The sequence below is a fragment of the Sphaerodactylus townsendi genome, linkage group LG15 (assembly GCF_021028975.2).
Source record: "Sphaerodactylus townsendi isolate TG3544 linkage group LG15, MPM_Stown_v2.3, whole genome shotgun sequence".
Classification (NCBI taxonomy): domain Eukaryota; kingdom Metazoa; phylum Chordata; class Lepidosauria; order Squamata; family Sphaerodactylidae; genus Sphaerodactylus; species Sphaerodactylus townsendi.
Genome location: NC_059439.1, coordinates 29,077,613 through 29,139,684, shown reverse-complemented (window position 1 = coordinate 29,139,684; position 62,072 = coordinate 29,077,613). Strand labels below are relative to the sequence as shown.

Genomic DNA, 62,072 nt, shown 5'->3' with positions numbered 1-62,072 from the left:
CACTCGTTTGCAAGGGTGTCGTTGGCTGAAGAGTCACAGGAAGGTATCCCTTACCCCCTTTGCTGCCTGGACCAAGTTCCTTTATCACATCCACTGTGTCCTTACTGCTATTCTCCTTGGCAACTGGGGCAGCAGGAACTGATCCCCCTGTGCAGAGTTACTCACTGGGGTCTGAAGATCCCTGGGTCCTAAAAGGAATTCCCAAGGGGCACAGGGCAAGGGGGAGGGATAGCATCAGCTTTCCCCTGTCAAAGGGAAGGAGCTCCTAGATGAGCCACCAATTGCAGGCTGCTTTACTGAAGAGTGCTGGCCAGAAAACACGCTCATCGGTTATTCCAGGGTCCAGCGACTCAGCCGGAGCGACTTCGATGGGCTGGATCCCACCAAAAAGATACAGCCCTTATGTAGAGGTCGTCATTACTTCTGGTGTACAATTGAACTTGCATAGGTGGCTTTGCCTGTGGTTTGAAATGGCTGTCCAATGTGCGCTTGGGGGGTAGGGTCTGCGTTTTTTAACATGGGAACGAGAGTCCTTCAAACTGCCGAAGGTTCAGGAGCTGTGCTCTGTGAACCCAAGCGGAACGGCCTCTTAATTCTACATTGTCTTTTAGCAAGCCATTGAAAAGGATGTTCCTGTCGGTTATATCTAATCACCTTTGCACCAGGACAGAGACTCTGCAGCGCTCCCACGGGGTTTCCTCTTTGCTTTGCAGATGCCAACATTAGTTTATTCAGATGGATTCATCTGGAATTAAAACCCCCACACTGGTTTAGTGCTCATAATTAGAATCGTATAAGTATTTTTCCCTCTCGGCTTTTCACATAAGCATGCAGAGAAAGAACCAGGTGAAGGGGTAAGAATTACCTCGCTGTCCGGAAGAACGTGGCACGATCCCAAGAGGGATCCTGTGCCCTTAAGAATGGCAAAGGAACAGAAATTCTGCCAAGTGCATCATATTTCACCACCGTTTGGCTATGCGCCCTTCTCCTCCCACCCCCCCTTTCTGTGCAACTCTGAAATCTGCGAGAGTAACTCCCAGGGCAGTCCTAATCCTCATTGTGAATACAAAAGAATGTGTTAAGAAGTAATTAGTCTGCCTCAAGCGATCCCCAGCCCATCTTTAGAGCGTTTCACAATCTTATGAGGTGGGAAGTTATTCAAAGCCGCAACAAATGCTAAATTTCCTTCTGCGCACTCACTCTGCGGACTTGCTGCAAAACAATCATTCCGCTTTCCCTTTCTTTCCTGCACAGGTGTATCTAGACCTGACTCATCCCGAGCAGATCCCCCAGCGAACACTGGTTTTTGTAGAGCATAAACCAGATTTCTGCATTTTTAATCAGCTGGTTCTGTCCAAAGCACCTTTCTTGAAAAATTAGCTTTTCATAAAACAGTAGCTGTTGCTGGAAGGCAATGCTATTAAATAAAGTGGGCACCGTTACAAAACACACAATAAACGTGTAGCCGCGGCCTCTTATCCAGAAGCATAAATATGGGTGGGAGACAAGTATCTTTTGGAAGAATGCCTGAAATGAAAATTTCTGCCAAATGGCTTGAGGTAAACATTGGGTACCAGAATTATAACTGAAGAAACTAAATCAGCTGAGTAAGGTCACAAACAGGAGTCTTTCGCGCACCTCCGTGAAGGGACAGCAGGAATGCAACAGCATCCGCATTTTTGTGGAAGTTGGAATGCAGTTTTCTTATTGTAACATTTGAACAACCTTGTAAACAGGCCCAGGGGTCTGCAACCTGTGGCTCTCCAAATGGTCATGCTGGCAGGGGCTGATGGGATTTGTAGTCCATGAACATCCGGAGAGCCGCAGGTTGCAGACCCCTGTGGGGATGATGACCCAGTGCGTTTCATGGTCGAATGGGAATAGGTCATAGGTCAACACCCTAAGTGTTGCGCCATGCTGGCAGTCGGCCTACCGTGCAAGGGCCATTTTCTGGGGCCTTTTTTCCATGTTGGAGAATTGTGCAGAGGACTTCAAAACCCAGACAGTTTAGGATTTCCCTTCTATTGGAGTAGCAAAATGGCAGGCCTCGGTGTATTGAAAAATAAGGGGGGAACAGGGGAGAAAAACTGGTCCCCTGCACCACCCTTTTGAAACAGGAGGGCACAGAAAACCGGCGCAAATAGTAACTTCTGGTTTAGCCAAGCTGTGCTGTTAGACATTACTTTGCCGTCAGCTACTCAGATAAATATGTGAAAATGGACTCCTTCGCCCGTCCAAACATACTCCACAAACGTGACTCTCTATACTTTGATTAGGGCGCCAGCTCTTCTTCTCTGCAAAATCTCTTAAGTGAGCTCTTCAAAAACCTCTTCAGAAATCTCACAATCAACATAAAATGGCCAAGTTAGTCACGCACTTAGATCCGCCGCCCGTTCTTCGTCTCCCTGTTCTTTGTGTTTCAGAATCTGACAGAATAGACATGTTAAAATATCTTCACAGAGAACAGATCTTGTTATTCTCTTGTTCTTCACAATAGTTTTGTCAGGCTGGACCTGGAAACTAACTTTGCCTAAGAGTCACTCAAGACTGTCCATCAGTTGTAGTAGGTATAGCAGACGGAGACGAGCACTTCTTTCCCTGCCCATGGAAATATACGATTAATTTGGGGGAGGGAGCATTCCACAATATCCACTACCGTACTTCTGTATATTGTAATGCATGGCTGTACCATCCAGACCAGCCCCATGGATTATAATACTGTTCGCCTTCTGCATTAGCTATTAATGTTCAGTACGATTTAATTTTGTTAGTTTTATTTTTGTATGGAATTTTACTAGGTTATTTTAATGTTGTACATTGCCCAGAGCCCTTCGGGGGTGGGCGGTATATGAAGATGAATGAATGAATGAATGAATGAATGAATGAATGAATGAATGAATGAATGAATGAATGAATGAATGAATGATGCATGCCTCCATTTCTCCTGTTACTTCTCTGTCCTGGATGCTACCAGTATTGTAAAGGGAAAAAGGGTCATTACTGACCCATGGGATGATGTCATATCACAGGGTTTATTATGCAGCCTGCATATACAGGGTGGTTTACCATTGCCTTCCCCAGTTGTCTACACTTTACCCCCAGCAAGCTAGCTACTCATTTTTCCGACCTTGGATGAGGATGAGGATGGAAGGCTGAGTCAGCTTTGAGCTGGCCACCTGAAACTGACTTCTGTTGGGATCGAACTCACAGCTTTCCTTATTCTCCCAACTCGTCCCTCCATCAGGGCATCCCCCCCCCCCCCGCTATGCCAAGGTGGTACGGTAACACTTGGGAACTATAGGTCTGAGTTCTTGCCTACAGCTATAACTCCTAGGAGAGCCAGATGTTTACAGCCACTGTCAAGTGGACCCTAAAGCCCTCCGTTCTCAGAAATTAAGACTGGGCGAGGGTTGCGTATGTAGCGCTCAAAATGGCTGCATCGTTTCCTGACCACATCTTGGCTGCATGTTGTTTTGAACCGGCCTTCTCAGCACCTCTCCTCCACCTGCCTTTTAAAAATTATTTGTAGCCCTTAATGTACATGAATCAGCCTTATGGGTGTACACCCCATGCCTCTGAAGAAGGCAGCTGTGACTCAGATGAACTCATGCTGGAATAAGTTTTACTAGTCCCTAGAGTGTTGCTGGATTTGTGTTTCATGTTGCAAATGAAAAGAAATCCTTACAGGCTTGACCACGTCGATGTTGGAACATGCCCGAGACAAACAACTGACATCTACCAGCAGTCAAAATCGATCTGCTTTCACCTTTTATCTGTTGCAATAGTTTGCAGCTGATTGCTTCTGCTCTCTCCTTTCCTCCATCTGGGCATCTTCACCAGCCTGAGATTTCTTCGACTCCCACTCTTAAAGTAAAGTTTCCCCTTCGGTCGTGTTCAACCCTGGGGTACCACTGCGAGCAGTGATTTTATAGGCAAGCCTCTTTTGTGGGGTCGTTTGCCATTGCTTTCCCCGGCTATTCTTTACCCCCTAGCTATGAGTTAGGTACTCATTTACTGACCAAGGAATGGATGGATGGCTGAGTTGACCATGAGCCAGCTGCCAGGATATCTGACCCACAGGGGGCTTGAACTCCTGACCGTGTGAGTGGCAGTGCAAGCACTTAACCACTACCCCTCTTAGCTGCACCTAAACTCCAATCCTTCTTTACCCACCACCCCAATTATGCTGTGCGACAGAAATCTTTGGTACCTCCATTCTGTTGGAAAACAACAAATCCCAGCCCACAGGGGAACAGAAAAGTAAAGGCCTGAGGCAAGAAACCTGATTACAGACAGGCTGAAGCTCTGAGATTGTTCTGTATCAATCCCTTCCTGCTTTGTAAATCGGGTCGCACACATCTGTCTTTCGCATCAAAAAGCAGTGAGGCAGAGTGTAGAATCCAGAATACATCACAAGCCTCATGGGAGGTTGTTCTGCCACTGTCTGGGCTGTTTCAAAGTGCCTCCACACAACCCCCTTAAGGACTAGAAACTTGGCCAAACTGTTGGAAGCAGGGGCAGAGCAAGGGGAAACTGCACCCCTGCCATGCCCCGGCCCCGGAACACCATGCCCTTGCCACGCCCCCACAGGGGCGTGCACCCGGTGCGTGCCCCCCGTGTCCCCTTGGCGCTACGCTACTGGTTGGAAGCAACAACGTCCAGCATGCAAAGGAACTGAGAGGAAGACCAAGCAGGTGGTGGGAAAGGGGTCAGCTAGTTAGGGCTGTGAGGGTAGAGACCCTTCTATCCTTTTGTGTCCCTTCTTGTCTGTCCTTAGACTGATAAATCTCAGGTCTAATTTTCTCCTCCTAGGAAGTCCCCTCTGCTTGCTTCCCTAACTAGTAGCATTTGAAAGTCCCACAAGTTCTTGAGTTTCTCATTTTCCAAGGCTTTCTCTGGACGATGTCCCCACCAGTTTTTAACTGTCCTGATGTTGTCATTCTTGCATAAATTCCTGTGGATCATCTTGGCCGCTGAGTTGTGCCTCTGTGTGTACTCAGTCTGGGTGGTCTTTTTTGCCGCAGCTGAGTACATGATCTACAATCCGTTGGCTTCCTTGCATAATCCGTACTTTGCGTCATCTGAAGATTTTTCGATTCTGGCCTTGATCCTACGTGTCCTAATCGCCAGCTCTTGAGCGGCTAAAACCAAAGATTCAGTTTTCTTTTTCAGAGCTCCAGATATTAACCACAGCCAGGTCTTTTCATTGTCCACCTCGTCTTAGATTTTCTCCAGAAATTGGCCATGCAATGCTTTGTTGTGCCAGTATAGCTGGGGCATGGAAAAAGTACATTTTATTAAAATAATAAATAAGGAAGATGTGGAATATAAGAAAATGTAGTTTAAAGAAATGTTTTTCTGTCCCAGTCTAAGTCATATGGATAAATTAGCAAGGCAGGCTTACGGGTGAAAGGCAGAGGTGGGATCCAGCAGGTTCTCACCAGTTCCCGAGAGTGGGTTCCTAATTATTTGTGTGTGCCGAGAGGGGGTTACTAATTGGGTCCGCTTTTCCATCTCCATGCCCTTGCCTCCCCGAGAGGCATCCTGCCTTTGAACATGAAGGTTCCATATAGCAATTGTGACTAATAATGTAACTCCCTGAACTGGGTTAATCCCTTTCAGGTACTGCAATTCATTGATTCTCAGCCTTTCGTACCTTGTATCTCACCAGTCTCTATCAAAGAACCTGTGTGTGTTCACCATTGCTGTGCTCAGATTTGTGAGTTGGGGCATTTTCTATAATGATGATGATGATTTAGAAATGATCTGGTGCAAAAAAAAATTTGGGGGTCGTGGTGGGGTGGCTGCCCATGGGGGGGGGGGGCATCCAACTCAGGTTTTGCCCAGGGCTCAGGTTTGCCTAGGCACGCCTCTGCCCCCTTTGCTGAGGGGGGGCTGGCGAGGAAACCTGTTACTAAAAATTTTGGATCCCACCACTGGTGAAAGGGTGTGTGTGAAAAATAACAGGATAAAAGTATTTGGCAAGTAAGACCGGTTCCTCTGCTCCCCAACATAAACAACGCTTATCAAATACGAAGGAAGGTCAACTAGCTGAGAACGAAAAATATTTGAGAGGTCTGCTCTTTTACATTTGGGGAAATAAAGAGAGGATAGTTTCAAAAAGCCCGATAACGTTTTCACCGGCAGTTTCAAGTACCCCTTTGATACCTTGTTATAGGGCAGACTGACCAGTTGCATAGTCTGCGAGACAAGTATCTAATGCGAAACTAGGACAAGATGCAAAACTGCCACATTCCACATAAGAGATAAGGGAATGACTCTGGGATGAAGTGTGAAAAAAACAGGAGCCAGAAAGTCTCCGTTTGAAGGACTCCGATGGGCATGGATTTATTATGTATAATCTTTTTTGCCTGCGATGTACTACTTTTGGGGTCTATCAGAAAGGCTGAGTTTTGTGTGCCTTCCCGAATGAATCTCTGCCCATCAAACTGAAGATTTATTTTTTAAAAAATTATATTCTGTAGTGGTGGGATCCAAAAATTTTAGTAACAGGTTCCCATGGTGGTGGGATTCAAACTGTGGCGTAGCGCCAATGGGGCTGGGCGGGGCACGACGGGGGCGTGGCTGGGCATTCCAGGGGGGGGGCATTCCTGGGCGGGGCTGTGGCAAGGACGCAGCCGCTGCGCCGGTCCTTGGGCGGGAAATGAATGCACGCAGGCGCAGGCTGCCACGCACGCCGGTGCACCTCCTGCTAGACTGCTTCAAGTTCTGCGCGCTACTGCTGAGAGGAGGGGCGTAACTAAGGCAAAAATCACGTGGCAAAATCACCAATTAGTAACCCCCTCTCGGCACACACAAATAATTAGTAACCTACTCTCGGGAACCTGTGAGAACCTGCTGGATCCCACCTCTGGTTGTGGCTCTTGTTTAACACCAGCTTTCTGTCCTTGTTTTAATCTCATTTTTTTTCTGTACTCCTGTTTGGTTTGCTGGGCTTTCAGTAACTTTCTGTTCTTCACTTCAGTCAGTGCCTGTACTTGACTTTCATTCGCATAATGTGTCCACACTGGCTTTATTGTGTGATCCTCCTTGAGCCTTTGTGAGAAAGATGGACTAATAAAAAATTGGAGAGTTAAAACAGCATGCTTTAAAGTACAAATGAAAGGCTGACTCCATTGAAATATGCTTTATTATTTTTAATTCTTCAAATGCATATAAAAGGTAAAAGTAGACTTTGGAGAAATCAACATATTATAATACTGCTATAGAAATGTCATGGAAGGAAGGACGCTTATTTTTGAAACTTGTAAGTGAGATCCACAACACGTTTGTTAAGGCACATTGTATTTGCAGACACAATTACAATGGGGAAGGATTCACTTATAGACACACCTCCCAGTTTTAGAAGTGGGACAGATCTTAGTTTCATTTCCCATCTTATACCACCTTTTTGGAATATCCATAAACTCGTCAAACTTGGCAGTGGTGGGATTCAGCAGGTTTGCACCACTTCAGCAGATCCAGTTGTTAAAATGGTGCTTGTAAACAACCAGTTATTAAATTATTTGAATCCCACCGCCAGAACAGGTTGTTAAATTACTTGAATCCCACCACTGGTGGGAAGGTAAGCTATTGCTTTGAAAACGGCTACTGCTTATGGGGAGAGGAGAGAGTAATTATGGTAGCTGCATGTTGGGAGTTTTTAATAGCAAATAGCTGTTTGTTGAATACACCAGGACGTGTCACTTCACATACAATCCAGACACACAATCTGTTTGCTGCTGAATGACGACGGAGCAAGGAGGGGCAGTCAAACGAAGCATATCGATGAAGAGAGACCTATAGTATTCGTAGATGGTGGTTTTCACATTCACACTCCACATTTTTTTAAGGCTGCTACTTCAAAAGAGAGGGACACCTCAAATGCTTTAAAAGTGCTTGTAATGACACTACTGTGTGTGTTGCAGGCCTGAAACCTATGGGTGGGATAAAAGTCTTGTGTGGATGCCACTCGGGACAGCCCTCTATCTGTTCTGCTTTCATACCCCCTGGATTCTGCAGAATTTTATGTGGAAATTAGGGAACAACAAATGATAGTTCGTTAACTGTTTTCTGAATTTAAAAAAACCCACGCACCCCTGCATGTATAATATTCTTATTTCTGAAAGTTTCACTCTTACAAAAGGTTCCATGAGTTCCAACTGGAATCTGTCATCTTTTTCGCACTTGATATTTTAGTTTCCAAGAGGCTGAAATATCTTGAGTCATGTACAGAACTGAAGATGTTTCTGATTCAACGCTCCATTTGGAAATGCAGGGTGTGTTTTTTTAAGCTAGACATTTTTGCACACTTGGGTTTTGATCTGCGTTTCGCCAACGGAAGATACAAAAGTATTTTGTAAATAAACCTATCCTCTCACACGGTTTAACAGCCCCATCCAAAGGGGGAAGGGGGCTAAATCCGCTGGTGGGATTGCTGGTGGATTTTCCCTCTCCAGGGGTCATTCCGCACATGCAGAATAATGCACCTTCAAACTGCTTTCAGTGCTCTTTGAAGCTGTGCGGAATAGCAAAATCCACTTGCAAACAGTTGCGAAAGTGGTTTGAAAATGCATTATTTTGTGTGTGCGGAAGGGGCCCAGGACACCTGTCCCTGTGGAGGGGTGAATCCACTGGCATACAGTGACCGCTGCCATCCCTGCCAATGGCATGAGGCGAGGGACACTGTGCCCACATCTCTGCGTCCCTGAGGGGGTGGTCCAAGGGAAGCACTGACATTAGTCAGCTCCCTCCCAGCTATTGGCCCTATTGCGCAGCAGCCCGGACTGCAGATTTACGCCACCAAAAGATGGTGTAAGTCTGTTCAGCCCAACTGGGGGGGGGGGGGGCTTCCTGACAGCAGGGGGGCTTTTTGGCATTTTAAGCCTCCCCATGTCACCAGGAAGGCTCCTTGGGGTTGGAGGGGCTACAATTGGGCCCCGGGCTCATTGGATAGGGCTGCCCATCTTGTAACAAAGAAAACTGATATGGTGCAGGAGAATGTTGACCACCTTGCTTATTGAAGAAGGGGAAGAGGGAAATCTACAATTCCTCACAATGGAAGTATAAATTGAATGAATGAAATTGAATGAATGAAATTGAATGAATGAAATTGAAATGGTAATTTTTTTCCAGAAGCAACCACTTTTCACTACAAAACTAACTTACAAAATGGGCTAACTAGGAATGTTTTAAGGCAGGGGTGTCCAACTCTGGCGCTTCAGATGTTCATGGACTACAATTGCCATCAGCCCCTGCTGGCATGGCCAATTGGCCATGCCAGTAGGGACTGATGGCAATTGTAGTCCATGAACATCTGAAGTGCCAGAGTTGGAAACCCCTGGTTTAAGGCATGTCTCTTGAATTAGCATATTCAACAGTCTCAGGACATATCATTTTGCCCGCAAAAAAAAAAAAAAAGTATTAGTATATGACTAGTATCTCAGAGGCCGAGGTGATGTGCCGTGCAAGATCACGCGTACCTTTGAACTGTAAGGTGCAACAAGAACACACAAACTGGAGGTGACTTATTGACGGTACTGTCATCCTCATGGATCAAGCCAGGCATCATGTATGTTTTGGTAATATAACAGCAAAAAGTTAAGACATAGCAACGTTCCCGGGAGAACAAGCTCCCTTTCTGGACCAACGGAGGGACCTTCTAGGTGCCTGCTACTCCTTTTTCCGGAGGTGGATGTATATGAATCCGCTGATAAGAGCCAAAGGTAAGGAAAGCCATGCTAGCACGAAACAGTAGCCGAAGGAGCCACCTTGTTGTCGCTCTTTCTGGAACTCGTCCACACGGGTTGTGTAGATCACAGCAGCTATAAACACAGAGATAGCTGGGAAGAGACCCAGAGAGAATATTAGCATGGGGGAAGCAGCCTTATCTTTCTACCTGATGGAGCTTTAGCGCACTACCTAAAGCCCTTTCCACACACGCAGAATAATGCACTCTCAATCCACTTTCACAATGGTTTGCAAGTGGATTTCGCTATTCCGCACCGTAAAAATCCAGCTTCGAAGTGCATTTTTATTTCAATTTGTATCCCGCCTTCCCCCGCAGGGCTTAGGGCGGTGAACAATAAAATAATAAAAACAACCATAACAAGAATACAGTAAAATCAGCAGCAATGGCAGGAACAGATGGCAAAGACCCACCCCTTTCTGTACCCACAGGAGGCCAAGATGGTAATATGGGAATCAAATACAGCAGTCAACCCGGCCGGCCAATACTAGAACCAGGGGGCATTCATTGAAAATGCTGGGGGGAAGAATTAGGACTAATAAAAGGACTAATAAAAGGAAACACTTCTTCACACAACGTGTGATTGGTGTTTGGAATATGCTGCCACAGGAGGTGGTGATGGCCACTAACCTGGACAGCTTTAAAAAGGGCTTGGACAGATTTATGGAGGAGAAGTCGATCTATGGCTACCAATCTTGATCCTCCTTGATCTCAGATTGCAAATACCTTAGCAGACCAGGTGCTCGGGAGCAGCAGCAGCAGAAGACCATTGCTTTCACATCCTGCACGTGAGCTCCCAAAGGCACCTGGTGGGCCACTGCAAGTAGCAGAGTGCTGGACTAGATGGACTCTGGTCTGATCCAGCAGGCTAGTTCTTATGTTCTTAAATGCCTGGCGGTATAGCTCTGTCTTCCAGGTGCTGCAAAAACTTTATAAAAGCCCTGATCTCCCAGCAGAGTCTGCAACCTGCGGCTCTCCAGCTGTTGGCCATGCTGGCAGGGGCTGATGGGATTTGTAGTCTGTGAACGTCTGGAGAGCCGCAGGTTGCAGACCCCTGCCCTAGGGAGTTGATTCCACCAGGTAGGGGCCAGGGCCGTAGAAGCCCTGGCCCTCGTGAAGGCCAGCCGGATATCTTTTGGGCCCATTGGAAGTACATTATTCTGCCAGAGCTTAAGGCAGGGGTCCCCAAACTACGGCCCGGGGGCCAAATGTGGCCCCCTGAAGGCATTTATCCGGCCCACCAGGCATGGCGGCAATGGCTCCATTCATGTGCAGTGGGGGCTCGAGGGAGAGGAGGAACCGGCCCCAACGGCTGTTGATTGCAATTACATGATGGCACCCCCAAATCTCCATGAATTTTCTGACCCAGAGTTGGAAACCTTACATGTGGCAACGCCTGCTCCGCCCTTCCCTCTCAGCTACTCCATGTGTTGCTCTCAAGCTTTCTGTTCCGCCTCACTCCCATTGGCATCAGCCAGGCTGGCGAATCGCTCGCTGGCTGCTAGGGAGGAAAGAACCCAGGAAGATACCTAATCCTGGGTTAGATGGAATGCTTCATTGGGAAAGTTCTGCTTTTTTTTTTTTTACAGGGGAAGGTATTCCACAGCCTCTCCAACAATATTTGGAGCCCACCCTGTACTTGACAAACTTTGGTCACTGTTCTAAAAATAGACCATGACAGAAAGGCTGAAAGGTGAAATCAAACATTTTACAATCATTTGTGGATAGGAATTTGTTCATAGTTTTTTTTAGTCTGGCCCTCCAACAGTCTGAGGGACAGTGAACTGGCCCCCTGTTTAAAAAGTTTGGGGACCCCTGGCTCAAGGGGTCTGAATCCCATTATCTTTTGCTGGTGGTTTCTGAGCAGCCTAAACAGGCACCCACTTGGGGATTTGCAATATGCATTCCTTTGCAGAAGCCAGGATATAAAATATATATCAACTACATTTCAGGTTTTTATAAAACCAGGGTTATGGATGCACGGGTTAATTTCAGGCAAATGGCTGGTCTGCAGCCGAACGGCAAGATTTGAGCCCAGCAGAACAAGATTTCCAAAGTGTCTGACAAAAGGAAGCTTTGACTCTCTGACGTTGATCCCCTGGAAATCTTGTTGATCTTCAAGGCGCTACTGGACTGGAATCTTGTTCTTGTAAATGGGTTCTTTGCCCAAGCAGAGAGGCTGTTGGGAAGTCTTTTTCCTGCCTATCCCAAAGCATTGTGATCAGGGGTGGGATCCAGCAGGTTCTCACAGGTTCCCGAGAATAGGTTACTAATTATTTGTGTGTGCCGAGAGGGGGTTGCTAATGGGTGATTTTGCCACGTGATTTTTGCCTTAGTTACGCCCCTCCTCTCAGCAGTAGCGCGTAGAACTTGAAGCAGTCTAGCAGGAGGTGCAACGGCGTGCGTGGCAGCCTGCGCCTGCGTGCATTCGTTTCCCATCCAAGGACCGGTGCAGCGGCTGCATCCTTGCCATAGCCTCGCCCCAGAATGCCCGGCCACGCCCCCATCGTGCCCCGCCCAGCCCCATTGGCACTACGCCACAGTTTGAATCCCACCACCATGGGAACCTGTTACTAAAATTTTTGGATCCCACCACTGATTGTGATGGTTCCATGCAACTCCCAGAATTCCCCCATCTTTGCTGTGATGTTTTACGAAAGGCTGCAGCATATCCACTATGTCAGCCACGCGGGTGGAAAAGTTCAAATTTCCGTGGCACTGCTACCACACCACGTGCCACCAGTTCCCCTCCTCTTCTTTATTTCATGTAAAGTACGAATCTTCACAAGCTCCAAATTTCAGATCTATTAACTTGTAAACTTACAAAGGGTGTAGTCTGCCCATTGGCCTTGTTAAAATTTTGTTGATGTCAGATGATAAAATGGTTGTTTTTTTCTGGGTTCGGCTCTTTGAGTTTTGAGAAGTTCAATCTCTGGATGGATTAAGACTGTAGCTCACACGGAGGAAAACGCACATTCATAAATACTAAGTTGCCACGCAGCAACAGTTTGCTATTTCGCACGCTGCTTGGGGTGCACTTCGAACCACTGATAACATATTGCAAGACAATTATGTTCCCCTACTGTTTCTTTAACCAAAAGAATAATTGCACTCCTAGCTTCTAAATTCGTGAAGGGCAGGTTATTGCCGAATTAATACAGCACACAGCAGGCAGCAAACTGCCTGCAATAACTCGTAAAGGTGAAGGGCTCACAAAAATGTTCCCAGTGTGAAAACAGGGATGTTTTATAAGATGTCCCTTTTTTGTCTGTGAATTATTGGCCCGGAAGAACTCCCTCTCTCTCCCTGTGCAACTGTATATGCATTTTGAGCTAATTAAACTGGGCCTTAGGTAGTGAAACACCAGGTTCATACTCTCATGAAGCAGTGGTGGTTAAGAGTTGGTGCACTCTAATCTGGACAACTGGGTTTGGTTCCCCGCTCTGCCACTTATCTGGTAATTCAGATTAGTCTGTGCACTCTAACACAAGCCGGCTGGGTGACCTTGGGCTAGTCACAGTTCTTCGGAGCTCTCTCAGCCCCACCCACCTCACAGGGTGTTTGTTGTGAGGGGAGGGAGGGAAAGGAGATTGTAAACCCCTTTGAGTCTCCACACAGGAGAGAAAGGGGGGATATACATTTAAAAAAAAAAACCTCTCTTACCTGCAAGTATCTGGAAGATTCCAGTGGCATAAAACAGGCTTCCCCTCTTCATGGTATAGAGCTGGCACATGAAGATGATGAAGGCGGCGCTGGAGAACAGAAGACTTAACACCATGAAGGCCTGGACCGCATAGAGCCAATCTGGAGGACAGATGGGGTAGGTGGGAGAAAGATGTAAGAGACTGTGTGGATGCCACCTTTCCGGAGCACAGGTGACAACGCAGAGATCTATAAGATCTGTAGTCCTTTCAGGTACTTACCACTTTTAGACACTGATTGGCAGATCCAGGCGTTAGTGCTGTTATCGTATATGCAGTCATACCAGATATTAACTGTGTTGTCATCAGGCAAAACCCACCAAGACTGGAGACAGGGAGGGAGGAAAAGAGCAAAAGAAAATTAGAAGAAGAAGAAGAGTTTGGACTGACAATTACAACCTCCTTTCCCTTCCTCTCCTCACAACAGACACCTGGTGAGGCAGGTGGGGCTGAAAGAGGTCCAAAGAACTGTGACTAGCCCAAGATCACCCAGCAGGAATGCAGGAGTGCGGAAACACATTTGGTTCACCAGATAAGCCTCTGCCGCTCAGGTGGAGGAGTGGGGAATCAAACCCGGTTCTCCAGATTAGAATCCACCAGCTCTTAACCACTACACCACTCTGGCTAAAGGGCGATTCTGAAATCAGAATTTAAGCCAGGCTAATTTCTCTTCTTAGCATTCAGGGAAGTACAGGATCTCGGTAGATGGGCCATCTTTCTTAAAGTGTTGGGTTTTTTTACCAGGGTGGGGTGGCGAGGCAGAAATGACTAACAGCGTATACATGGACAAGCAAGCTAATAAAAGTCTGTACGAGTCAGCAACTTTGGCGGATTTATTTGCAAGACTGATATCATGGTTCCTGTTGCTCCTGCGGCCCGAGGTCCTCATTTTCAGTCCTCTTGAAACATCAGAGATCTGATTCAGCCCAATGAAACTGGGTGAAGTTTTTTTTTTATTCCCCCGAAGAAATGTTTTGTAAGCATTTTAATGACAAACTGTCACCCGAGGAGCTAAACGCTGCCTGCTGTCCTAGGCCAAGCCAGCACTATAGTGGGGGCACTTTATTATTTAAAGCGATAGCAACAGTTTTAAGTTAGCATCTATGAATAATATGAATGATATGCAAACTTGTGACTCTCCTGTTCTCTTTTTCGAGGGCTCTAATGTTCTCCCTTTCTCTCTTTGTGGTCGTCAAGAGGGTCCAGAGGAGGACAACAAACATGGTAAAAGGTCTGGAATCCGTGCCCTACGAGGAGAGACGGAGGGAGCTGGGGATGTTGAGTTTGGTGAAGAGAAGGTTAAGAGGTGACATGATCGCCATGTTTAGATATTTGAAGGGATGTCGTGTTGCTGGTGAGGGAGAAAGCTTGCTTTCTTCTGCTCCAGAGACTAGGACCAGGAGTCATGGGTTCAAGGGGAAGGAAAAGAGATTCCACCTAAGCATCAAGAAAAACTTCCTGACTGTCAGGGCTGTTCGACAGTGGAATGCACTACCTCGGAGTGTGGTGGAGTCTCCTTCTTTGGAGGTTTTTAAAGAGAGGCCGGATGGCCATCTGCCAGGAGTGCTTTGATTGTGTGTTCCTGCATTGCAAAGGGTTGGACTTGATGGTCCAACTCTTCTATGATTCTATGGATGGCTACCCTAGAGCTAATTTGAAAGTAGCACACACCACAATCGGAGGGCTTTCCACTCATTATTTAGCAGCAAGATTGGGTCTGTAGCAGAGTTCGGATTGCCAACCGTCAGGGGGACCCTGGAGATCTCCTGGAATTACAACTGATCTCCCGGCGAGACCATCTCCTGGAATTACAACTGATCTCCAGAGATCAGTTCACCTGGAGAAATGGACAGCTTTGGGGGATGGTCCCAATCCCTTACAACGCCTTGCAAAGGAGATGCAATTAAGACGCCCCTTAATTTCAGGGCGTAGGCTGGCCAAATCTGATTGTGATGTCTCCAAGAGTTCTGCCCGTTTCTGCTCTAAACAATGGAGCAACTCTGCTCTGGGCTTCCAGCTCTATGCCTGGCTGTGCAAAGCATGCCCCACTCCATAGAGCAGAGGTGTATCGAGGGAAAACGTAGCCCAGTCTCCACTGGCAGCATTCCCAAATTTCCAGGAATTTCCCAAACCAGAGTTGGCAACCCTACATGGGGATAAATTAGGGGAGGGGTGAAAAGTACTGGCCAGTGGCAAGAGGAGGGTGAAGCAGCTCAGCCACACAGCCGAAATATCAAGCCGTTCAGATATAGATGGATCGGCAATTTAGTTCTCGGTTTTGGTTGGCATCCAGGCAAGGCCTCAAGTCCGAAATATGAACTCCTCCCCTCCTTTCCCCGCAACAAAGAAAAAAGCAAAGAAGATGTCTGCGAAGCAGAAACAGAATCCTTCCTCACAGAACAACACATAACTTATGTTAATGGGCACACCATTCCATTTTTATTTTCGGCAAGCTGTCAGCTCTGAGGGAAATACTTGTCAGGGCTTAATGAAGGCGGGGATGTATACACAGGCACCGCGGCAGAATAAATTGGGCATCCGCCCCCAGCACAGGCTCAGACGCAACCTCTGGGACTGTTGTCAATTTAAGAACAGCAGCAACGATCCAAAAACAAAACACCTTTCTTAAGCTGAGGAGAGGAAAGACCGTGTACCAGGGCTGGAGGGGTGGAGGGAGCTGCCAGATCAACATTTCGAAAATCCCCGTGGGTTGTTTGATTTTAGCTGTAGGGACCAGTGCAAAACATTCAAGGCCCGAGAACTGATTCTGGACGGGATGACAGGCCGATAATTCATCAGGTTTTAAGCTGGGATTTGCACAGGAAGGTATTTCACATTTCCCGGGGGGAAGGACAGAGACCGTCAAGATTCTCAAACCCTTGTTCTCCGGATAAATGTTCGGAGGCCGAAATAATCAAAGACAGTTAGCCTCATAATGATGTTACAGTTCTCTGGCATGAAGGAAAGATCCCTCCGGAGGAAAAACCAGCAGTGGCCACTGGCCTATCTAGAAAGCGCAAGTAACACAATAAAATACCTAGGATATACGGACGGCGATCGATTGCTTCTCGTCCTTAAGAGTGAAGCCGCGAGTACAATTTCCACTTCACCTTGATTAAACTCCGGTGGAACCCGGAGAAAGCGACTGGGGCTCAGATTCGGCTCGCGGCGCTTGATTTCTTATTTGCTAGGATTAAACCCAGCAAGACAAGAGCCGTGTCGCGGGCTCGCTCACCTTGTCCAACGTGGCGACGAAGAGGAGGATGAGGATGAGGACGTGGAGGGCAGTGACTGCAAACAGGAGGAAGCTCATCCTGGCTGCCGGCTACTGTTTGGGAGAAGCAGAAGCAGAATTAAAGGAACGCCTTGCAAAGGAGATGCAATTAAGACGCCCCTTCATTTCAGGGCGTAGGTTGGCCAAATCTGATTGTGATGTCTCCAAGAGTTCTGCCCGTTTCTGCTCGAAACAATGGGGCAACTCTGCTGTGGGCTTCCAGCTCTATGCCTGGCTGTGCAAAGCATGCCCCACTCCATAGAGCAGAGGCGTATCTAGGGAAAATGTAGCCCATTGCAAAATCTGAGTTTTCTGCCCTCACTCCGCCATGGGCAGCCGCCCTCCCCCACCACAACCAAACAACTTTTTTTGCACCAGGTCATCTCAAAGTTGGGGGACCCGGGGGGGGGGTAGGAGGGGTGTGGGGGTGATTTCCCGCCTCCACGTGACTAAATGGCCGCAGCCCAAGGACATTTGGCCCCATATGTCCCCCTGGGCAGTACGCCCCTGCCATAGAGGGATCCAAAACCCCAGTACCTTGTTCTTCCTGCCACAATCCACCATTCCATTTAAATAAAATCTGGGAACCCTGACCCATTTCTAACCTGCTGGTCCCCATTTGCCTCCTTGAAAACCTAGAAATCCTAGTTCCCAAACACAAACTGAACTGTTCTCAGTTGCGCCCTTATTACTCCAACCTTATCGGATTTTGTTCCGAATCGTCCCTGGACATCCGGAGTTACAAGACCCTCCTCCGATGCGTTATATTTCCCCCATTAACCCTGCAGAAGCCTGGATCCGGCTGCTCCCACCCAGTTCACATTCCCGCAGTCCCAGGCCTGCCTAATGGGACCCAGATGTTGCAGTCATGTGAGCTCTAGGCACGCCAGGGGTGGAGGTATTACTACGTTGCCATCCCCGTCGGTTTTACTGAGGGGCCCCCCAGCAAATGCCTTGTGAAATGGCGAATCCTGGTGGTGCGAGAGGAATTGCAGAGCGGCAAGGCAGAAAGAAAAACCACCACCTAAAGCCGTGTTGGAATCTCAATCTTAGAGGCTCTGGCAGGGAGAGGGGAGAAGTTGAAACCTCTTGTGGGTTCCTACTGGGATCTGTTCTGTGTGGTTGATTTTTCATGAGAAGAAGAGGAGGAGGAGAAGAAGAGTTTGGATTTATACCACCTCCTTTCTATCCTGTAAGAAAGGGGTTTACAGTCTCCTTTCCCTTCCCCCCCCCACCCCGCAACAAATACCCTGTGAGGTGCGTGGGGCTGAGAGAGCTCCGAAGAACTGTGACTAGCCCAAGGTCACCCAGCTGGCACATGTTGGAGTGCACAAGCTAATCTCACACACACACACACACACACACACACACACACACCCCCACACAGCAGCTTTTCACGTTTTTGAAAAGGATCACAGATCTCCTGGCATCTCATCTACTTCGGCTCTAAAAAGCAAAACCTCTGCAGATTATGCATTTTTAAAAAATGTCTGAAGCAAACCCAGGATTTCCAGCCAAATTTTAGTGCTGGACAGCAGGCACTTGAGCTTAACTGAAGGGTCAAATTAAGAATTGTAGCTCACAGCGCCGCCGCCTCTCTCAAACTGTCCAAGAGTCCTTTTGATTCTGCCATATTGCTGTTTTATTCTCTCTCCTCTCACAAGACTGCCTTGCTCCTCCCTGAACACCCGGGAGTTTTTGGTTCCCAGTTTGTTCTGACCAACTACGGGCTGCTCCTCGCCCCGAGAAACCAAGAAAACAAAAGCAAAAACAGGAGAGAGACAGAAAGAGAAAGACAGCCCTTCCATTTTATTTTAGGATAATGATATGGAAAAGGATCATCAAAAAGACGGGATCGTGGGTCTGGACTTGAGGGTGGCATAAAATACGCCAGCTCTGAGAAGCCAGAGTACTTGTATTGTGGCTTGATCTATTTCTCGGCTATTTTGGGTTTTATAATCCGCCCTGTGGTTGGTTTTCATTCCATTCCTCTTCCTCTACAGCGTTACAAAATGACACAGGCTTTTTTGCTTTGCATTTCTGTAAACCAAACAGCAAAGTTTACATGAACTAAAATTTACACTTGATTTTTTTTAAAAGGTTCTCTGCTGTTTTAAGATCTCATATGAACAAGAGTTGCAAGTAAATAATTCAAGACTCTAGCCTCACGAAAATAGTGCAATCCCATGCCCGTTTACTCAGAAAAGAGTCAATTTTTATGCCACCGGGCTTAAACCCAGGTAGGTAGTCATAGGAGTGCGGCAAAAATCACCCAAAGTGTTGTTCGGCAATGTTGTCCTAGGTGGATTTGGCCCTGTGGGCAACCAACATAAGCTGTGCAAGAGTTCAGCTGCTACAACATATTGTCGAAGGCTCTCACGCTTGGAATCACTGGAATGTTGCGGGGCTTCTGGGCTGCATGGCCACGTTCCCAGAAGAAAATGCTACTGGAACACGGCCAAACAGCCCGGAAACCCCACAACATACTTTCTTGCAAGAGTTCAGTTTTTCTGGACAAAGTCTTAGAACATCACAATCATAAGCCAGAGTGCACAAAACGAGGTTTGCCCGCTGAGTTGAATGCATAAGCAGTGCAGAAAGAGTGCAATCCAAAGTATGGTTTCTTAGAAGAAAACCCCAACGATTCCAATGAATTGTTTACTCCTAAAATTGGTTACTCCCCAAAGTGTGCCTTGGACAGCAGCTTTAGGCGACAGGACTTTTCCGCAAGCACACTGAGGACTGGCGCCTTAGTTTACTTGCTGACCACATGGGATCTTTCAAAAATTCAAGTTCAGCTTTAGAAGCTCTAAGGAGCCTGCAGTAATCCAGGCAGCAGATCACTTTTTTGCAGACAGCTGGCACTGAGTGAGAACGTGCTTTTCCACCTCCATTTTCTGCCACGTGTGAATCCTGTTTAGTAGCAAAGCACAGACTAGAGAAAACAAGGGAGCCAGGGCCACAGGAGGGAAACACAGGCACCCCATTAGTGGTCCCAAGCTCTCACCCTGCCCGGATGCCTAGAAGTTTCTCCTCTACTCCCATCCAAACCCGCCACCGCCTTGTCATTAAAAGGTGCAGATGTGGAGATTTCTCCTTTGCAAAATCTGCTCCATTCCTGAAATTTGAGCCCAGCACCACTGAAGGAGCGACTCCTGGGGTCTGGCAATTGAGTGGGCAAAGAGGGAAGAGTTTTTTTGGGGGGGTCCAATGGAAACTTGGGGGGGGGTCTAATGGAAAGGGGTCTAATGGGTTAGAGCCGGGGGGGGGGCAGGCTAGTGCAGGGATGGGGGGGGGGGAATTCTCCAGCTGCTTTCCCAGCAAACAGCCCCAGCCAACTAGTTGTCACCAACTTGCCAACTAACTTTATTTCCAGTCCTCTTTTTCCTTCCCCAAGCGGCATTCTCGGAAGGGGAGTGGGGGTGTCTCAGCGCGGTGGAAACCCCCCCCCCTCCTTCCCCCAAAGTGCCCATAAGTTTTGGATCCCCGCTCCCATCCCTATGCCCTTTAGGACTCCCGCCCAGATCTCCCGAAAGCTTGGCACCCACCTCCTGATCTGGGCACCTGGACACGCGGACGGAGAGGACGAGGTTCCCCCGGGTGGGAAAGTTTCTTCTTCTGACTCTTGGGGTGGGGGGGTGGGGGGAAGCGACCGATTCAGTTCATCCTCGTCCCCTCCCGCCCCACGCTGCGCCAGCCCTGCCCTTGGCCCCGCGCCACGGGGTGGGACCAGGGAGCGCGTGGCTGGCCGGATGCCCCCCAGAGCAGAGCAGAGCGGAGCAGCCCAGGAAGGGGGTGGGTCGGGCGGGGAGGGGCCCGCTGCTTCCCCCAAGTGGCGCCCCTCCTTCCGGCTTGCCTCTTCTGGGGTTGCCCCTTTCCATCCCGGCCAGTCCCGACCCGGGCCAGGCAGAAAGAAGCCACAGCAGGCGGGCAAAAGCTTCATTTCACTTCCCAAAAACCAACCTGTTGAACTTCTGCCTGTCGTGCAACTCTTGGAGGCGCTGATATTAAGGACGCTGGGGTTTTATTTTCCGTTCAGTTCATGAAACTGTAGCGGCGCCCCGACTTCAAGGACCAACCCGTGTCCCATCTCAGTGTATTTCCCACCGTTGGGTTCCTCCTTTCCAGTCGGAGGGGGTTAAAAGTCCCCTAGGACGAATTAGGGATGCGGAATGAAACAGTGTCGCCCGGTGTGTTTCATTTTTGATGTATTGGATGTGTTTTATTTCGATGTATTTTGTTCATGTGTTTTATGGTAATGTGGTTATTTTAATCTGTATTGTAATGTATTTTATGTCTTGAGAACCCTATGGGGTCAGCGGTGACTTCGTGGGGCTCTACCCAACACACGGAGCGTGGATTAAAGTGCTATTCGCCTTCGCTTTATACAAAATATGCATTTGACGTATTTAACGAAACAAAGAGAGTCGACGTGATGCAGAGGTTAAGGGCAGGTGGACTCTAATCTGGACAACCGAGTTTGATCCCCCGAATGGCAGACTCTGACCTGGTGAACTGGGTTTGTTCCCCCATTCCTGCTGGGTGACCCAGTTCTCTCAGGACTCTCTCAGCCCCACCTACCTCACAAGGTGTCTGTCGTGGTGAGAGGAGGGGAAGGAGTTTGTAAGCCCCCTTGAATCTCCTCGCAGGAGAGAAAGGCAGGGAATAAATCCAAGTCCAAACTAATACTGGTCTTCAGCCGCAGCCATCTTTTGCCCCTCCCAACTAGTGACTTTGTTTATTGGTCCGTTGCACAATTATCACTTGTTTCTCCAAAAAACTCAGGGTAGCCTACGTAGCCCTGTTTTCCTTCATCTTCACAACAACCCTGCGAGGAAGGACAGACTGAAAGAGTGTGACTGGCCCACCAGGGCATTAAGTGAGTGGCATGGCCGAGTGGGGCTTCTAACTTGGATTTTCCAACTCCAATATTCTAACCATTCCACTGCACTGCCTTTCCTTGCTCAGGCAAACATTTGGGGGGAAATGCAAGGCTTTGCAATCAGGATCCTATGCATTTAGTGAACAGGAGCCAGTGTGGGGTAGTGATTAAGAGCAGGGGCACCATAATCTGGAGAACAGGGTTTGATTCCTTGCTCTGCCACTTGAGCTGTGGGGGCTTATCTGGTGAACCAGATTAGCTTGTGCAGTCCAGCAGATGCCAGCTGGGTGACCTTGGGCTAGTCACAGTTCTTTGGAGCTCTCTCAGCCCCACCTACCTCACAGGGGGGCAGGGGGGAAGGGAAAGGAGTCTCCTTACAGGAGAGAAAGGGGGGGGATACAAACCCAATTCTTCTTCTTCTTTAGTGATGTCATCACATTACTGTGATCACAGCAGGTCTGCCGCTGGTACCTTTTTCACCAGATGGAGCTGCCACATTTCCAGGTGGGGCTTTAAAGAAATGAATGGAAAATCAATACGGAAACATCAACAAGTCTGTCACCCGGTCCAAGTGTGGGTGTATTTTTAGCCTCTATAAATGGCTAGTGTCAAGAATCTAGAAACTACGAGAATAGGGTATTTTTTTTTAAAAAAAGTTTTACCTGTTTACAAAGAACAGCTTCTTCAAATAAATAGCATATTCTTTAAGGCACTCTCCTGTACTGTTTAAGCCCCTTTCCATGTGCAGAGTCATAGCAGGCAAGTTCTCTCTCCCCAGCCCCCCTCACTTTCTCCTTTCAGATCACTCAAGCATGATAAATAACCTTGAAAGATCCATTCTGAGTCAGTGGGAATCCCGAGCGGGTACATATGGGTGGGTCAGGCAGGGAGGAATGTACAAACCAGAAATGTTGCTGTTCTAAAAACAAGCTCTCAGTCTTTGCATGGAAAGCGTTACGGCACAAATTAAAAGTTGTTTTCAAGAAATTCTTAGTTGAGGCAAAGTAGACGGCACTGCCTCCGGTACTGGATAACACTCGATTAAGATTCTGGGTTCCAGAGGAGAATCCCTGGGGAAACAAAGATGTCAAATGGACCGGAAATGGGATCTAATGAAATAGCAAGAGGTCAGTCTTCGTCAAGAAATACCATGAGGCATTTCCAGAACCGGATATAAAAAATGGGGACCCATAACCTGTAGAAATAATAAAAAGCTCCTAAGTGTGTACAGAGTATTTCGCCATTAGCTCACTGCAACCAGCCCTCCCTCTCCGCATCTTTGACACCATTCACAATGATGTGCCATTACAATGCGAGAGTCTTCAAGGCCCTGTGGCCGTCCTGTGTGAAAAATTCCCTGAGGAGCAGCAGTGGTGTAGTAGGTTAAGAGCAGGTGCATTCTAATCTGGAGGAACTGGGTTTGATTCCCCACTCTGCTGTCTGAGCTGTGGAGGCTTATTTGGGGAATTCAGATTAGCCGGTGCACTCCCACACACGCCAGCTGGGTGACCTTGGGCTAGTCACAGCTTTTCAGAGCTCTCTCAGCCCCACCTACCTCACAGGGTGTTTGTTGTGAGGGGGGAAGGGAAAGGAGATTGTAAGCCCCTTTGAGTCTTTTTACAGGAGAGAAAAGGGGGATATAAATCCAAACTCTTCTTCTTCTTTTGCTATTTTTGTGTGCGTAATCAGATGGACTGTTATATTTTGTGGCATTTTAAAATGTTATGTAAATAAAATAACTCCAGGTGCACAGCCTGGAGCTGAAGAAAAGAATATAAATGTAATACATATTTGTTTAGACTTCCTGAGCCACACACTCAAGGTCACAACACGGATGGTACAGGCTTATAACTGTTCCTCAAGCTGTTTTATTCATATTGCAAGTAGTCCAAGAAGTACGAAAGGGTGCTTTCCCCTACATTCTTTTGGTACAAAGTTTAAGAACGAATGGGCAATAATTGAGGGTTTTTAAAAAAAGATCTAACCCTCTTTTTATCATGGGGGGACTCAAGGAGAGTGCAGTAGCCATTAACGAACATGGTATACCTAATGGATAGCAAAAGCCGCCATATGGGGTAGAGTGGGATTTAAACAGGACCGGGGAAAGAAAGAATAAAGAACAGCTGGATTAATTGATTTCTCAATGTGAGCATTTATTGATCCACTTAAAAAGAGAAAGGAGCCTAAAAGGCAGGAATGAAAGCTGAGCATGAGCCCGAAACAGTCACTTTCAATCCCCAAAGATCTCCAACAACAGCCTCAGCATATACATGCAGAATGAGGTGACAGAAACCTGATGGGATACTGTGGATTATATCACTGCAGGGGGCCAGTGGATGATACCAGTTTTGAATGCCTCCCATTAAAAAAAGTCCCTGAAAGTAAATAATTAACTCACTCCGGAGAAAGATTCTGGCCCAGCCCCCCTCCCCCCCACTACACCGGAATTTAATGGAGGATTTTTTAACACAGCAAAACTGTCATAAATCTGATCCCATCCTGTGATCTAAAGTAGCATAATCCCTTCTGGGTCCTCTGGCGTCTGCCACTGCATTTCCAACCCGTTGTGCTTTATGCTGGATAAGTCCTACTCAGAAACAGCTCCTCATGTTAATGGAAGTGTGACTTCAGACCCCAAAGCTGATATTTGGACATATTTGGAAACGTTACTCCTCATTTTGTGTGTGTGAAGCATCGTCAAGTCACTTTTGACTCACGGCAACCCTATGAATCAATGTCCTTCAAAACATCCTATCAGCAACAGTCTTGCTGAGATCTCGCCATCTGAGGGCCGTAGCTTCCTTTATAGAGATAATCCATTTCGTGTTGTGTGTTCCTCTTTTCCTGCTGCCTTCAACTTTTCCGAGCGTTATTGTCTTTTCCACATCACAAAAGCCCAAATCGAAAGTCTGAACCTGCAAGAAAAGTAACGTCAAACTTCAGCTCCAAAATCGGAACTCGCGAGGCCCCTTCCACTTTGCAATCCACTTTGAATGCACTTTGCAGCTGGATTTTACTGTGTGGAATAGCAAATCCTCTTGCAGTCATGAAAGTGGATTGAAAGTGCATTATTCTGCATGTGTGGAAGGGGCCAAAGATTTGAACGGATACAGGAAGCCGGGTAGGCATGGGAAGAACTGAGCTACAAAGCTGTGACTGCGGCAGTTCTATCCCCTCCGTTCCCAAGGCTGGCGGGCATGTTTATCTTTTCTGAAGATCCCCCCCCCCCCCCACCTTGCAATATTGAGGACTAGTAACCTAAGTGGTGAAACAGTATCAAAACCCTCCCTCCCTTCTGTGGATTATGGCAGCTAGAAACCTAACTTGCAAAACTGGGATCTGGGTGCATCGAGACTGGTGCATTTGGGAAGGCAGAGGGTTTGGGTGGAGGGAGGGAGGGAGGTCACGCTTTTGCCCAGTGGAGCAGAAAAATCAGAGTTTCCGCTCGTTTTTCTGCAGAAAACATGCATGCAAAACTTAAAGGAAGGGTGGGCGCCGATCCCCGTCTCCACCCCAGACTTCCACCAGTCTTCCACCTTCCTCTCTTGCACCACCTTCCCTCTCTCAACACTCCCTCCACCCTTCTGAGCTTCCTTTCCGAAAACTGTCTCCATAGCAACGCGGGGCCCAAGCCGAAACGAGCTGCGGTTTTGCAAGGGCTCTGCGTGATGGAAAGTTGCCATGGCAACTCCCCCACTTTCCCGGCTGCCTCCCTTCTGTTCCGGCGCCCGCCAAGTACAAACTTCGCACTGCGCATGAGCGTCGGGAGGGGCAAGGAGAGAACTGTTAGGCTCGCACATGCGCAGTGGGAACGCAGGCCTGTAAGGTAAGAAGGGGTCGGGCTTAGGAGGAGGGGGTGGGGCTTGACAGCGGCTTAGATCTCCTGAATCATTTTGGGTGCTGGGAGCAACAGGTCTTTTGAGGGGCAGGTGTCGGTTTTTGGGGTGTTTGTGAGCTGCCAGGACTTTTGTATCAGGCTTGCTCATAGTCACGTGGCTGTGCAAGACTTTGGTGTGACCTTCCAGGGCCTTGGAGGGGTTGTCATGCTGAATGGCCCTTGGCATGGCTTCGGGGTGTGTGCGTGTGTGTGTTTAAGGATAGCTAAGCCCCATGATGACGTGACCTAAGCATGACCTGCCAGGACCTTTGGGGTTCAGGTGAGATGGCAGAACCATGGAGTAAACTGCACAGTCACATGACCATGCAGAACTTGGGTGAGCTCAGATTTGGGGGAGAGTCACCCATAGGTGTCAAACTCACGGCCCTCCAGATGTTATGGACTACAGTTCCCATCATCCCCTGCCAGCATCCCAGGGGATGATGGGAACTGTAGTCCATAACATCTGGAGGGCCACGAGTTTGACACCTGGGCATTTGGGTTAGCAAAAAAAGAGGGGGTTCGGTGCCACCATGCCTCACCTGCCACCATGTCTCACATGTTCTGAACATGATGTTCTAGGACCTTGACAGGAACTGTTGTGACCTCAGCTTGAATAGTACCCAGAGCCACTTAGGCTTGCCAACCCTATGTTTGGAAATTCCTAGAGGTCCTGGAGTTTGATGAGTGGAAGCAGTTCAGCAGGATGTCACACCATAATATCCTCTGAAACTGCCAGTTTCTCCAGGGGAACTAATTTCTGGGAAACTTTCAGGCCCCACTGAATCTTAGCATGTCTTGGCAAGGGTGTGATATGCCAAGACAGGGGCATAGATAGACCATTCAGGTAATGTGAACCCTTCTTGGGTGTCTGCCTGCAGTGTAAGCCCTGTGGAGCCCCCCCCCCCTTTTTTAAAAGAAGAGAACTGTTTGCAACACATTTAACGAGATTTATTGCAGCCTTTGTAGTCTAGAATCTACTTCATCAAGTGAATGAACAAAATTCTCAGTTCTCAGGCTAGGAACTGATTGTGCAACGATAAATCTGTTTGTCTCTAAGGCGCCAAGAGATTCGTGCTTGCTTTTGTTGTGACAGGCTAATAAAGCTACCCAGCTGGCACTGTGGAGCTATCTTTTTCACCTGGCCCTGCTCCTGCGTTTCTAACAGCCGCCTAGCATGGACATATTAAATAGGGGAAAGTTCTCCTGGCAGGGAGGCAGTAGGTTTGGAAATGTTAGATGAATAAAACTGGCTTTTAAGGGTGGGACTTCTAGCGCGAGGCATTGTACAGAACATAGGAAGAACGTGACTGTGCATGTAGATCTTCTGGTCTGTACCCAGCAGATGGAATAAAGGATGGGAAACAGTCCTTTAGAAATGAACAGGGGACATGTAGCAGGGGAGAGTTTACATGAGGCTAAAATGGTCCAGAAAATGTGTTGTCAAGACTGAGGAAAGGCTTAAAGGTGGAATGCTTATTACACGAAAGAAGTTTTAAGCATAGGAGTGGGAGAAGCGTACAAGTACCCCATTGATGCAAGAACTTTTAGTGGGACTGCAAAAGGGTAATTGGGGTATTTGTTTAGAAGAGCTATGGTATTTATCTCTCTCTGTGTATTTATCTCTCTCTCTGTGTATCTTAAAGTGCCCTCAAGTTGCAGATAATTTATGGCAACCCAGAAAAGTTTCCAAGGCAAGAGAAGTTCAGTGGTGGTTTTCCATTGCCTGCCTCCGCTTAGCAGCCGTGGACTTCCTTGGTGATCTCCCAGTGAAGTACTAATTAGGGCCAACCCTGCTAAGCAGCTGAGATCTGATGCGATTGGGTTAGCCTGGACCAGGGGTCTGCAACCTGTGGCTCTCCAGATGTTCATGGACTACAAATCCCATCAGCCCCTGCCAGCATGGGAATTGAAGTCCATGAACATCTGGAGAGCCAACAGGTTGCAGACCCCTGGCCTGGACCATCAAGGCTGTCTATACATTGTAGATATTCTGACCTGAGGAAGCTATAGATCAGGGGTAGGGAACCTGCGGCTCTCCAGATGTTCAGGAACTACAATTCCCATCAGCCCCTACCAATTGGCCATGCTGACAGAGGCTGATGGGAATTGTAGTTCCTGAACATCTGGAGAGCCGCAGGTTCCCTACCCCTGCTATAGATCATAGGTGTCAAACTTGTGGCCCTCCAGATGTTATGGACTACAGTTCCCATCATCCCCTGCCAGCATGTAGTCCATGTAGTCCATAACATCTGGAGGGCCACACGTTTGACACCTGTGCTATAGATGATGTGACCTTATGGTCAGTTCAGATGCTGCATTGACTAGATCCTTGATACAGCCTGAAAAATCTTAAGAACTCTGTGTGGCATGGCAGAAAGTTAAAGGGTCGCTTATTGGGGGGAATTGTAGGGAAGAAGATGGGGTGAGGAATAAATAGATTGTGGAACTTATTTTTATTTATTTATTTATTTATTTATTTATTTTTTAAGCTTTTATACCGCCCCATCCCTGGAGGGCTCTGGGCGGTGTACAGCAGAAAGAAAACAATGTAAATACTTAAAACATTTTAAAAACAGCGACAACCATAAAACATTCCTAATAAATATAATAATTTACAGTAAAATAGATGGCGTTCAATAATCTACTATTGTAATCTCATCCCCTCCCCCCCAAAAAAGAGTCCAACATTCTAACCTAAAAGTTCCCTCCCTTCCAAAAGGGAGGAATGGCGAGTCTGAGATGGCAGCTAGCCCAGATGTCAGGGCCCGGCCCAAGTATCAGTATCAGTATCAGGGCCGGGCCAAGGGCGGGGGCACCATCAACGGCTGGTACCTCCAAGGCCCGGCGGACAACTCCGTCTTACAGGCCCTGCGGAACTCACCAAGGTCCCGCAGGGCCCGGACAGCTGGAGGAAGAGCGTTCCACCAGGCCGGGGCCAGAGCCGTAAAGGCTCTGGCCCGTGTGGAGGCAACCCATTATCATTGAGGGGCCAGGGACCACCAGTAAATTGGCCTCAACCGATCGGAGAGGCCGTGCGGGGACGTATGGGGTGATGCGGTCTCGAAGATACGATGGTCCCAGGCCGCGTAAGGCCTTGAAGGTCAGTACCAACACCTTGAAGATGATCCGGAATTCCACCGGGAGCCAGTGCAGCTGGCGCAGTATAGGTTGAATATGTAGCCAGGTGGCACTACCTGCAAGCAGGCGTGCCGCTGCGTGCTGGACCAGTTTTAATCTCCGGATCAAACGCAAGGGAAGGCCCGCGTAGAGCGAGTTACAATAGTCCAATCTGGAGATGACCGTTGCGTGGATCACAGTGGCTAGGTCCGTTTGGGAGAGGAAGGGCGCCAGCCGCCGGGCCTGACGAAGATGGAAAAAAGCAGCCCGGGTTGTATGGGCCACCTGGGTCTCCATTGACAGAGACGAATCCAGGTGGACCCCCAGGCTGCGTACGGAGGGGGTCGGTACCAAAGTGGCCCCCTCCCACACCGGAGGCTGGAAAGACTCTCCCCCCCCCTACGGCCAAGCCAGAGGATCTCCGTCTTCGATGGGTTCAGTTTCAACCTGCTCTGTCGCAACCAACCAGCGACCGCCTCCAAACAATGCTGTAGAGCCACAGGGGCGGCGGCTGCTCCCCCCTCTATCAACAGAACGAGCTGAGTGTCATCTGCGTACTGATGACATACCAGCCCGAAACTCCGTACCAGCTGAGCAAGGGGTCGCATATAGATGTTAAATAGCAGCGGGGATAGTAGTGCCCCCTGGGGTACACCGCATTGGAGCGGGCACTTCCGGGAGGCTTGATCCCCGCACCTCACTTGCTGACTCCGGCCCCGGAGGAACGAGACAATCCATTGAAGGACAGTGCCTCGCACTCCAGAGGCAGCCAGGCGGTGGGTCAAAAGGTTGTGATCGACCACGTCAAACGCTGCGGTGAGATCTAACAACACCAGCAGCGCCGATCCGCCTCGGTCAAGCTGAATACGGAGTGTATCTGTGACGGCGACGAGAACAGTCTCCGTCCCATGCCCAGCACGGAAGCCGGACTGGAAGGGGTCGAAAACTTGGGTAATACACAGAAGGCCTGTCTAGGAGCAGATTATTGTCTTGGCATCAGTGTAGTCCCAAGAAAATTCAGAGGGACAGGTCTGCAATCTTTCCTCACCAACACCCAGTGATTGAGGATTTCTCTCATTGTCTATTAGGCATCAATCTCCTCAGAGAACATTATAAAGTCTTGCATCCCAACTCCTCTGACTTTCTCCACCTGACCCCATTTGCCTTCCCAAATCTATGGTTGCTGACAACCTGTAGGGGGAAAAAATGTCCTTTCCCTTTAATAGAGTCATAATATTTAGAAACGGGCATGGGTGTAAATATTACTTGGTAAATCGCATCCTCTCTTAAAGAGACGGGATATTTTTTTTCTCCAGTTGACCACCCTAGATAAACACAAGAGTTCTACTTTCTAGCCCAGTGATGGCAAACCTTTTCGAGACCTAGTGCCCAAATTGCAACCCAAAACCCACTTATTTATCGCAAAGTGCCAACACAGCAATTTAACCTGAATACTGAGGTTTTAGTTTAGAAAAAACAGTTGGCTCCGAGGCTCGCGTTACTCGGGAGTAAGCTGGGTGAAGCAGCAGAAGGCCATTGCTTTCACATCCTGCATGTGAGCTCCCAAAGGAACCTGGTGGGCCATTTCGAGTAGCAGAGTGCTGGACTAGATGGACTCTGGTCTGATCCAGCAGGCTTGTTCTTATGTTCTTATGTTCTTAACTGTGCAACACTTTGAATGGGTGAATCACGACCCTAAGAGGGTTTACTCAGAAGCAAGCCCCATTGCCAGCAACCGAGCTTACTCCCAGGTAAAGGATCGTGCCCAGGCCAGTCTAGATGTGTGTGTGTGCCCACAGAAAGGGCTCTGAGTGCCACCTCTGGCACCCGTGCCATAGGTTCGCCACCACTGTTCTAGCCTAACCACTGTCCTAGACAACCAGAGAATCCTAGACTTGTGTCTGTGTTAATCTGTGTGTAATTTCCTGCTCTTCCCCGCCCCCCCTTCTTCCCACCCTGCCCGCCTGTTTCATCAGCATTTGTGCAGAGCTGATGCGTTTCCTGGAGATGGTTGCTAACAACTGAGTGGACGAGAGCAACAAGCAGGTGATGCTGGCAGGGGGACTCTGAAGGCCCTCCCAGAGCATCGCAACAAACACTGGCCATACCTCTGACATAAGAGTTCTTCAGCAGAGCACAAGGTACCTTCTCCTAATTCCTTTTTGTGGGATGGTGCTTTCTGGATGCAGATGTTGGGCAGGAGGATGTTCAAATGGATTTCATATAATAACACATTACATATCGTACGTAATAAATTGTGATAAATTAGCACCTGGTTTGGGGCAAGATGTTATCGTTCAGCTTCAAAGACCTGTCGGTATGGGTGTGTTAAAACCTACTTTTAGGTCCCTCAGAGGCAGGGGGCTGCAACCTGTGGCTCTCCAGATGTTCATGGACTACAATTCCCATCAGCCCTGCCACTTGGCCATGCTGGCAGGGGCTGATGGGAATGGTAGTCCATGAATATCTGGAGAGCCACAGGGTTTGCAGACCCCTGCTCAGAGGAAGCAACGGGATGTGCTTTGCTTGGGAAAATAAAGTAGAAAAGTCTGGGAATGGTGTCTGGACTAGTACATACAAATCCATAAATTGTAGTCCTTGGTTCATTTTGGTGGTCCAGGAAAGTGCCGTGGAGATAATCAAGGGAAAAGCTGGAGGCAAGCTGCTTTTCGGTTTGCATTTTATATTCAACACTAAGACACAGCCAGCCTCTTCAACCTTGCAGGCAGTGGTAGCAGAGACGGTAAAAGACCCCTTCCAATTACATGCACGGTCTTCCAGCCAATGCAGCGTAGTTGTGGAATGAATGGAAAGGGAAGCGGGCAAGCTCTGCTTGGGTTGTTCCTGATCTATTTTGTTCCGTCGTCCGTCTGTCAAGGCATGGTTATTCACGGCTGACTCATACGGTGGCTGTTGGTTTCAGAGGCTTCTGGCAGTTCCAACATGCTAGAGACGTACGGATGATTCACCTCCAGGAGAATCTCAGTCTCCGTGTTCTGCTTCTCTTGACGCTTTGCAAAAGAAATCCATAAAAGTTACCAGCCAGTTAAGTGGCTGAAGTTGGATTTTGGTTCCCTGCGTGCAGTTCCTGGTTCCTTATTTTCCACATTCACCCCATAACATGTGTATTAGATGCTTGCAGAAATGTTACCCATGCAAGGTTTTTGGGGGCTTAAAGTTCAAAAGGGGACTGTGGTGGGGAACATCCTCTGTTCTGGCAATGCCTCCCTGTCTTGGTTTGCATACTGGTGATTCTTACTTGCCCCGGGAATCCAGACAGGCAGCAGGAGTGACTGTTTAGAGCAGGGGTGTCAAACTCGCAGCCCCCCAGATGTTCATGAACTACAATTCCCATCAGTCCCTCCCAACATGAGCATTGGCTATACTGGCAAGGGCTGATAGGAATTGTAGTTCATGAACATCTGGAGGGCCGCGAGTTTGACACCTGTGGTTTAGAGGCATCCTTTGCTCATTGTGGCTATTTTGGAAGACAACTTTGATCTGCCACATTTTTATCCGGCTCTTCCTTCAAGGTGCTCAGAATGGTGGCTGTGAGTTTTCCCTTCTCTTCCTACATTCATGACAACCCAGTGAGGTACATCAGGCTGAGAGAGAATAATTGGCCCGAGATCACCCATGAGCTTAACAGCACTGCGGATTTGAACCCGCATCTCCCAGATCTTTGTATGAGTCTTTTATTGCTACACTATGGCCCTGGAGCAGCCGTGGCGCAGCGGTTAAGAGCAGGTGCACTCTAATCTGGATGGACCGGGTTTGATTCCCCGCTCTGCCGCCTGAGCTGTGAAGGCTTATCGGGGGAATTCAGATTAGCCTGTCCACTCCCACACACGCCAGCTGGGTGACCTTGGCTAGTCACAGTTCTTCTGAGCTCTCTCAGCCCCACCTACCTCACAGGGTGTTTGTTGTGAAGGGGGAAGGGCAAGGAGATTGTAAGCCCCTTTGAGTCTCCTGCAGGAGAGAAAGGGGGGATATAAATCCAATTCTTCTTCTTCTTCTTCTTCTTCTTCTTCTTCTTCTTCTTCTTCTTCTTCTTCTTCTTCTTCTTCTTCTTCTTCTTCTTCTTCTTCTTCTTCTTCTTCTTCTTCCTCCTCCTCCTCCTCCTCCTCCTCCTCCTCCTCCTCCTCCTCCTCCTCCTCCTCCTCCTCCTTCTTCTTCTTCTTCTTCTTCTTCTTCTTCTTCTTCTTCTTCTTCTTCTTCTTCTTCTTCTTCTTCTTCTTCTTCTTTCCATACAAGTCTCCTAAAATGTTTGTAAAATGTTTTCAGTCCCCCCTTTTGTTCATACTCACCCCCTTGAAAGAGACTTTGGGAGCTTATGTCTCGTTTATGAAGCATATTCTCCAGAAAACTTTGTGAGTTGCTGTTGTAATTTAGATGTCTGCTGAGGTTTAAAAAAAATAGGCCCAGGACCTTCAGGGACAAATGGTCCTTTTGTGTGATTTTTCTGTCTGTTGATTTTAGCAGCCGGTGTTTTAACCCATTTTTTGTTGTTTGGCATTTGTACCTTTAGCTTCGCATTTTTTAAAAACTGGCTTTGTCATTGTGTTACTTTAATTGGATTGACTGTTCTAACATTTCGGCGGTTTGATTTGTCAGATTTGAAGCGGGAAAGCAGTACATAAATCACTGTTAGAATCCAGAGCGCACCTGGGGAGAAGTTTATCATGAGAGAGCAATGCCTGTTTGCGGGAGAGGATTTGGGAGCAAAGCATTTGTTATCTCCAAGCAAAGAATTTCAGAAAGCAAGGAGGACCACTCACCTTTAACACAATCTCTGTTTTCTCATCTCTTCGGTTCGCAGGAAGAAAGCAACGATGCCGTTCTTCAAGTCGGCCTCCAGCCTCCGCTCAGATAGCAGCGATGTGGACCTGGATAGCCTTGGTAATTTCCTTGGGTGGGGAGGAGAACGTTGCCACAGGGTACTTGCTCGGGAGGAGGGGTGGCGGTATGAATTTCGCAGAACTGGATGGAGTTTGTCCCAGTTTGTCATCTGATGAATTTTTTTTTCCTTTCACTGGAATGGGGAACATACAGGATTATTTTCAGGCTCACTACTACCGTTTGCTTTTACCAAGGCTGACAACTTTAGAAAAGCCCTGCTGGATCAGTCCAGGCGTATCTAGTCAGTTTCCAGCAGCTGGCTAAACTCTTCAGGGAAAGCAGGGCCTGCATAGTTAGTTGTCCCCAGCATCAGATTTTCTGAGGTAAACTGCTTCGGATTGTGGAGGATCTTTTCCCCCTTCAGGTTTTGGTCAGGGTCTGTCTTAATTTTGCCCGTTTCACTGCCTCATTGTTACCTCAGTGCTTGTCTTGGGTGGAATCAAAATATGTGTTTACGCTTCTGAAAGGATTTCGGCCTCTGTCGATTTTGCCCTCGGGCATAAAATGTGTTCGTTCCTTCAACCTAATTGCTGGGAGATCACAGTGAAAATCGGCTGTTCTGTCATCGAGGAGTTATGCCAGAACTTTTCCAACATCAAGTTTTTAGTGACGGTTCCCAAGGGCCCGTGACTGTTGCATTCTTCAAATGCACGTATACACCACAAGGCAGGGCAAAACGATATTGTGGTCGGTGAACTTCCTATGGGTAGTGCTCAGCCAAAAGCTGAGTGGTTACTTGGGAGTAAGCCCACCGACTGAACCTCTGAGTCAATGTTAATAGCATTATGCTGACTGCGTGTACGCTGTGAAATAGCTGTGTCTTAACCTTGTAAACTTAGATACACATCTGGCGATTTCATAAAGGTTCTTAGCAGGAAGCGTTCCTTGAGCGCTGTTCCCAACGCAGCTAATGCAATGTCACGGAGAAGCTACGAGGCAGACAGCAAAAGGGATACTCGCTGAGGAGATGGTAGATCACTCCCTGCCATAAAATATGCGTAACTAATGGTGCACTTCTATTCAGCGTTGGTTCTGCTTCCGAGTCCCTTGAAGTCAACGGGCTTAGAAGGGTTTAACTCTGCATAGGGCAGCACTGTGAATCACTGAATCTAGAGCAGTGGTTCTCAACCTTCCTAATGCCGCAAGCCTTTAACACAGTTCCTCAGGTTGTGGTGACCCGCAACCCTAACATTTATCCATTTTACAGATGGAGATCACTGATGCATAGGGTCTTAGGCGACCCCTGTGAAAGGGTCGTTTGACCCCCAAAGGGGTCGCGACCCACAGGTTGAGAACCACTGACCTAGAGCCAGTTGTTGCAAGTGGGAAGTGGAGCCCACCTTGTGGAATGCCAGACCTGGAGGTGAGAGGTCCTTCTCTTGTCTCAAACGTTTTCAGGGAGACCAACGACAGGACTGGCGAGTGTTTTGTTTTGTTTTTATTTGCCCAGCTGACATGTTTCTGTGGAGAGCCAGGGAAGTCAGCTCCGAAAAAGGGAAGAGAGACTTTGTATCCAAACGAATGAGGCCCGAGAGACCAAACTGGGACACCTCGGCCACTGTCCACAAGCCTCAGTTGGCTTTACGGGTTACTCTCAGAACTGGGCCTCTTTTGGCTTTGAACTAAAGCAGAGATCAAATGAAAGTAACTGTGGTACAAACAGTCATATCCTGGCCCGTCCATGTGGGCTGCATGTTGAGCGTAAGACCGCGTGAGAATTCAGAAAGCGAGTCACTAACTTTCTGGAAGTATTTGAGTCCCAACGGCACCTTTAAAACCAACAAGGTTTTATTCTCGGCGTAAGCTTTTGCATGCACGCACACAAAAGCTTATGCCAAGGATAAAACCTTGTTGGTTTTAAAGGTCGGACTCAAACCCAGTGGTGGGATCCAAAAATTTTAGTAACAGGTTCCCATGGTGGTGGGATTCAAACTGTGGCGTAGCGCCAATGGGGCTGGGCGGGGCACGACGGGGGCGTGGCCAGGCATTCCTGGGCGGGGTTGTGGCAAGGACGCAGCCGCTGCGTTGGTCTTGGGCGGGAAACGAATGCACGCAGGCGCAGGCTGCCACGCACACTGGTGCACCTCCTGCTAGACTGCTTCAAGTTCTGCGCGCTACTGCTGAGAGGAGGGGCGTAACTAAGGCCAAAATCATGTGGCAAAATCACCAATTAGTAACCCCCTCTCGGCACGCACAAATAATTAGTAACCTACTCTCGGGAACCTATGAGAACCTGCTGGATCCCACCTCTGCTCAAACCTTTTTCTGCTTCTTCAGACCAGCATGGCTACTCACTTGAATCTTTCTGGAAATATGGTAGTCAAGGGATTAAGGGAACACTTGTTGGTCAGGAGAGGGCATCTATGAAGCCCTGTTCAAGTGGGATCATGCAGGTAAAATGAGAGCTTATCCAGGGCTTGGAGTGCTGAGGTTTGACCCAGTGGCACACAGTGAGGAATACAGGAAATATCCTGGGAGAAATAGATAGCTGAATGCCTTCCCGGGCAAGTGTGGGGAAACACATCTGTGTGTGGACTGCAGAGCCTACACTTCTCTTCTGTCCCCACTCGTACCTTTCAGCAGGGAGCCCTCCATCCCTCAGAGAGGAGGAAATGACCCCAGGTAGGGGACAGGTGTGCTGGCTTTTCTAACCACCCTTTCTTCCCTCCCTTGCCCCTTGTGTCAATGTCCACCAGCTGAAAGCGAGTTGGTCAAACTCCAGCGCCAGTTCCGCCTCTTGGAAGGACACCGTCATGCCTATGCCGTGGAATCGAGGGAAACCATCCGCAGGCAGATGTACGTAAGCGCCTGGCATCCTTTGTCAAACCCTGGCTTCCTAGAAATGGATGTGTGGGAGGGCTAAGCTAAACGTGGCTGTTTTTAAAAAGTTGGGTCCAGGTACCATTTGGGCCTGAGTGTCTGAGGGAGGGAAGAGCAGATGGGGCGGGGCAGGACTGGGCGATGGTTTTAGGTCAGTGGTGACAAACCTTTGGCACTCCAGATGTTATGGACTACAATTCCCATCAGCCCCTGCCAGCATGGCCATGCTGGCAGGGGCTGATGGGATTTGTAGTCCATGAACATCTGGAGTGCCAAAGGTTCGCCACCACGGTTTTAGGTTCTTGTTTGCGTTACAGCAGAAAGCCACGGTCTGTCTTTTAAGCCAGACGATTGATTGCATTCATGAGAATTGGAAAGGCCTTCCAAAGAACTCTGCCGCTTGTGCTCCAGACATACGTTCGCACTCTCCCTCTCCAACATGTTGCATCTGCCCAAACCAGGTTTTGCAAGCCGCATAGAAACCTGCACTACCTGTATGACAGGCACAAGGGACGTGCATTCTCCCCCAAAGCAGGAATCTTTTATTTCAAACCAAATCCGTGAGAGAGGTGGGAAAATTACCCCCAACCTCAAATTTCTTTGAATGCCGCAATTCTTACCTTCTAACTTTCAGTTGCTTCACATTTTGGTGGGAGTTTGCTGTGCTTTACTCCTCTTTGGTGAAGGAGGGATATCTCTTGGCCGTCATTTCCGCCACAAAGGTGCAGTTGTGTTGCGCCTCTTGGGTACATATCCTCTTTCTGCCTCTCATATCTCTTTCTGAAATGACCAGTTTGTTTATATTTTTTAACTTTTATTATATTTTACATTTGTACCCCGCCAATCTCCCAAAGGGACTCACGGCGGCTTCTAGTTTAGGTTAAGAGTTCTAGTTTCTAAGGCAGTTCTAGTTTAGGTTAGGGTTTGACCAGGTACTGTATGTTTCCTTGCAACCCCACCCCACCCCGCAAAAAATCTTCAAATGAACCTTTCAAAACTGCTCATCCCTCTGTAGTGTTATAGATATTGACACAACACAAATGCGCCTGGCAACTGATACGCACGTGGCAGCACACAATTAAGCAGTTGGGTTTGATCACAACTAGGCCCTGGTGGTGGTGGTGGTGGTGGGGGAATGAGACAAGTCTGGCTAAAATCTGCACCCCGCCACCTAGCTCACACATGTACTTGTGCACACGAGGACTCGACGCTTTACACCGTGATGCGCATTCTCCCATCAGTTCAGCTTCAGATGCGATGCCTGTGATCTCTCGCGTCCCTCATCATCTCACCACTTCTCGCATTACCTGCATGAGACCCGTCTTCCTTGTTCCTCCTCTGGGGTAATCAGGGGCCAGACGACCCTGAACTCTGGCATCTTCTCCTTTGCTCTCCCAGACCCTCACTTCCTTTCTCGGGAACTCAGGAGTCTTTCTTCCCAACCCCGCTTCCTGAGTCAAAACACAGCGTTGCCTCTTTTCGCGCAGGCTTCTTTCTTTGTTGACGTTTTGTTACTCTAAACTACGCCACCCGGCTTCCGCTGACCTAGCTGGCCTCTTCACCCCGTCAGATGCTTTGGGAGAGTCTCCAAGCCCCGGTTCACCTGCCACCCCCCCGTAGCCGTGTCCCCAAAGGCCTCTTAAACTGGCATTGCCACCGATCCCAACCCAAACTCACCACTGCTGTCATGAAGCGCCGCCACGGGCCCGCCCTGCCCCGTCCCACCATCTCATCCTGCCGGCCATCTCTTCCTCGTTTTCCCCGGGCAGGCTGGAGATGAAGCGCCTGGAGAAGGAGAACGAACAGCTGCTACGCAGGCAGGCTGTGGCGGAGAGCCGCACCTACCAACAGCAAGGGAGAGATCAAACCAACAACCTGCGAGCCCTGTTGGGACGCCGGGACGATGTGGAGGTGCAGATAATGGAAGAGAAGAAGAAAATGTCCCTACTCGAGCGAGAGGTACGGCGAGAGATGGGCCGGGAAACAGGGTGCTTCAACACAAGCAGTTTTTAGCCCACATTTCAGTCAGAGGGCTTTTGAGTCAGCAGGTGGATTCTAATCTGGAGAACCGGGTTTGATTCCCCACTCCTCCACCTGAGTGGCAGAGGCTTATCCGGTGAGCCAGGTGTGTTTCCACACTCCTACATTCCTGCTGGGTGACCTTGGGCTAGTTCCAGTTCTCTCAGAAGTCTCTCCGCCCCACCTACCTCACAAGGTGTCTGTTGCGGGGAAAGAAGCTTGTAAGCCCCCTTGAGTCTCCTTACAGAAGAGAAAGGGGGGATAAGAATCCAACTCCTCCTCCTCCTCCTCCTCCTCTCCTCCTCCTCCTCCTCCTCCTCCTCCTCCTCTTCTTCTTCTTCTTCTCCTTCTTCTTCTCCTCCTCCTCCTCCTCCTCCTCCTCCACCTCCTCCTCCTCCTCCTCCTCCTCCTCCTCCTCCTCCTCCTCCTCCTCCTCCTCCTCCTCCTCCTCCTCCTTCTTCTGCTGCTGCTGCTGCTGCTGCTGCTGTTGTTGTTGTTGGGGAATACTGGAACTCCAGGAAAACAATCTTTGAGGAGGTTTTTTTGCCATATCCTGTAAAAGAGAAATACGGCAGCCCTTGGGTGCGCAGACTCCTCTGTCTAATCTGTTGGAAGAGCTGAGAGAAGAGTCTTGGGTGATTTTGTGCCATCACAAGCGCCGGTTGCTGTTTTTGTTGTTTGCCTCGCCTCCACCTTTCCCCTCTGTTCCTGACCATTGATAGATACAAAGCTGGGAGAAGCGTTTGGTTGGCCAAACGAAGGAAGTGGGCAGTGGACACTTGATCCAACAGCAAAAGGCCCACCTGCAGAAGAGGGTACAGACGATGGAGAACCAGCTGGACAGGGTAAACAAAATGGCCGTCAGTCTCCGGGGGGTGGAGCTGTAAGCCAAGCTCCCTGGCTTGCCTCCATTTTCTCCTTCGCTTTTCGTTTGCAGGCCACCTCGCAGTTCAATTCCCAGCTTGTTGTCAACTCGCAGCTCCGCGGGGATCTAGAAATCCTCCAGGTCGGACACGATCGCTTTGAACAGCTTTATAAGACTCTAGAGAAGGTAGGATTGTGCTAAGAGACAAGCAGCGGGAGAGGGCGGGACATAATTGGCTGAGTTTCTGAAGGAGACCAAGTCACATCAAAGGCCAGCGAAGGTTCTGTTTCAGAAGCTTGGATCTGGTTGCCTGGTGAAGACTTCAGTACAGAATGGAAGGATGCGATTGTCTGTTGTGGGAGCTCTGTGAAATCGGGACTTTTCATTGGCTGAGAAAGAGTCTATCGTGAAACTGAATTATGTGATGTAGAAAGGGTTTTTTTTCTTGATAAATCCAAGTCTTGAGATTGACAAACTCTAGATTCTGACATGGAAAGTTGTGAAGTGCCTACTTTATTTATATTTATTTATTTGTTAGATTTAATATACCGTCCACCCCCGAAGGGCTCTGGGCAGTGTACAATACACATATTAAAACTTTACAAGACAAAACCAATTATAAATAACATAAAACCATAAATAATAAATTAATATACATATCACGTGAAGGTTGTCAGATCCAATATTGTATTGAGGATTGATACACAAGATCAATTTCTGCCTCTCTCTTCTCCTCACTATATTTTTTTTTGTCAGTTGGCCCAAGTTGAATGGACCCAGGTCGAAGGGGTCTTCGGCAGTGGTGGGATCCAAAAATGTTAGTAACAGGTTCCCATGGTGGTGGGATTCAAACTGGCGTAGCGCCAATGGGGCTGGGCAGGGCACGACGGGGGCGTGGCCGGGTATTCCGAGGGTGGGGCATTCCTGGGTGGGGCTGTGGCAAGGACGCAACCGCTGCGCCGGTCCTTGGGTGGGAAACGAGTGCACACAGGTGCAGGCTGCTATGGAAGCCGGTGCACCTCCTGCTAGACTGCTTCAAGTTTTGCGCGCTACTGCTGAGAGGAGGGGCATAACTAAGGCAAAAATCACGTGGCAAAATCACCAATTAGTAACCCCCTCTCGGCACACACAAATAATTAGTAACCTACTCTCGGGAACCTGTGAGAACCTGCTGGATCCCACCTCTGGTCTTCGGCATGGTCCAGAATGCATCAAGTCAACCGCTGTTTGATCAACTTGGTTTTGAGGAGTTTTCCAAACAGTTGATACTTGTGTTGAATCGGTCATTTCATACAAATGTTGTGCTTCTGACTCGCCGGCTTTAACCTGAGTTAGAGCTGGCTTGCTCACCTGGCTGTTGGGTTGTCTGAGGGTGGAATTACACCTCCTGTTTAATTCTGTGATTATCCTTTTAACGAAAGTTGTGTTTCCTTTTGCAAATGCTGCTAGTGGGACTGCATTTGGAAGAGTGTGCGTTGGAGTGGGGGCTATTAAAATGAGGATGTCACTAAGTGTAGCACATAAACCCACCCTAAATTGTTCCGTTTATTTATTTATTTAAGGCGATTTGTATGCCGCCCTCCCCCCAAGGGCTCAGAGCGGCTTACCACAGTAAATAGCGTTATAACATTTGATTAAATAAACAGTCAACAATTAAAACAATGAAACAATTAAGACAGTTAACACAATTAAAACAGTTATAATAATTAAAAAACCAACCTCGTCTAATTAAAATACGTTCAAATTAAAATGGACTAAAAACTTACTATCAACTCAGAGGCCCCTTCCGCACACGCAGAATAATACGTTTTCAAATCACTTTCACAACTGTTTGCAAGTGGATTTTGTTATTCCGCACAGCTTCAAAGAGCATTGAAAGCAGTTTAAAAGTGCATCACTCTGCATGTGCGGAAGGAGCCAGAGTTAAAATGAGACTGGCAACAGAAGCCATTTAAAGCAAATAGAACAGGTGCTCAGGAGCAGCAGCAGCAGAAGGCCATTGCTTTCACATCCTGCACGTGAGCTCCCAAAGGCACCTGGTGGGCCACTGCGAGTAGCAGAGTGCTGGACTAGATGGACTCTGGTCTGATCCAGCAGGCTAGTTCTTATGTTCTTATGTTCTTAAGTAGGGAATTAGAATTTGGGCAGGCAACAAGTGCAATTAATAGTAGATAATTACAATTTCAGTTTCCATTTTTTTGGGGGGGAGGGTCAACCAAAAGCCTGGCAGAACAGCTCTGCCTTACAGGCCCTGTGGAACTGCATCAAATCCCTGATGTTAGGTGGCAGAGCGTTCCGCCAGGTAGGAGCCAAGGCAGAAAAAGTCCTGGTCCTGGTCCAGGCCAATTTGAGGATAGCGGGACCGGGGACCACCCTCCAAGTCAGTATATCATTGCAAGATCTCGTGTTGGGAGATTTGTGTAATCCATTCAGAGGGGACAGAAGAGCCACTTGAGATGTCCTATGAGTTTAACTCATGCAGATGGGAAGTTTAAAAGGTAGGAAAAATGTGAATTTCTCTCTTTGCTTTTGTTCTGGAGCGGGTGACAAAGATTGGAGAGAAGGGAAGCGTTGTGATTGGGCCACTGGAAGGGAATGGAATCTTGCAACAGGTCAATAAAAGCTTTACTACAAGAAGGGATGAATCTGAAGGCTTCCCCTCTGTTTTGTTGCCCAGGAGCTCCTGGATACACGGAGGATCATCGGGGCCATGATCAGCACATCTTCAGCAGCCTACGATGCAAGGTCAGGGAAAGAAGATACGGCTTCTGCGTCCTGGGGGGGAATGACCCGATGGTCAAATGCTGGCCCTTAACTGCTGAGATAGCATAACTCAGGCCCCTTCCGCACCTGCAGAATAATGCACTTTCAATCCACTTTCAATGCACTCTGCAGCTGGATTTTACTGTGCGGAATAGCAAAATCTATTTGCAAACGACTGTGAAAGTGGATTGAAAGTGCATTATTCTGCATGTGTGGAAGGGGCCTCAGTCTGGCATGTTCTGTTTGAAAAGCAGGTGTCCAGGTCATAGAGAGTTAAGTGGGGGGCTTCTTGCCCCCAGAGCTCCTATGGTCACCACACAGGTTTTTGGGTACTGGCTGGCATGTGCTGCACAAGCTAATCTGGTTCACCAGATAAGCCTCTACAGCGCAAGTAGCAGATTGGGGAATCAAACCCAGTTCTCCAGATGAGTGCACCTGCTCTTTACCATAGTGATGTGAAAATAAAACAGAAGAGAGAACAGTGTCAGCTGCTTCGGGTTCCCTTTGAAGAGAACGATGGGGTATAAATGAAGTAAATTAATAGTCCTTTAGGGAGGTTAGAAATGGGGAATTTGGGGCTTATTCTGGGCTGAAGCACAAACATACTCCCTCTCCGTCCACTGGGGTAAATTGCAGGGATGAGGCGGAGAACCGCTTGGGCCAGCTGCGGGACAAGGCGCAGAAGGATCTCAGGCAGTACGAATCGGATCTGAAAGAATTAAACCGCATCCTAGATCATGACCGCCGTTTGGATGAATTCTTCACCGTTAAACTGCAGGAGCGGAAGCTCACTGAGGAAGCGTTGAAGGCCAAGGAAAAACAAGGTGTGTGTGTGGAGGAGCTAAGAGCCAATGCACCTCCCCTTCCCGATTCTGGGATGGAATTGAGGGTTGCCCTGGGTGGTCCTGAGGTAGCTATTTATTTTAAATGGGTAGGCCTAGCCAAGTCGTTATTTTTATCCTGGGGTCTCACTTAACTTTTTATTTGTATGAGATGAAAAACTAATGTTTTAAATATGCGTATCTTAGAGATCTAAAACTTTTACTTTAGTTAAAGATATTACGTGTGCGTAAATGTATACATTTATCCGCAGAGCCAAATGACTGTATTCTGTCAAATGGATGTATCTCTTACCTGCTTCCTCCCCTGTTAAATACACTGCAGAGTTATTGGGCTGGCAAGCATTTCTAGATCTTTCAGCACATAGTACTAATTTAGACTGTGCTAGCTTGATTACAGTGGCCCACTATCATCTGTTTAGGCCTACCCTCTTCCAGAGTTAGATCCACCCTAGTCAACAATCCTACATTCCGGGTTCCGTAGGGATAAGCGCACAATAACGTGAATTTGTTTCCCTCTGCCTGTGCTTGAAGCCACTTTCTCGTACTGTTGGTTAGAGGAGAAACCAAATGGCGAATTGGCGCCTTGCTCTTTTAATGCATGTTGGTTAGAGGAGAAACCAAATGGTGGATTGGCGCCTTGCTCTTTTCATGCATGTTGGTTAGAGGAGAAACCAAATGGTGGATTGGCGCCTTGCTCTTTTCATGCATGTTGGTTAGAGGAGAAACCAAATGGCGGATTGGCGCCCTGCTCTTTTTCATGCATGTTTGCTGCTGGTAGAGCAGCAGGAGTTCCAGTAATCGCTAGCAGTTTAGGAACCGGAGACAGGAGGTTGGAAGTAGCCCAGGCCGAGAGTGGGATGGGGCCGTTGGAACTGGGGCTCTTAGACTCTCTTCCTTCCCATCAGAGAAAGAACTCAAACGGAGAGGGTGCTCGGAAGAGTTGCTCATCTCTTACCAAGATGCCCTTGAGCAGGTGCTGCAGTTGACTGGTGTGGATACCCTGGATGCTGTGCTGAATAAGTTCGATGCAGGTGATGTCTGTGGGGAAGCAATGCTTTCCTCTGGTGGTGGTGGTGGTGCATGGGCTCTCTTGCCACAGGGCTCTCTTGCCACAGGGGAGCACCCAGAATGCAACTGGGGGGCATATTTCCCTCCTGGGCATGCCGGGTCCCATCCGACTCTGGCTGACTCATGAGTAGGGATCACCTGATGCTTTTCCCTTCCTGCCTCAGAGGAGAAGCGGAACTTTGCTCAGTTCAACTATGTCAACGAACAGAACAACCAGCTGGAACAGATCCGGGAACAAATCGCTGAGGTGATCGGAGTTCCATATTTCTTTGCTTCTTTTTCTGAGGGGTAGGGTTGGGTTTTTTTTTTCTGTTTCTGAAAAAAACACTCTTTTGCTTTCTGCAGCGACAAAAATTGCAGTTAACATCCAGAAGTAAAGATTGGGGAAGTTGGTACGGGGATTGCAAAATCTGCAGAATAGCTGAGTTGCGCTCATAGGTGTAGGATGTCTCTCTCCCTGGTGGCGGAATTTGACAATTCTGTGGGACCATCTCTCTCAATATAACCGGCGGAGGGAATTATGTTCCATGGGAAGTGATCTGCTAGTGATCCCTGACCCCAAAAGAATCCAGCTGTCCTCATCCAGAACTAGATCCTTTTCAGCTCTGGCTTTAGAAGATGATTTTGGATTTATATCCCACCTTTCTCTTCTGTAAGGAGACTCACATGCCAGCTGGGTGACCTTGGGCTAGTCACAGTTCTTCAGAGCTCTCTCAGTCCCACCCACCTCATAGGGTGTTTGTTGGGGGGCGGGGAGGGAAAGTAGATTGTAAGCCCCTTTGAGTCTCCTTATAGGAGAGAAAAGGGGGATATAAATCCAAACTCTTCTTCTTTCCCCAACTTTGTCCTCCAGCTCAATCACCAGACAGAGATGATCCAGGCGCAGGGGACCCGGGTGGAAGTGGAGCTTGAGTCGCGCTTACGGGAAGACGAAGCACATCTAGAGGAAGCGGTGAATGACACAAAACGGGTTGAGGTTCTGCTGAAGACCCAGATGAAGATTTGGGAGATGTTCAAAAGCGGTAAGGAGACCAGAAGGGCTGCAATACCACATTTCCTGACATGCAGCAGAGATACAGATACTGCTGACTGCGAAAGGAGGGCCACAAATGTTTTGCAGTTTGTTGCTGTTGTTGTTACAACTCTGTGGACTAGGAACTTGTCATTGTCTTCGAACCAACATTCTCAGCCTGCCTTATTACAGACCAGAGAGTACATGCTGTATTCCCATAGCAATCTCTCCCGTAAGGAGACTCAAGGTGGCTGGCCTCGAGTGCTTTCCCTTCTTCTTCCCACAACAGGCATTTTGAGAGGTTGGTGGGGCTGAGAGTGTTCTTGAGAGAACTGTGGCTAGCCCAAGGTCATGCAGTAGGCATCATGTGTAGGAGTGGGGGAACAAATCCAGTTCACCAGATAAGAGTCCGCCGCTCATGTGGAGGATTGGGGAATCAAACCCGGTTCTCCAGATTAGAGTCCACCTGCTCTTATCCACTACACTACGCTGGCTCTCACACTGGAAAAGATGGTTAACTATTTCCCATAGCAATCTCCCCCGTAAGGAGACTCAAGGTGGCTGACCTCGAGTGCTTTCCCTTCTTCTTCCCACAACAGGCATTTTAAGAGGTTGGTGGGACTGAGAGTGTTCTTGAGAGAACTGTGACTAGCCCAAGGTCATGCAGTAGGCATCATGTGTAGGAGTGGGGGAACAAATCCAGTTCACCAGATAAGAGTCCGCCGCTCATGTGGAGGATTGGGGAATCAAACCCGGTTCTCCAGATTAGAGTCCACCTGCTCTTAACTGCTAACCCACATTGGTGTAACCTTTGAAAACTGTGCAGGACCTGTTTTATCAAGAGGCAGAAGTCAGTTGAGAAAACATAACAGGATCTAGATCTTGTCTTCTTTTAAAATAAACACGAATCGGTTGTCCTTCACATAGCTTGTGAGACGGGCCAGTGGTTGGCCAGCCGAGACTGGCAGAGATGTAGTTATTATCCACAAGGGTGAATGGAGATTGTGCGTACACCCTTTGGTTCTCTAGGAGGGCAACGGGAAAATAGGACTTTGGGAGGTAGGATTCGTGGTTTAATTCATGTCAATTTCTCTCCCGCTCCTCCGGAAGAAATCAAGTCTCTCTTCGCGAAGCTGCAGTGCAACTCTTCAGTGCTGGATAAAATGCTGGGGGGGTCGACAATCACACTGAATGAGAACATCACGGTCTACATGGGCTCTATCGAGCAAAGGATCAATGAATTATTGGCCATGTATGCCTACGTTGTGGCAGAGGTATGCAGGACCGGATAGGCAGGGGGAAAGACAGGGCTGATGGAGGCACGATAGCGAAGGATTTATTTCCATGTTTTCAGCTCGTTCCTCTTGGAGAAGGGTTTTTTCCTGGCAGCCTCCTTGGATTAGAAGAGGCAACATTTAAGGCCCTTTCCCCACTTACCCTTTTCTGAGGGCAATTCCCAGCGCGCGGCATCCCTGGTGCGCAACCGGGCGTCCCCATCAAAAGGCGCCCTTTGAAAGAGTGCCAGGAATGCCTCGCGCTGAGGGGCGCGACAGCAGCAGCGTCGGGGCGGCTGCGCTGTCTCTGCCCCTCTCAGTGGGGAGTGCCGAGGGACCCCGCGCTACTCTCCTCGAGTAGTGCGGGGCTTAAGGTAAGTGGGGAAAGGGCCAAAGACTGTTTCCCCATTGTAGGAAAAAACTGTACTTTGGAACTGTGTACTGCAATTCATGGTTCCAAAAAAGTATAATGGTACCCAGTGGCATATCAGGGGGAAATGGTGCTCGGGGACAACACTTTCTCCGGGCACCACCTGCCCTGCCCCCCATGCTTGGGGGCAGGCCTCAGGGGCACCGAGCCCCCCTCCCCCCCATCCCTGCAGGCTGGCTCCTGCCGCCCCCAGGCCCTACGCTTCTGATGCTGCCACAGGAGGTGGTGGTGGCCACTAACCTGGATAGCTTTAAAAGGGGCTTGGACAGATTTATGGAGGAGAAGTCGATCTATGGCTACCAATCTTGATCCTCCTTGATCTGAGGTTGCAAATGCCTTAGCAGACCAGGTGCTCGGGAGCAGCAGCCGCAGAAGGCCATTGCTTTCACATCCTGCACTGAGCTCCCAAAGGCACCTGGTGGGCCACTGCGAGTAGCAGAGTGCTGGACTAGATGGACTCTGGTCTGAACCAGCAGGCTCTTTCTGATGTTCTTATGGTGCCTCATTTTCATTCCCTGGGCCTTTTGTGTCTTCAGTTTTTCAAATATGTTTCTGAAAGAATGAAGACTAGAAGCCCTTTTTAAAAAATGAAGACCGAGGAAAAAATGGAGACTGAGATAGCCAATGCTTTGCTCAGTTTTGAGACAGTAGGAAAAATGGGCCGGGCCGGGTCATTACGGGAGGGAAGGTGGTCGGCTGAAGAGATCTGGGGTTTTTAATCTTATTTTAGAGCTCTAGAGTGGGGACGTTTGGCTCAAGCAATGTGTTCTGTTCCTCTTCAGGAACAAGAGAAACCCTTCGATTCGTTGGAGATGGCGCAGCTGATTCTGGGGCAGAGGCCCGGGGTTCCGCCTCACCGGCTCAGTGTTCGGCCTCCCAGTGCTGCGTAAGAAACAGGGCAACCCCCAACACCACCCTGAAGGGTCTTGGTTTTTCTAGTCTTTTCCCCTCGACACCCCCCCAAAAAAGCCAGTGACGATACAGAAAAATTCAAGACTAGTCTGGGGTTTGAGAAGGCTGGGATCCTTAAAAGCAAAATGGAGCAGCCCTTTCCTTTAAGTCACTCAGCGAAGATCCTTGTGCTGTGGTGGCAGCTGCTGCCATAGCAATGTTTTTTAAAAATCCGCACAGCCAATCAGAAGTGTTTCTGGGCAAAAGGCTGGCCGGGCCATGCCCACTTTCTAAAAATACTTGACAGGGGCCAGGAAAAGTGTTGGCAGGCATCGTGGTGCCCACAGGCGCCATGTTGGGGGCCCCAGGTTGAAGGCAGCAAGGATTGTGTAAGATGCTGAGAATGGGAATAGGATGTTCAAGATCAGAGCTAGGGAAGCTGTTTTTTTTTTTTTACCTACCAAGGGTCTGCAACCTGTGGCTCTCCAGATGTTCATGGACTACAATTCCCATTTGGCCATGCTGGCAGGGGCTGATGGGATTTGTAGTCCATGAACATCTGGAGAGCCGCAGGTTGCAGATCATATCCTTCCTGCGCCCACTCTTCAAAGAGCTGAGGCTGGTGAATGTGATTCTCGTCTTTTTATCCTCCTCTTGGCCCAAACAGGTCCTTGAGACAGTCGCTCTTTCAGCCTTGAGGGCACCCTGTACGCTTCATACAAGAGAGGGAATTGGAACCCAGGTCTTTGCAGTCCAACCACTAGGCTACACTGGCTTTCTTTTCTCAAAAAGCCTGTTGCCGCGCAACAGGCACAAAGTCAACAGGAGCAGCTTCTCTGTTAACTGCTGCTGTGTGGTGCTAGAACAGGTCTGCCAGCATGGGCCATGCTGACAGGGGCTGATGGGAATTGTAGTTCCTGAACATCTGGAGAGCCGCAGGTTCCCTACCCCTGGTCTAGAAGAAGTTGTACCTGTTGACTTTCTGTTTGTTCAACTGTTACCTAGATCCAGATAATAGACCCATGAAGGGAAAAAGAGCCTCTATCAGGAAGAAGAGGCACCTGTCCTACTTAGAGAAGACGATAGTGGAACCTAGCATTTGGGGGACGGTGTTAAGAGGAAAATGGGAACTGGGATCTAGTAGATTAACTTCAAGTAAGAAAAGTAGGAACCAGTATTCCTGGATAGTACCAGCATTCGTGGATTGTATTAATAGGGCCCACTGCTTTTTAGGACAATGTAAAAGGCATGGGATGGTTTGTAATTAGAAGACGAAGAGTTTGGATTTATACCCCACCTTTCTCTCCTGTAGGGAGACTCAAGGCAGCTTACAAGCTCCTTTCCCTTCCTCTCCCCACAACAAACACCTTGCGAGGTAGGAGGGGCCGAGAAAGTCCTGAGAGAACCGTGACTAGCTCAAGGTCACCCAGCAGGAATGTAGGAGCAGAGAAACAAATCCAGTTCACCAGATAAGAGCCTTCTCATGTGGAGGAGCGAGGAATCAAACTCAGTTCTCCAGATTAGAGTCCATCTGCTCTTCACTGCTGCTCTACACCACGCTGGCAAGAGAAAAGATGCCAATCCCATCTTTTTCTCTGCACTTTGCAGACCAAACCAGGATGCAGTCATCGAAGAAGAGCAGAGACCCTTGACCCACAAAGAGCTCCGAGCAAAAGTCTTGAAGGAGGTGAGTAGAAGCTGGAAGACAGCCACTTGGAGGAGTATCGAATTAAGAAAATAGATTTACAAACAGGCACTTCTCGATTCTTCGGATGGGGGTGTCGGGGATACTAGGAAGCAAGCACTTCTATTCAAACATTTATATCCTGCATTATGAAAAGTATCTCTGATTTGGCCAGCAGTTTGATAAAAGCCTCGTTATTCAGCTGAATTCCATAATGCAGCCTGTCATCCAAGTAATTTGCTACGCATACTAACTGGGTCAGCATAAATCAGAACAACAAGAAAAACGAAACAAAACCCCTTGATCTTTACCTGGCATGTCGAGGCAAGAACGGTGGAAACTGAGCCAGTCTCCCTGCAGGAGAAGTTCTATAACTGTGGTGCCAGTACAGATAAGGCCCTTCTTTCAGTATCCTTCATATCCCAGCAGGAGGACAAGTCAGCACTAGTTTTCTGGCTGAGCTGTTTGAACAACTGTTTTTGGCACCACAATGAGAAGGGTGCCAGCCCCCAGACATCAGCAGTGGTAATATCTCCCAGGGCGAGTTGGGGGTCAAGTCAAACCTCTGAGTTAATCCACAGGTGTCAAACTCGCAGCCCTCCAGATGTTATGGACTATAGTTCCCATCATGATGGGAACTGTAGTCCACAACATCTGGAGGACCACGAGTTTGACACCTGTGGTTAACCGGTCACAGTCACCTCCAGATTAGACTATTGTAACTCGCTCTACGTGGGCCTTCCCTTGCGGCTGATCCAGAAATTGAAACTGGTCCAGCGTGCAGCGGCGCAGCTTCTCACAGGTGGCTCTTTTAGGGACCACATCTCCCCTGTGCTATATCAATTGCACTGGCTCGCAATAGAATCCTTCAAGGTGTGGGTTTTGACCTTTAAGGCCCTACGCATGCTGAGGCCCTCATATCTCAGGGACTGTCTCTCCCCCTATGTCCCCACTCGGCCTCTGCAAACATACTGGTGGTTTCCGGCCCCTCAATGATGCAACTAGCCTCTACCCAGGCCAGGGCCTTGACCACCTTGGCCCCTGCCTGGTAGAACTCTCTCCCTCCAGCTATCAGGGCCCTGCAGGACCTTGGACAGTTCCACAGGGCCTGTAAAATGGAGTTCCACTGAGCCTTTGGGGAGGCTGGTCGCTGACGTATACCAACACACCACTATCCCATGTATACCATCACACTTGGTTGCCACTATTGTGGTGCAGTCTCCTCTGGGGGGGGGGGGGGGGTCTCTGTCTGAGTCGCCATCTGCTATTGGGCTACTTGAATTTGCTGTGTTAAATTATTCTGGTTTTAATTATATTATATGTCTTAATGGTAATTTAATTTTTAATGGTATTTTAATTGTTGTACACTGCCCAGAGCCCTTCAGGGGTGGGCGGTATAGTAAGTCTCACTAATAAATAAAATAAATTTGGCTGGTGGCAGCGCAGGCCTAGGAAATGACACGTGTATCTTGCTTGGGGGAGACAAAATGCCTTGAACGGACCCAGATAATTGTGTTCAGCAAAGTCGTGACCCTGTCCCAGAATTCTCTTCTGCTTTTCTTTCTTCTCCGGCTCTGTCTTCCTTTCCGAATAGGCTTTGTCTTCCTTTCTGAATCGGCTCTGTCTTCCTTTCCGAATAGGTAAGGTAGGCCTCTAGTATGAACTCATTCTCGCAAACACGCAGTTCGGAGATAGGAAGTGGTACTCTTTTAAGAGGAGCGCACGTTTTCTTTCAGGTCCTGTTTGTGCCGTTTGTTAGATGACGGCGAACGTGGTGAATTTCTCTTCTCTCCTCTCCAGGTCCTGAAGACAGGAACCCTTTACCTCAGGAGGACCACGCAACCTGAAATACCGAGTCCCCGGACTCGGATGAGCGTATATAAGAAAGGCCAGCATGCCTCTTGACTTGCGTAGGACATCTCATTGCGACCTGGTCGGGGCAGGGCAAAGGACAGAAGCCACGATGTCAACATGGCGGCCTGGTTCCCTGCGCTGCTGACCTTCTACCAACGCCTTCCGCTGCCTTCCCCATTCTTTTGGGATGATCGGCGTGCTGGGATGTAGCCTCACCCCGCAGGGGCCCGTGGTCTGCCCAGACTCCTCAAAGATCTTCCTCCTTCTGGTGGAATTTCCACTGACTGCTTACCCAATCAGGACTGACAGGCTACAAAGACGATACATCACTCTTACCCTTCATCTTAACAAAGCTGTTCAGTCCCAAGCTGCCTTCTAACCCTTAATTCGACTCCAGATTCCCTTGCGGAAGAGGAAACGCATCTTGAAATGCACTGTCTCCATGCCTTCTCTGTATGCCTGCTGGAAACCATTCCTGCTGAGGAGCCTGTCCCTTACCTTTACAGTGTAGCGAGCCCATGTTTCCAGTAACCTCCTGGGCAAAAATGCCCAAGATCCTGATACTTAAATAGGCTACACTGGGCTACGAGAGGTATCTGAAGTTCAAGATGTTGTCCCCCACCCCAGCCAATTGTCCGAAAACTGGGACATCACACTTCCTTGTGCTATGGGGTTATCTTTCTGACTCATCTGGAAGAAGAAAATCCCCCCGTCTCTTGGACAGACTGATTGAGGCTTGAGGCAAGGGTGCATAAGCAACTGTTTGGATGCGTATGGGAAACTGGGCATATTTGGTGCACCTAACCACAAATTTAACTCGAATTTAAACACACACCTGCAGCCTGACTTGTTTCTAAAAAAACTGTGCTTTTTAACCCTGTGGGTATGTTTCTTGGCCACGGCAGTGATCTATACACCCGTCGTGAAGAATATGTGTAGCTAAAACGCAAGAAAACTGCGTTCTTTATAGTGAAAGTACGAGAGATGGTTTCCTGGGTGTATGTTAAAATTTTAGTTCTCAGCCCACATCTTTTCTTAGTGCAAATGTTTTTAGTCCACGGATTCAGCAGTGGTGATGCCCTCCGAAACTACCCCATGTTCCGTTCCTTTGTAATGGCCCCGCCCCTTTATATTACCCTCCAGAGAAGAATCTTGGGGGAATATATTCCCCTCTCAAAGATGATCATCATGGAAGAATTCTCAACAGTTTCCTTAAAAGGGAAATGGCAGGATCGGACCATGGAACATGGGTGTGTATGTGTGTGGGTGGGTGGGTGGGTGGGTGTTGAAGGGCATGCCAGTGGGCCCTGGCTGCAGAGGGGATGCTCGTGTACAGTTTCTGAGACATGGAAGGAAAATAAAAAATTGTATCGCGTTTTTTGATTATCAGTGCAAATTGAAAGTGGGGTGATTAAAATGTTGACTAGCTGAGACTGTGGCTTTCCCCCCTGTTTGTCGTCATATCTTTAGTTTGGTGAGGAAAAGGTTAAGAGGTGACATGATAGCCATGTTCACATATTTGAAGGGGTGTCATGATGTTGGTGAGGGAGCAAGCTTGTTTACTGCTGCTCCAGAGACCAGGACCAGGAGTGTTGGGTTCAACGTGAAGGAAAAGAGATTCCACCTAAACATCAGGCAGAACTTCCTGACCGTCAGGGCTGTTTGACAGTGGAATTCACTACCTTGGAATGGTGGAGTCTCCTCCTTTGGAGGTTTGCAAACAGAGGCTGGGTGAACATATGTCGGGAGTGCTTTGATTGTGTGTTCTGGCATTGCAGGGGGTTGGACTTGATTCAATGATTTTTTGAGTGGAAACAGAACTGTACCTAGAAATTGTGTTGAATGTGCCTGTTGTTTGGGCAGAGATGCAGCCACCCTGTTTGGGGAATGGGAAAAGGGGATGTCCCTTTCTGGTAGGGGAACGGCAGGAAGACCGTTTCCTCTTAACACAGATTGCTGCATCCCACCCAAGACTTGCATAATGTATCTGGGGCGGCACTGAATACGCTCGAGGCTTGTTCGGTCCCACAATCAATGCCAGACAGCGTTTATCAGGATCTACAGCTTTTAAAACGTGTCAGTCACGATAGATGGAGGATCAAACTGTGGTGGGATTTGTGTTGGGGAGGCGATGGGTTTCCCAGTGTAACTCCCCAACTCTGCTACTCCGAAGGGAAAGCATAGAGCAGGGGTCTGCAACCTGCGGCTCTCCAGATGTTCATGGACTACAAATCCCACCAGTCCCTGGCCATGCTGGCAGGGGTTGATGGGAATTGTAGTCCACGAACATCTGGAGAGCCGCAGGTTGCAGACCCCTGGCATAGAGGGTACCATGCCAGGGGCCATTTTTTGGAGGAGTGTCTGTGGCTCAGTAGAAGATCATCACCTTGGCGTACAGAAAAGCCCTAGGTTCAGTCCGTGGTCTCTCTGGTTAAAAGGACCAGACGTTGAGTGACGCCGAAAACCGGGTTTGATTCCCCGCTCTGCTGCCTGAGCTGTGGAGGCTGATCTGGGGAATTCAGATTAGCCTGCACACTCCCTACACAAGCCAGCTGGGTGACCTTGGGCTAGTCACAGTTCTTCTGAGCTCTCTTAGCCCCACCCACTTCACAGGGTGTCTGTTGTGAGGAGAGGAAGGGCAAAGAGTTTGTAAGCCGCCTTGAGTCTCCTTACAGGAGAGAAAGGCGGGATATAAATCCAACTCTTCTTCTCTGCAAGAGACCCTAGAGAGCTACCCGCCAATCGGAGGAGACGGCAGTAAGCTTGACAGCCACAGTTTCATTTGTATGTTTTCACAGCTCCTGCTTGAACTCCTTGCAGAAATATATGTGGCCACAAGGTGTCAGTGACGCCCTAAGAAGAGGGGTGTGGGTAACAATTTGGAGAAAGGGAGGGGATCGAAGGGTGGGAGGAGGGTGGGGTGCCCTGGGTTTGCACGGGGGAGGAGGTGAAATGGGAATAGAGTGACAGCAAATAAAAGGGAGACGTGTTTTCAGCACGGTCTGCATTTATTATATCCTGCTTCTTGCCCTTCTTAAGGAGCTTCCTCTAAACTGCATGGTTTCTCCTTTAAGTTGTCCTAACAATAACCCTGTGAGGTGGGCTTCGTTGAGCAAGAGAGCGGATCCAGCTCTCCAACTCATCTCCTTATACTCTACATTTGGAATAGCTTGCACGGATGGCCAACCTATGACGCTCCAGATGTTCCTGGACTACAATCCCCATCAGCCTCTGCCAGCATAGCCAATTGGCAGTGCTGGCAGGGGCTGATGGGAATTGTAGTCCAGGAACATCTGGAGTGCCATAGGTGGGCCACCCCTGGTAGGGGGCTATTTGATTCGTTGCGCCCCATTCTAAAGTTGGCCACACCCTCAAGAAGACCTGTTCTCGTCAAGCGTTTCTCAAAAAGGCAAGCCGGGCCTGGCCCACCTTTTCTCACAGCCTCCAGGGTCTTGATGGAGTCCGGGGGAAGGAACGGGAGCTGTGTCCAAAAGCAAGAATTGCCTTTTGCTTTGGCCCTCGTTGGCCCTCATTGAGGCTCATCCCGCACATGCAGAATAATGCACTTTCAAACTGCTTTCAATGCTCTTTGAAGCTGTGCGGAATGGCAAAATCCACTTGCAAACAGTGGTTTGAAAACGCATTATTTTGCGTGTGCGGAAGGGGCCCAAGTTTTTATTTCCATTTGCAGGCCCAATAGCAGATTCCCTAAGCGACAGCCCCTTCTGGCCTCAGTCCAAAACAGGTTTTCCTTCAAAACCCAGGGAGGATCGATCCAGTCACAGATATTCTTCTCTTGATCTGGGGTGGCTCTGAAAGGTGGAAATCTATGAACCAATGAATTCGCGTCCTTAAGAAAAGCGAAAATGGTGACAGCACCGGAGCAGATCCATCCCTAGAGTGGGGCCATCCTGTGATGGGAGCTGAGCCAGGATTTCGCTTGGACCAGGGATGGGAAAAGCATACAGAGAAATAAAAGTGCGGGAAGGCTAAAAAAAGTCACCCTTGGGAAAAGCACAAGTGTTTTTTTTTTTAAATTTGGATTTATATCCCCCTTTCTCTCCTGTAAGGAGACTCAAAGGGGCTTACAATCTCCTTGCCCTTCCCCCCTCACAACAAACACTCTGTGAGGTGGGTGGGGCTGAGAGAGCTCGGTAGAGCTGTGACTAGCCCAAGGTCACCCAGCTGGCGTGTGTGGGAGTGCACAGGCTAATCTGAATTCCTCAGATAAGCCTCCACAACTCAAGCGGCAGAGCTGGGAATCAAACCCGGTTCCTCCAGATCAGAGGGCACCTGCTCATAGCCACTGCTCTTAGCCACTGTGCCACTGCTGCTCCTTTTGGGGAATCTGGAGCAAAAAGCCCCCCCCCCTTCAAAAAGCTCTGAATAACAATAAAAAGGTTAGGGAAAATCATAATAATGCTAACTGGGACACAATAACACTTCCCTCTCCGATAACACTACCCCATCAAAGAGAACCAGACCGGCATTAGCTTTGGGCCAGACAAAAAAAAAAGAAAGCGCGTTTTCATCCAATATATTATTAATGCATCCACTTGACTATCACCGTTTGAGGCAGATTAGAAAGGACATGGGACGCATCTGGGTGAAAAACGCCGGTCCTTGCCCGGCTAGCCACCGCGCTGGATAAATAGAGCCTCCATGCGCAGGGGCAGTCTAGCTCCGCAAGCCAGCAGCAGCAGCAGCAGCAGCAGCTCAAAGTGGATCTGAGTCATCTACAACATTATCTAGGATGTGTGTATCCGTGTGTGGGTGCGTGCAGCAACACTATCAGCCCCCCCCCCCCCCACGGGGTCCTTCCCCCCCACGCCCTCCCCCGCCCCTGTCTCCGCCCCCACCCCGGCCTTCCCCGCTCCTCCCTCGCTCCCCTGCCTCCCTCCCGGCTTCCTTGCTGGCCGCCACACCCAGCTCTCCTGCCGTCCCATCCTGCGGCTCTCTCGCCTGCATCCGAGCGCCCTGCCGGCATTCCTGGCCCCCCACTTTTCCCAGCGACGAGCCGTGACTCCCCACTTCTCCCTACAAGTAAGTCACTCGGGCCAGCGGCGGCCAGGAGCCGCGGGGTGCAAGGGGTTAAAGCAGGAGAGGGCTCCCCGGTTGTCTTTGGACGTTGCAGGGGTGGAGGGGTGGGGGGGTGGGGTGGGAGTTGCGCTCTTGGACAGGAGAGGGTTGCCAGCCAGGGAGAGGGGATGTGGGAAATGGGGCAAGGGGTGGGACCGGGGGGTGTCGCAAACAGGGCATGTGCCCAGTTTGGGTTTGTTTGCATATTGCTAACTTGGTTGGGTTCCTACTTTGGGGCGCCACACCCCCTTGCACAGTTGTTGCTTTTAAGCGTGTGCAGGGGTATGTGGTGGAGATCCCCATGCTAGGTTAGTTTTCTGGGGGGTGGGGGAGAGCCCCTTCCCTCCCTCCCTCCTGTGACTATGCTGGAGGAGCAGACTGCAACTTTCTAGGGTTTCTTGCCCCACCCCATTTTTCTCAATGGGACACAATGGAATGTTTCCCGGGCATGGTTTTGGCAGCGCGTGGGAAGCCTAGGCTGGTGAAACTGGCGCCGTGCCTGCAGCTCTTCGGGGTGTGTGCTGCTGGGTGCATGGAAAATTGTGCCTGCCAGAGTGTGTATCAGAGGCTCCTTCCGCACGTGCGGAATAATGCACTTTCAATCCACTTTGGATGCACTTTGCAGCTGGATTTCACTGTCCGGAATAGCCAAATCCACTTACAAACAACTGTGAAAGTGGATTGAAAGTGCTTTATTCCGCACGTGCGGAAGGGGCCTTAGTTGGCATGCTGTTGGCAGGAAAAACCCATGCAACACTGTGGGACTTAACGTCTGAGAGTCAGCGCATCCGCTTTGCGCTTTGACTGTTTGCAGCTGGAAGGGGGTTTGTGCACAGAGAGAGAAGCATGTTTAACGATGCGTGGAATTGCACACGACAGTGCAATATTTGAGAGGGTGTGTGTGTGTGTATGTTCCAATAATGAATGTGTATTATGGGAACTTGAGGCCTGTCTTTGAGGGTCCAGTTGTGATGTTGCAAGACTGTGTTCAGTAGTTCAGCGCCTGTGTGATGTGGTACAGTCTCCTTGTGTGTGTGGAAGGTCTGTGTGTCTCTGTGCTTAGCTGTGCTGATGTTTTTGAAAACTGTTTCTTGGGCCACAGTTTTAACACAAGGATCTGCACTTTGTAACTGTGGCAAACATTTCGTGGCTGGTTCCGCCTCCTGAGGCAGCCATTTTGCAGCAGCCATTTTGTTCCAGATGTGCCCGAGGGCTCAAAAACACATACAAGAGGCAGTTTCCAGGCATTCATTTAAGGCAGTGGTGGCGAACCTTTGGCACTCCAGATGTTATGGACTACAATTCCCATCAGCCCCTGCCAGCATGGCCAATTGGCCATGCTGGCAGGGGCTGATGGGAATTGTAGTCCATAACATCTGGAGTGCCAAAGATTCGCCACCACGGATTTAAGGAGATCCTCTACATGAGGGCTCTATGCAGGGGCGTATCGCCCAGGGGGACATACGGGGACAAATGTCCCTGGGCTGTGGCCATTTAGTCATGTGGGGGGCGGAAAATCGCCTCCACACCCTTCCTCCTCCCCCCCCCGGGTCCATACACTGACTTCAAGACTTTTGAGATGACCTGGTTCAAAAAAAGTTGTTTGGCTGTGGGGGGGGGGGGGGGGAGGGCAGCTTCCCAAACAGGGGGGGCGAAAAGCTCAGATTTTGCACCAGGCTACATTTTCCCAAGCTACACCTCTGACTGTACTTCACCTCAGGAGTGGGGTGTGTGATCAGACTCTAAATAGGGGAGCATTTAGTATTTTGGGGAAGTTCAGGATTTTAGAAGAAGAAGAAGAAGAGTTTGGATTTATATTCCCCCCTTTCTCTCCTGCAGGAGACTCAAAGGGGCTGACAATCTCCTTGCCCTTCCCCCCTCACAACAAACACCCTGTGAGGTAGGTGGGGCTGAGAGAGCTCCGAGAAGCTGTGACTAGCCCAAGGTCACCCAGCTGGCGGGCGTGGGAGTGCACAGGCTAATCTGAATTCCCCAGATAAGCCTCCACAGCTCAGGCGGCAGAGCTGGGAATCAAACCCGGTTCCTCCAGATTAGATACACGAGCTCTTAACCTCCTACACCACTGCTGCTCCTTTTAGGCCCCTGTTTCTCTTCCAGTTGGAATGGCTGGCTTCTGGCACCCAGCAAAGGTGAGTTGTATTACACCACTCATCTGGCCTACAGGATAAAATCCTAGATTACTACCCCAGGCTCTTAAAAAAAGAAGCACACAGCGAATAGGAATCTAGTGAAACATCCAGGTGTCGGAGCCCTGGTTAAGAATAGTTTTGTCAGTCGTTCACGGCAGAGAGATCGCCTGGGGTAGGGAGAACGGTCTAATTCACAACAGCTCCCCTTGTTCATCAGGGCCCACTTTGGGAGTAGTTATTTCCGGGCCTGGTCTTTGGGATCAGCAGACGCTTGGGGTGAAAAAACCAGCAGTGTTCCTAAGCAACGCTTTCAACTGTTTGGCTCCAATAATAGGCTTTGCGGCGCTGGCCAAAGACACATTTCACAACAACTGGTTTACAACATTAACCCTGCCTCTACTCCGCCTTCCCCCTTTTCCCGCTAAATGGGAGGATCTTCTCTTCTGGTCTGTTTCTGCTTTGTTTCAAAAATTGGCTCGGCTCTCCGCTGGAGCGTCTTGGGGCCCATCTCACGCTTTGCCAGTTGAGACGACTTTGTTCTTCGGGGAGTCTGTAGGAAGGAGCGTTGGGAAGATGTCGTGACTCTCACGCTCAAAAGGAGGAGGAAAGCCCATTCATCCAGAAAACCAGGACTATTACGACATCTCCGAAACATCTGCGCTTTGAACCTCCTTCGGGCTCAGGCTGCAGGAGATGGAAGCAATTCCTCTAGATTCGGTGGTGATGGAAAGGGCCCGCAAGTCACATCTGACTTACGGTGACCCTGCGGTGTTCAAAGGAAGATACAATTTACCGTTGCCTTCTTCTGTTGTCACCACACTTGTGTTCCTTGGAGATCTCCCATCCAAACTTGAGCTACCGCTGACCCTACTTAGCTTCCAGGATTGGAGAGATCAGTCTAGACAGGAGTGCTCAAATCCATTATTTTTGTGTCAGGCTGGCACAGAGAGATAAGCAGCTTATGACCATAGTTCGATCCCGACAGAAGTCGGTTTCAGGTAGCCCACTTGAGGTTGACTCAGGCTGCCCTTTCGAAGTTGGTAAAATGAAGGCTCCTTCCGCACACGCAAAATAATGCGTTTTCAAACCACTTTCACAACTGTTTGCAAGTGGATTTTGCTCTTCCGCACACTGAAAGCAGTTTGAAAGTGCACTGTTCTGCATGTGCGGAATGAGACCAGGGGTGGCTAACCTATGGTCTCCAGATGTCCATAAACTACAATTCCCATCAGCCCCGCCAGCATGGCCAATTGGCCATGAACAGGAACATCTGGAGCACCATAGGTTAGCCACCCCTGGTGTAGGGCAAACCACCTTCTAAACATAGTCTGCTTAGCAAACGTCATGATGTAACATCACCCCATGGATCAGTGGCCACTTGGTGCTTGCATAGCCGCGCCTTTATATTTACCATTGTTCTGGGCCATAAATTTCTAACATTCCGGGGGCCTGTTTTGAGGAGGGAAAGCTGGCTTTCCTCAGAGTTGAGCCCCAACTGTGCAGTCCAGTGCAAAGTTGATCCAATCTCAGTCCACTGAAGTCAGCAAGCCGAGACGATTGGCCAGTATTTCCGTTGAACCGTTTCTGTGTCCTCCGGAGGCATCTCGCGTTGTATCGCAAATGCGGCACTTTGGGCGTTTCCGTCTCTGCTCTTTCCAGGGCTGTTGCTGAAACACTTTATATTTAAGCAGGTGTTGTGTCTGTGGGTTTCTTAAGAAAGTTGTTCAATTGGCTTTGTGGGTTTTTGCATCCTGCAGAGGGTTTTCAAGATCATGTAACTGTATCCCCTCCCTCTTTGAGCCAGCGTGGTGTGGTGGTTAAGAGCAGGTGGATTCTACTCTGGAGAACCGGGTTTGATTCCCCACTCCTCCACTTGAGTGGCAGAGGCTTATCTGGTGAACCAGATGTGTTTCCGCACTCGTACATTCCTATTGGCTGACCTGGGTCTAGTCACAGTTCTCTCAGGACTCTTTCAGCCCTACCTACCTCACAAGCAGAGGTGGGATCCAGCAGGTTCTCACAGGTTCCCGAGAGTAGGTTACTCATTATTTGTGTGTGCCGAGAGGGGGTTACTAATTGGTGATTTTGCCACGTGATTTTTGCCTTAGTTACGCCCCTCCTCTCAGCAGTAGCGCGCAGAACTTGAAGCAGTCTAGCAGGAGGTGCAATTAGCGCGGCGTGGCAGCCTGCTTCGCGCATTCATTTCGGGCCATGATCAGCGCGAGAGCGGCTGTGTCCTGCCACAGCCCCGCCTGAATGCTATGCCCCTTATCGCGGCTCCTCGCCACGCCTGCCGCGGTCCCGGCCCAGCCCCATTGGCGCTATGCCACAGTTTGAATCCCACCATCATGGGAACCTGTTACTAAAATTTTTGGATCCCACCACTGTATTGAACGATATATATATTTTAAAAAAATTATGCCCAGCCTAGTTTACTTGCCAAAGTACGACCTCTCTGTTGACAGATACTAGTATAAACCCATGTTGATAAGGAAGAATGGGATCTCAGCCAGGAATAACTGTAACGCTTATATGTGAGCACGTAGGCTAGTAAAATGTTTTCTTGGCCACCAGTTTTGGTGACTGATTGTGCCATACTGCTTGAATGATAGTCTAGTTCATAGGTGTCAAACTCGCGGCCCTCCAGATGTTATGGACTACAGTTCCCATCTTCCCCTGCCAGCATCATGCTGGCAGGGGATGATGGGAACTGTAGTCCATAACATCTGGAGGGCCGCAAATTTGACACCTGTGGTCTAGTTCCACTTCCAGGCACTAGAAAAATAAGAAGAGGATGATATTTTTTTCACCCATGATTAGGAACAGTATGAGCATCCTAGTTTGGGTTAATGATCACAAAAAACAGAGGCAGGCTCTGGTAATTCTTCCCAGTTAATGCAGTTTATTAGTGTGCGTTCCTTAATCAAGAGTCCGAGGATTGGTCTGTAACTGCTACTGGATTCGAATCTAACCGCTGTACTACAGGCCAAGATGGCTGCCATCGGACATTGTGCACCAGACTGTGAGGGCGTGTTTAGGGTGGAACGAGACTACATGGTTGTCTTTCCTCTGTTCTGTTTTCGGACTTTAAAAATGCCTCTCTGGATGGCTGTTTAAAAGGGAAAGTTGGTACCGTGCCCCCACCCATAAAATCAGCTCGGTGCAGCTGGTGTTTGACAGAAAAATAGCCTGAGGGGAATCTAAGGAGAAGCAATGCTTGCCAGCGTCCCTCTTTAAATTTCAGTCCTTATTTTTGAACACCTTATAAAAGTCTGTGGAAAGAAATAGCAAAAACTGTACATGTTTTTGAAAAGATGGTAGCAGCGGGGGAAAAAAATCAGCTGTTATTCTTCAGCCATTCTGAGAGGTGAAACACAGGGATGCCACCTTCCAGGTGAGACCTGGAGTGTCCCTGAAATTACAGTTCATCTCTAGGCTACGGAGATTAGTTCCACTGGAGAAAACAGATGCCTTGGAAGATGGACTCTGCTGAGATATACCACTATACCACGCTGGCTCTCCTAGTCAGAGAAGAGTGGCATCATCTAAAAAGTTTAATGAATTCACTTTAAAGTTAACCTTTGAAAGACATGAAATAATAATTCTGTTTTGTATCTGGGACTGTGTGTGTGTGTGTGTCTGGAGAACTGTGTTGTGTGTGTAAAATGTCATCAAGTCTCTTCTGACATATGAACCCAAAATGTCCTCCAAAATGTCATATCCTTAACAGCCTTGCTGAGGGCTTCCCAACTGAGGGCCGTGGCTTCCTTTATAGGGTTTTCTTCTAGTCTTGTTACCTTCACCCCTTCCTGGCATTATT

The 62,072-nt window shown here is 48.8% G+C and overlaps 3 protein-coding genes across 8 annotated transcripts in view; 2 read left to right on the top strand and 1 right to left on the bottom strand.

Annotated features, from left to right (window-relative positions):
• Window positions 1-7,142: 7,142 nt before the first annotated feature.
• On the bottom strand, window positions 7,143-20,517 carry EMP3 (epithelial membrane protein 3). Of its 5 annotated transcripts, XR_007246272.1 has the most exons (6): window positions 20,272-20,516; window positions 16,685-16,777; window positions 13,672-13,774; window positions 13,412-13,552; window positions 9,339-9,842; window positions 7,143-9,210 (listed from the first exon to the last, which is right to left on the bottom strand). XR_007246272.1 is itself a non-coding variant. In XM_048518080.1 (5 exons), exons 2-5 carry the CDS (start codon window positions 16,760-16,762, stop codon window positions 9,673-9,675), a joined length of 492 nt encoding a protein of 163 aa, XP_048374037.1. In that variant the 5' UTR covers window positions 16,763-16,774; window positions 20,272-20,517; the 3' UTR covers window positions 7,143-9,672. The 5 variants fall into 5 exon arrangements, 4 of the variants coding, with proteins under 4 accessions (XP_048374037.1, XP_048374033.1, XP_048374034.1 ...); XM_048518080.1 differs by having other exon boundaries at window positions 7,143-9,842; window positions 16,685-16,774; window positions 20,272-20,517; XM_048518076.1 differs by having other exon boundaries at window positions 7,143-9,842.
• A 4,894-nt stretch (window positions 20,518-25,411) lies between these two features.
• Window positions 25,412-52,454, top strand: ODAD1 (outer dynein arm docking complex subunit 1). Of its 2 annotated transcripts, none has more exons than XM_048516358.1 (16): window positions 25,412-25,431; window positions 30,579-30,743; window positions 33,422-33,501; window positions 36,198-36,297; window positions 38,091-38,280; window positions 39,063-39,185; window positions 39,278-39,391; window positions 41,883-41,950; window positions 42,605-42,792; window positions 43,716-43,841; window positions 44,043-44,125; window positions 44,732-44,900; window positions 46,001-46,164; window positions 47,377-47,480; window positions 49,094-49,172; window positions 50,970-52,454. In XM_048516358.1, exons 3-16 carry the CDS (start codon window positions 33,435-33,437, stop codon window positions 51,072-51,074), a joined length of 1,680 nt encoding a protein of 559 aa, XP_048372315.1. In that variant the 5' UTR covers window positions 25,412-25,431; window positions 30,579-30,743; window positions 33,422-33,434; the 3' UTR covers window positions 51,075-52,454. The 2 variants fall into 2 exon arrangements, with proteins under 2 accessions (XP_048372315.1, XP_048372314.1); XM_048516357.1 differs by lacking the exon at window positions 25,412-25,431 and adding an exon at window positions 25,513-25,762.
• A 3,470-nt stretch (window positions 52,455-55,924) lies between these two features.
• Window positions 55,925-62,072, top strand: part of MYADM (myeloid associated differentiation marker) — a 15,764-nt gene continuing 9,616 nt past the window's right edge. The window contains exon 1 of the mRNA XM_048517900.1: window positions 55,925-56,066. The gene's annotated coding sequence lies outside the window, so the exon portion shown is untranslated. The remainder of the gene's footprint in view (window positions 56,067-62,072) is intronic.

Coding starts and splice junctions, on each gene's coding strand:
- EMP3 (XM_048518080.1), bottom strand. CDS start 16,762: ATGAGCTTCCTCCTGTTTGCAGTCACTGCCCTCCACGTCCTCATCCTC. Junction 13,775..16,684: donor TCGTCGCCACGTTGGACAAG/GTGAGCGAGCCC, acceptor CCCTGTCTCCAG/TCTTGGTGGGTTTTGCCTGA. Junction 9,843..13,411: donor AATCTTCCAGATACTTGCAG/GTAAGAGAGGTT, acceptor GTCTCTTCCCAG/CTATCTCTGTGTTTATAGCT.
- ODAD1 (XM_048516358.1), top strand. CDS start 33,435: ATGCCGTTCTTCAAGTCGGCCTCCAGCCTCCGCTCAGATAGCAGCGAT. Junction 36,298..38,090: donor GAAACCATCCGCAGGCAGAT/GTACGTAAGCGC, acceptor TTCCCCGGGCAG/GCTGGAGATGAAGCGCCTGG. Junction 43,842..44,042: donor GCTGAATAAGTTCGATGCAG/GTGATGTCTGTG, acceptor TTCCTGCCTCAG/AGGAGAAGCGGAACTTTGCT.